The sequence below is a fragment of the Hevea brasiliensis genome, chromosome 11 (genome assembly GCF_030052815.1).
Source record: "Hevea brasiliensis isolate MT/VB/25A 57/8 chromosome 11, ASM3005281v1, whole genome shotgun sequence".
NCBI classification, from domain to species: Eukaryota; Viridiplantae; Streptophyta; class Magnoliopsida; order Malpighiales; family Euphorbiaceae; genus Hevea; species Hevea brasiliensis.
This window is the reverse complement of record NC_079503.1, coordinates 22,119,183-22,191,271: the sequence shown is the minus strand read 5'-3', so window position 1 is coordinate 22,191,271 and position 72,089 is coordinate 22,119,183. Positions and strand designations below refer to the sequence as shown.

Below are 72,089 nucleotides of genomic sequence, written 5' to 3'. Positions count from 1 at the left end.
GAGCAGTGTGCGTGTGTTGGCGTGCGTGTGATGTGGTGTGGACTATGGATAGGACGGGTAGACACGGCTTGAGATCTTCGCTGGGACCCGGTCCTTCGGGGTAGACACGGCTTGAGTTCTTCGCTGGGACCCCGATTTGGTTATTAAGTGGAAGTCCGAAATGAGTTCTTACCGGCACGAGTTGGATTTAAGAGAGCTGTATAGGGGATCAGCTCCCATATTTATGATTGATGTTACAGGGTGCGTGAGTGCTCCAAATTTACCTTTTTGATGTTATGATGTGAAGATGATGTTGATGTTGCATTTCACTCTACATGGTGCATTAGTTTTAGATAGTTATAGAGATTATGGTTAAAATTGATATTTTACTCTCTGAGTCGAACGCTCACTCCTGTTCACCATATTTTTCCAGGCTACAGGAGGAGACATTTTTCAGAATAACCTGTCCCTTTCCTCTCAGGTTATGAAAAGATTACTTAATTGTATTATTATTCTCTAAATTTGTAATTTAGGACTCCGCATGTGCTAGTAGTAGCATTAAGCCTATCTGAGACTGTATGAATTCAAGTTTTCATATTAATAAATGAAAAGAAAAGAAAAAAAAAATTTATGAGTTTTAAATGGTTATAAATGAGGTAATAGGGTTGAGCTGGGCTCCCCTGATTTTAGTTTTCTGAAAAGTTCTGGGCTAAGTTGGCCCAAAATGAAATTGTAACAGTTTAATTTAAATTATCTTATATGCATATTGGGCCTAAATTGTGGGCCTGGTTATGGATTTGAGGAATAGTTAGGCTTACTACGGGCCTCGGGGGCTTTAAGCTGGCCCAGGTCCTAGTGCCGGTCCGGCCCATAGGTTGGGTCGTGACATAAAATAAATAAAAGTTACATTGTAAGGTCCTATAAATATTTGTTTTCTTATCTTGCTCTTCCTTAACCTTAATTTGAAGTAATTTGATAATTTTGAGTCTAGAGCCTACAAACTCAACACAAACACTTTCAAATTATATTAATAGCACACTAATTGTTTATTATCATTAAAACATAGGTTAAGACACCTATGTCTAACAAGGAGTATATATTATCACATTAATATATGCAAAAATATAATTAGGTTTTCTTATAATTTTGTGGTCAAAATCAACAATCTAGCTAAGATTGATTAATAGATTAAAAAAACAAAAAACATGTTCATGCACACAAGGAAATTAATAAATTATAATTAATCTACTTTAACTAAGTAAACCCAAAAAAATTAAAATTTCATACTATCACATGTAAAATGCATTTTTTTAATGCAAAAATAATATTAATCATCCTAAATATTGTGAGATGCATTAATATTAAATATGAAAGAAATAGAAATATCAATCTTCCTTAATTTATATAAATATCATTGAATTTGCAAAGATATCATTTAATAGTGGCAATAATAACAAAATCTTAATTATCATATCCATGTGTAACTACCCTCATAAGAATGATATTTGTGATATATAAAAAATATAAAAAAATTAAAGACTTACGAATAGATTTTGCCCTATAGAGGAAAAAAAAAACACACACACTCACACAAATATAAGGTAAAAAGACAAGAAAAATCACATTAGATGTTAAAGTTAATTTGGCTTGGTCCTATTGCACATAATAGACTTTTTCAATATAAAATTTTATCCGTTACTAATTTTTTTTAAAAGGCTACAAATTTATAAAAAATAAAATATTTATCATTGAGTAAGATTAGAATTTCATATCTATTGATATAAATAAATATTTTTATTTAATTAAATGGTTTTATAATTATATTAATTAAATAGTTAATTTTTTTAATATAATTTTATAATTTCATATTATAAGTTTGTAAATATTTACAATAACAAAAAAAATAAATTAATGAAAGTGAGATTTGGTATTTGAGGTTATTTATTAATTTTATTAAAATAAACTAAATAATTTTTAATGAATTAATAATACTTATAAAATTAAGAATATATAATTATAATATAATATTTGGTATAAGTAGCATTACTATTAAAATAATTTTAAAATTTTAATTTATATTAATTATAGTAGTATTAGCTATTAAAATTATTTATAAATTTAACAATGAATAAATCCTCACTAAAAATTATTAGTGGTGAATTTATATAAAATAAGCTCTATTTTAGAAAACATTAGCAATAAATATGTTATAGTCAAAATTATTAGTAATGGATTTATGTAAAATAACTTATTGTTGTTTAAAATATTAATAACGGATATATTATTACTATAGATAAATAGTCACGAACTAATATAGATTAGAAAATGTATTTTTTGTCACAAATTATGTTATTAAATATAAATAAATATCTGTCATTATAAACACATTATTATTATTATTATTATTATTATAAATAATATAATTCATAGAGCATTTTCAATACTAATATTTCTCCTCTATGGAGATTATGGATTAAAGAAAATACTAAAAATATCCATTAGAGGTTTCGCGACGGCGGTGCGTGTTAAGCATCGCATCTTTGTGTTTTATATTTGGGAAAATTTTGCTTTTTGTCTATACAAAAACCTACAGCAAACAAGAAGATAAAAGCAAGCCAAATAACCGAAATTCTTGAAATATCGACTTTGTATTCGGGCAAAGCTCGCTTGCTGTGGAAGGGTTTGGCTCGTGAAATCGAAGGTTTGTTTCGATTCTTTTCAGTCCTAGGCCTTGGGTTTGTCTTTGCTTTTTAGGGTTTCAAATTCTCCATCCTTACATGCTCTATTGACTCCCGTTTTATGCCATTTACCTGTTTGTGAAAATGCTCCTGAGATCTTGTCCTGGTTTATCAGAAATTGTGTATTAAAAAGTTGAAGGAAAAAGGCCAATGAAACAATCCAAGGATCCATTCGAAGCAGCTTATGAGGAGCAAGAGGAAACGCCACCTGATTCGCCCGTTGGTCCTGATGAGTTGGATACTCAAGCTCCTGCTGCATCTCAGGACCCTTCTGTTGTACCTGAAGACGATGACATTGGAAGCTCTGGCGTCCATCCCGCTGACCCATCCACTTCTACTCCTGTGTTGGCTGCTGCTAGAAGCAAGCCCAAAAACAAAGACGACGAGGATGATGAAGAGGAGGATAATATGGAGGTTGAGCTTTCTAAGTTCCCGTCCAGTGCTGACCCTGATAAAATGGCCAAGATGCAGTGAGTACATATATATTATGTTCATACAGATACATTTATGTAGCTTCTCCTCATCGTTCGAGATGTTTTGCTCTTCTTGCTTTTCTGGGTTATCCTGTTCTCATTACCTAACTTTTAAGACTGCTTTTACTGATAGGTTAATGATTCAGCCTATTTTTTATGAAGGTTGTAATTAAATTAGGTCTCCTGGAAATATTTTTTTTCTCGTAAAGCTGTGTTTGGATCATTAGTGAGTATTTGAAGGCCTGCTTTTCTAAAGGTGTTGCTGATCATTTAAGATTTAGAAATAGTGAGGGTAAATGTTAGTGGGGGTGCTCGTCTTTGCTTTTCCTGCACTATTTTGTTTGAGTTTGTTTTTTACTTTTGGTGTTTTGAGCTACCACAGTGTTGGCAAATGGAAATTTAGGAATAATGAGGCTGCATTAGTGCAAAGCTTCACATTTATGCGTGATATGCATTATATTTGAGGGTTCTAGACTGACGAGCTGGGCCAATGAAGTTGATGAATTTCATTTTTTTCCTCTTTTTATTGCTTTTTTTTTTCTTCCCCCGAGAGGAAGGTCGTGTATGTTCTCCATGATTGGATTGATTTCTTTCTACACAATAATTAAATTATTAAAAAAAAAAACCATTCCTCTACGTTGTAGATGCTACCATCTCATCTATTTGATGCATTCTTAGTCTATGTTGAAGCATTTCCTTGTCCAAGTTGACCTAGTTTCTACCAAACCTTTTGACCTTTTTCTTTCACCCGGATGAATCATCATGCATTCAAGTCCTGATTTAAGCCACTTTATCGTACACAGGCATATTTCCTAACTCTAAGCATCCTAGAAGACACCTAACTTTTCTACCATGTAAGGTGGGAATCGGAATTTCTATAAGTCATTCACATGTGCTTTTAGAAGGCTAGACACTAACTACTTCAAAATGTTAGCTTAGCTTCCTAAAAATCTTAATTTCAATTTGATGATACTCTGGCTCTGTTAAATAGCATAATAAAGTCGAAAAATACTCACTCCATCCATTTTTTTATGATGTTTGTCTCTGGAAATTTTGATGTGATGACTGTCTTTACTGGCTACAGTCAATTCCCACCTGTCTTTTTGGTGATGGAATACAGGAGCTGCATGTGGTAAAGTTTTCTGGCAAAGTTGGTTTTGTGACAGAAGGTTTTAGGCTTGACTATATATTTTGTGAACTGAAATGATTGCTCAAGACCTAGGTTGAGATCATAGTATACTAAAATAATAGATCTATATTATATCAATTAAGAAGCATTTGGTTGCAATATATTTAATTTACTAACTCTTTTTCCCTTTCCTTCTGGCTTCATGTTATACTGGTACTATATTTGATTTGTTATATTTCTAATGGACATGTTTAAAGCAATGTTTTGTTTGTTCATTCTTATAGTATTTACGTTGATACCTAACCAACTAAATTATTTACCATTAATAGAAGTAGCTGGATCAATTTATGTTGGTCATCTATTGGAAAGGATGTTTAAGTTTTTTTTTTTTTTTTTTAATTTTTTTAAAAGGTTTTTTTTGGTATGGGAAAAAGGATATGTATGGATTTGAGCATCTGATGTCTTGCATTATTTCTCCAGTGGTGAATGTCAAGTTATTAGAGTATGAACAGACTTAATGAGTAAATTGAGGAAGTTTGATTATTGGGATATAGAGTTGTTAAATGTTAACAGTATCAAAATACCAGAAGAACTACTGAGTTGTTAAGGTTTCAGCTGATGGTCAGGAGTCCTGAAAATCAACAAATCATCAAAGTAGAAGCAACACTGGTGACAATGGTTCAAATAAGTATGGATTTGGCTCACTAAGAGCCAAGCTCTAACCCTAAGGACTAGTAATAAATTCTTCCATATGGAATATATAAAGAGGTGGTGCAACATCCTTTGCTAAACTGACAAAGTAAATTGTAATGTACTGTTATGCATCTGAGACATGCATGAAATCATTTGTAAATAAGATAATTAAAAGGCCATATGAGATACATTGGATGCTTCATGGAAGATGAAATGACACTCAGTTGTTTTCTCTTTCCATTATTTGATTAAGTATGAAAAGGCAAATTCCTCTGAATTGCTTTTCTTTGTTTCTTTTTCAGGGCTATTTTATCGCAATTCACTGATGAACAGATGAGCAGGTATGAATCATTTCGCAGATCTGCTCTTCAGAAGGCCAACATGAGAAGGGTACGCTTTATCCATTACTGCATTCTTCTCTCTTTCCCCATCTTCTCTTCTGTTTTATCCCTTTCCTTGGCGTGTGTCCTCTTAATTAGATATATTGACCAGGTAGTGTTTACTTTTCCCAAGAATTTTTGTCCTGATGTAATGGATTTGAGAACATGGGTTATTAGGGGGTTTGCTGTATATCTTTACCGTGATCATGAGGCTATTATCAAGCCAATGGAGTTATTTCATGCATATGTCACAAATAGAAAATAAAGAAGAGGAAACAGAAGAGGTAGGGAAAAAGATAAACAAGGGGGAGAAAACATAAAGGAAAGAAGATGAAACAAAAGAATAGGAAAAAGATAAATAAGGGGTAGAAAACATAACATGGACTGCCACATTAAAGGTGGATTTTGTCCCTGCATGTGGGGAATAAGTATTACTTTTTCCCCTGTTTTAGCATTCTTGATATGTACATCAGTTCTCGTACAAGTTGATTTCTTCATCCATCATGAGGCTATTATCAAGCCAATGGAGTTATTTCATGCACATGTCACAAATAGAAAATAAAGAAGAGGAAACAGAAGAGGTAGGGAAAAAGATAAACAAGGTGGAGAAAACATAAAGGAAAGAAGAGGAAACAAAAGGATAGGAAAAAGATAAATGAGGGGTAGAAAACATAACATGGACTGCCACATGAAAGGTGGATTTTGTCCCTGCATGTGGGGAATAAGTAGGCAAAATAAACCCTACAGCTTGTACATGCACAACCTGCTTGGTTTGCAAATTACTTTTCCCCCCGTTTCAGCATTCTTGATATGTACATCAGTTCTCGTACAAGTTGATTTCTTCATCCATTAAAGTTTAGTCTTAATTGATTGCATTTCTGTTATGTTGTGAATGCAGTTGTTGGTAAGCATCACTGGATCCCAGAAAATTTCTTTACCAATGACAATTGTAGTTTGTGGAATAGCAAAAATGTTCGTTGGTGAACTTGTTGAAACAGGTTTGTGTTTATTTCCCAGTTATCAATATTATTGTTTTCTTTAATTTCATTTCCAGAATAATAATGCTTGTCACTTGTAAATCCAAATACCATGTAAATGAGAAGGGTAGTAACTTTCGTCTCTATGACCATAGACCATAGTAAAGATGTAAGGTGCATTGAGGCACAGAGAGGTCCTAGAGCCTGCACACAAAGTGTGTGGTGTAGGCGCATGCCTATTAGAGGTGAGGTGCAAAAAAAATAAAATTTAAGATCAAGCTTTCATAATAGAAGACAACTATCTCTTATAATATTACTCAGGTTTACAACATAAAACAATCAGAATCATAGCTACATTGCTTTTGAAATCTAAAATAAAAATGAAAATAACGATTTTAGAAAACTTAAAACCATAATCCTACAAATAATCTGTAAAACAACCCTGAGCCGACTGCTCATTATCACGCACAACATATTCTCTTCATCAATTCTCTTCTTCTTCTTCATCTTCTTTCTACTCTTGAAAAGCATCCAGAAAAGAAAAAAAAAAAGCATCCAGAGAATGGGGTCTGAGAGGCATCTAGGAAGGAGAAAGAAACAAAAAAGTGACCAAGAGGCAGGCAGCGGAGACTCTAAAGAATGAAGACAAAAAAGGGGTTGGGGGTGGTGTCGTGGTTCATTATTTTTTAGATCAAGTAGGAGAAGAATAAATGAGGGAAAAAAATGATGAAGAAAATTTTCTATTTAGAAGAAGGGAAGACCTAAATTGACTTGGAGGAGAGTAGTACAACATGACTTAGAAGCATTACACATTTCTGAGGATTTAACCCAAAATCGTTTAGAGTGGAAAAAGCGAATCCATATAGCCGATCCCAAATTTTTGGGATAAAGGCTTAGTTGAGTTGAGTTGAGTTGAGTTGAGTAGAAGAAGGGAAGACCGGGAGGAGCTGGAACAAAAGGAAAGGAAAGTTGAGTGGAGAAGAATATAAAAGGATGATCAATAGATAGAGAGATGGATGCAGGAAAAAATGGAAGGTAGGCATGCCTAGGCATGTGCCTTTCACCTGGCTTAAGGTGGTTGCTTGATGAAACGTGCTCACCTTTTGTGGATTGAGGTGCTTGGGCTGGTTACTCCAGCACCTGGGGCCAGATACACCTTTAAACAACTATGGCATAGAATTAACTTCTAGCACCTTGCAGTTAACTCCTTGAGAAATGCATGAGAAAAAGTCATCTTTTGTGTGGTTTAGGGTGCATGAAAATTTTTATATAGAAATTTAAATAGCTCAATCTTCTGCCATTTTTCATTTGGTTACTATGGTTTCCAGCCAGAATGGTAATGACAGAGAGGAAGGAATCTGGGCCAATCAGACCTTGCCACATAAGAGAAGCATATAGAAGGCTAAAGCTTGAAGGCAAAGTGCCAAAGAGATCTGTACCAAGGTTGTTCCGATAGATTTACCTAAATGCAAATTTGTTGGTTGATTTCTCAGGTTTTTATTTTTACATGAATATATATGTACATGATTTGACATGTTAGTCTCTTATTTTGCTTTCTCCTGCCAATTCTATCTTCTATATATTTCAGTTACATGTGCACTTATTTGCCTATTCTTTCATTAGCTAGTTCTATTACTACTTTATCATGCAACAACAACAATCAAGCCTTAATCCTTTACTAGTTGGGGTTAGGTATATGGATCATTTTTTGCCATTCAGTTGTATTAGACATCAAATCCGCATTAATATTCCTACCCTATCAATTGGTCCTGTGTAGTGAGAATAGAATTTTTCTTTACCTATCAAAGTAGACTGAGGTCAAGCTGGAAACTACTGGATCACAATGCCAATGCTTTCACTTTTAAAAACAAAAAGTTAAAACTGCAAAAATCTATTAAGATTTTGTTTTTCAATTTTATATGCATCACTCTATTAGGATACATATGAAGAAGGATTGGTACATATATGTAATTCAATCATGTTTTAAAGAAATATGCATGGAACAAATGGAAGAAAAAAAAATTTTGAATTTTTATATTTGGGATTGAGAAAAAAATGAGAGAATCTAAATCCTAAAAAAAAAATATTTATAATTTGAATGGAATGGAATGATATCTATGGAATTGAGACGTTAAAAAGTTTATTTTATCCATTTTGATTCTTAAATTTTATCAAATTATTTAACTCTGCTTAAATCAAAATTTTTTATTCAATTACGTACATTATTTTTTTTTTAATTTTTGATTAATTGATCTATTAATTGAACATAAGAGGTTATGTATTAAAATATTAATTTTTATTTTGAAAATTTTTAAACATTTATTTTTTTTAAATATCAATCAAAATAATCATAAAAAAGAAAAAAGAACCTGTACTTATCAAATCCCAAAAGATGAAAGGTTCTTCCTTGGTGATTGTTCAACAACATTCTCCATGCTCAAGCATTGCTTATATTAGTCTTCAACGGGTCTAATAACGTACATTTATTGGAGTCACTTTGTCTGCCGTTTTAGTTTTTACCTGTATTGGTCTCTCTGCAAAAATCTGCAATAAATCTCAGCGACGTCATTTCATGTCAACTTTGTATCGGTGCTTTTTGGTGTAGGACGCTAAGCCGGCGGTTTAAATCCTGGCTTTTCTGGGCATTCATGATTTTAATTAAATCCAATTAAATTATTATTATTATTATTATTATTATTTTGATATTGAAGAAAATTAACTACATGGATTCTAATTCATGATCATAAGTAACTCTAAGATCTCTATACATGGATCTTAATTCATGATCATAAGCAACTCTAAGATTTCTACCATATTTATATCACTAATCAAAGCATGAGTCAAATTTGCTATTCACAATTTAAATGTGTATCTTATTTGTGGAAAAAATTGCTCCATAAATTGAGTTGAGAGTATCTTGAAGGAAAAGATCAAGCAAAAATACACAATGCACAAGCAATTTTGATATGATGCAGAATGGAAAGGCCAACTTAGCTAGCTATTGGTTATTGCTATAGTTATTAATGTCTCAAGCTGTTGTAATCATTGTGAAAAGCAGACAAATCTGTTAGGTTAAGTCACATGTCATTAACTAGAATAAACGCTGTAATTCGTATATTGTAACTCATTTTGAATTTTGATGTCAATTGAATGAGATTCTCTCTACTTTCTTCTGTTGCACTGTTCCCTTTCTCTCTAATTCTCTTTTCTTTCTTTGTATTTCTCCTTCTTTCTGAACTCTAACAATTGGTATCAGAGCTAATGGTCCTTGGCAATGGGTTTTGCTGCTAGTTCTTCCTCTCGTCTTCTTCCTTTCTTGATTTAGGGTTTTCCCTTCTTTGTTCTTTCCCATCATTTCTTGTTCCACAATTTCTTTCCATTTTTCTCTGTAATTTTCTAAGGCCATGGCAAAGGAAATTTGTTTTCAAGAATGGAAGAAAGAAATGGAACCAAAAATCTTGGAATGGGTTCATCATTGAGAAGCCCAACTACAAGGTATGATGGATGAATTAAAATCTTTAATTTTAAGGGTAAAGTCAACAGAACGTAGAGGTAAGCAATAGCAATCACACTGAGAACTTTAATGGGAATGATAATTTAGGGCATGGTGACGATGTTAGAAGAGAGTGACTTTGATCCATGTGATAGTGTAAATATGTGTGAAATGGGTGCTTCTAATTTTGACATTTTGGATGGTGAGTGTGTGGATAGCGATGATTCTAAGGATACTGATGATGATGATTATGTGGTGGATGCATTGGATGGTGCTTTTGGTTTTGAGGCAATTCGTAGGAAGAATGAAGGGGGTCTTGATAAAGTATTTGTTATCAACCAAGAGTATTGATATCAAGAGTTGTGAGGATAAGAAGGTTAAGGATTTTTCTCTTTTATACGAGGAGAGAGTTGGGTAGAAGCAACAATCGTTAATGGTAAAGAAGATCATTTAGTTAACTACAATACTTGAGGATAATATCTCCTACTTGGGCTTTCAAAGAATCATTGAAAATATACTTGTAGGAATTTTATTAATTGCTGATACATATTTCGAGAGACTTGAAATTGCTTCAAGTCGTTCTTTTACACAACAAAATGCAATTTGCAAAATCCTTTTATGAAGAGTTTAAGGAATAAGTGAAGGAGAATGATGACACAATAATAAGAGAAAGTCGTAGTGAGTCAAAATTTAATGGTGAGAAAGATGAGGTTGCAGCCATTTCAGATAATGATTTGGGGGATGTTATAATGCCTCGACCAAGGGGTCTTTACTAGCACTAGGGAATAAGTTAGCTTAAGCCTGTTGGTACTCATAGCAAGCTTAAGGCTATAGACTTTAACCATATAAGGGTACACAGTACTAATTTGGAACTTTTTCTAAAGTCAAAGGGAGGTTCTTTTCTCCGCTATGACTCAACTTATCAGAAAGAGTTTAAGATTTAAGTGCATTATTTTGAAATTTATTTTTCTATTATTATTTTACTTTGCCATTTTCTCAACACTCTTTAGAAAGAGTTTAACGTTTAAGTGCATTATTCTGAAATTTATTTTTCTATTCTTATTTTACTTTGCCATTTTCTCAACACTCTACTTCACTCAAACAGAGCTAAACTCTTTCTAAACCCTTGGTAAGACTACATGAGCTATTTGATTTTCTCCCATTAATCAAAGGGTACTTAGAATTGTTTCCCTAGGAAGAGCATACTCATTTTCCTTTACTTTCTTATTTCTTTTACTGCTATTCAAAACATTTGATACGTTAACTTTGAAAGTGTTCCTTTAAGGAATCTCTTTTACATAACCATATCATTTAACTTGAACTGCATCCTATTAATCACACTTAATTTTACTTTTCTTTCATCATTAAGTCTATCATTAGTATTTAAATATATAAGAGGGCATTTGCTTACCCCAATAGGCTTCCATTACATAAATTTCTTGTTTAGTGTGATTAGTAGGACATTACTTCCTTTATTTATTCATCCATTACCATACATAGCCATATCATTTATGCAACACAATTTTTTTTTTTTATCAAGATTAAGCTTTAGATACTTATTATGCTCTTCCATTTAATTTTAGGGAAAAAAACTCACTCATGCAACCATACAATCGTATTGGCAAGCACATTCACATTATAACATATATTAGATATACATGCCCACACTAACCTTACATACATTTACTAGGCTACCTTATACCTTGACATTACATAATCACAAAAAGTGACATAAATACATACAGGGGATATAAACATACTTGATCCTCCTCTTATAAACGTATGACATGAGCATAATTACATAAATATCAATGAGTGTACCACTATTACATGAGTTATCTTTTTAACAGGCCAAAGTTCTCTTACATTCTTGTGCATCTGCTACCTGCAAAACCTGTCTTATTTTAGGGGGTGAGCTGGGAGGCTTAGTAAGCATAAACTATTTAAAACAATTATATTTTCCTTTTATCACATACACAAGAGTGTAACATTTACATGAATGAAACAAAAATCAAACATTTGCAAACATGGTAGTCATGTCATTAGTGATTCCTCCATAATTCAATATGCTTGGCTCATATAGAAGCTCATTGGGACTTCCTTTTTCTATATCTAATGTGCCTGACTCATAAAGGATCTATTTAGGACTTACTTTTTAAACTTAACATGTGTCATGTACTAACTTTTTAAACTTGACATGTGTCATGTACTAGGGCCTTGTAGGGTCCTCATTTGGTCTTTTGGATCCAAAACATATATAGCATAACATCACATGATCTCATGTACCCTTTGGGAGTCAGTTAATCATCCATTAATCTACCTCACATCATAGACATTGTGTAATTGCGACAAAGTATGGTTCTAATGCACTACACCCTAATATTAATGCATTTCAAGATGGATGATTATGTTTAAAGAAGTAATTTCAATGAAAAAAAGCATTTGAAATTCAATTAAATAGTTTATACTTATCTCTTGTAGAACTTATCAAATATTCCTACCCTCTTGTTCTGGTAAGTAGATATTAACTTCAATGTGTGCTTCCTAAGGTGCTTTGACACCAGACTGACTTAAGCCCGTCTTCTCAGAACACAAATCACCAACTCTCTGCAAGTGGTGAATAACAAAACACATCAATTCTATAGTTAAGACTCTTTAGAAACATACTAAGAACCTTAACATTTGATTGCATAATTTCTAGGTCCATAAAAATGGGTTGTAGAACCATGAAACTCACAAGAAAAGAAAAGTAGGCTAAAGCAACTTCAGCTGCCAAAGTGGAGAACTTTGGCTGCCAAAATCCATAACATAAACTGCCTAGGAGAGGCAGTAGCTACTTTAGTTGCCAAAGTCCAGAACATAAAATGTCCCCGAGGGACAGTAGCAACTTAGACTATCGAAGTGAAGACTTATGGCAGCCAAACTTGGGAATTTCCAGAATTCCCAGGCTCAATTCTACAACTTCCCATCTCAAAACAAACAACCAAACTCACTTTCAATAGTCCTAACACATAATCCAACCTAACCAACACAACAAGACTTGATATAATGGCTTAAGAATACCCAAGGGTATCACATGCATTTACAATTTTCATTAAACCCAGTAAATTTCTCAATTTCTCATCAAAGTACAAAACAAGTAGAAATCTTTTCAAAAACAAGAAAACCCAGTCTTTATAATCAAATCACTCATCATGTACCTCCATGAAACTTTTTTTAGTTTCACATCATAAAATTCAACATGAATAGATAAAATCATTATTACTTCTTCATAACTCTTCTTAGAACTCACTTCCCCTACTCACTTGAAGATCCCCACATGCATGAAACCCATTAAAGCATCATTCTTTTGGCTTTGTTCTAGCAAATAAAACTTTCAAGTGAGAAAGGCAAAACCTACCTCTTGTAGCTTAGATTCTCTACTTTAACTTAGGGTTTGCCCATGCCAAGTAGCACCCCAAAGCTCCTAAGAGGTGAATCTTGCTCCAATAATTAATATGAACTTCATGCCAATAAGATAAAACATAATACAATTTTAATTCAATCTTATAAAAAAGGAAGAAAAAAATAGAGAAAAATAAAGGAATTGGGTCACCTTAAGAGCAGAAATGGGCAGGTTTAATCCCAATCTCCACTAAATTGTTCTTTTAACCTTTAGCCTTTGAAGAGACTTTTGGCTGCTGAAAGTTTATACTTCAATTGCTGAAAGTCCTTTTGTCTAAAAACCCATTAAGGTTCAATTCGTAACACTATAGTTTGAGGGGTGTTATAATCTATCCCCCCTTAAGAACATTCATCCTCGAATGCTCAATAACTAGGAAAAGAAACAAAGAAAACATTTTCTTTTGGAAATAAAACATAAAAAAAAAAAAAAAAGAAAAATCATATAGTGGCTCTAAGTCACATAACACTATCATGGAAGGAAACACCTCACATTGAGACACATCATAAATAGCTGAAGTTGTTAAATCTTCACTTTTATATAATAACCTTCCCTAAACTTTCCCTCTTAATAATATCTATTCTTAGAGATGCCACAACTGTTAGACGTCTTGCACATCTTCCTTACATCTAGACTCACTAATTATCTATTTCTTATACTTTTTAACTTATTTCTTATTTCATCCTTTCTCTTTCACTTTTTAAAGTTTTTCTTTTCCACTTACTCTTTTTTTACACATTACATCATTTTCTTCTATTATCTATTCTGTTTCTCACAAACCTATGTCTTTTGGTGGCACTAAAGCATCCCATTATGCTTTTGTTGTGTACTCTGATAACGTTTACTATACCTTGAGTTAAAGTGAAACCAGTAAAACCTTTCATTATAACTTACCACTACTCTTTCTCCATCTAACTGGTGTGCCTTTACCTTTTTGGTAAAGGCTACCACTACCTTTTTTAGCAGAAGCAATCCATCCCAGTACCCTTTACTCCTACTCTCTAATCATTATTTCTCATACATTATGAAGTAGTACCCCCAGTGTCAGAAGTATAACTCCTTTGATGATGTTTCTTGAGGTTTCTTGAGGTCCTAACACCCTTAGAATGAGTGGAGAAGGGTCCTAGTAACAGTAAATAATAACCTCCTTTGATTCTTTTTTAGGTCAACATTGTCTATTTTCCTACTCCAGCACTCAAATTATTAACACCTATCGGATGATAACACTAACATACTTACTACTTATCTCTTCCTTTGCTTTGAAACATTTCATGAATTTCCACTTCTATTTTCACTCATTTAGCACTTATTCTTCATTAAATATCACTTCTCATTTCTCTTATTATTTTCCATTTCTTTTCATTCTATCCAACACTTACCTCTTTCTCAACTTATTTCTTTTCCTATTCCTCATTCATAATCATCATCCTTATTCTTATTTCATTTTTCACTCATATCATTTGTTTCATTTACTCTTTGCATTTATTCCTTTCTATAAGAACATATAAGGAATCCTCGATGTCTCCTTCCTTTCCATTCCTAATAACAAGTAAGAAGAATCTATGACCTTCATACTCTCTATTCAGTTGCACTTCTCATATCCTTTTTCCTTTGCATACCATAACTAGAGGAAAGCCCACTCATTTTTCGATATTCATCTTTAATTATCTATTTTATTCCATACGTTTAATCACCATAATTCCTCCTCTAGGGTGGAAGATGGGAGATAACTCTCATTTCCCACACATACACATTTATAGGTCAATCCATTATTTTGTTAGGTACAATTTCCCTTTAAAGAGAAAGACAATCCTTAACTACCAATACAGTAAACATACATTGCACATTCATCACATCATATCATTATAAACATATCATAATTTAAGCATCGTATCCCTAATCCTTATAGAGATTTCCTAAGCCTTACACACATAAATGGGCATGTATCTCACTGCAGTTGCCATAACTAGACATTTTACCTGCTATACGTAACATCTTTTGCTTCTAGGTCTGACCCTTTAAACCTAGAGCTCTGATACCACTTTATAACACCCCGATCAGAAGGTTTTTATTGGTTCTAGGGAATGGGTCAGCATGAGGCTAATGGTACCTGTAGCAAGCCTAAGACTATAAACTTTGACAATCTAAGGGCCTACTGTACTGATTTGGAGCTTTTTCTAAAGTCAAAGGGAGGTTCTTTCCAATAAATTTATAAGAACCAAGAGTGAAAAGAGAATTTCACTCTAGGTATGGAAAAAGTTCTAATGATATTAAAGAGTTAATATCATATTCTTATTGCCAATTAGTCATGAACCTAGAAAGTCACATACAATAGAACAAATGCGTTCAAGACAATATTAATTTGATTAATTAATTAAATTAATGAATTTTGTTTGTAATAAAAGTGCAAAGTCTTTAGCATGACTTGAAACTAAATTTAAAGAATTAGGTAATAAGAAGAAAATTAGTTTATATTTAATTGTTAAATATAAGCTTATAATTAAAGGAGTTTAATTATGATATAATTTATATTAGATATAAATTATATTCCAAGAAGAATTAATTTAGTTAATATGGCTTATGAAACCATGGGAAAAATGTGGCTTGGTGGTGACATAGCATAAAATGCTAAGTGTCACCATGTGATAGTGATAACTCATCAATATGATTGGATGAGGAAAAAATATGTGGAAAGGTTTTCTTGAGTGGAAGACAACTAATCTCCACTAATGAAGTTTAGGGATAAGAAATCTCTAAACTTGATTGATTCCACCAAGTTTAGGGAGTCCCATATCCCTAAAGTATAAAACAAACCCACATAAAAAGAAGTTAAAGATTTCTTTTAAAGAGAGTTTTCATTCATTCATTCTTCTTCTTCTTCTTCCTCCTCCTTTTTCTCTCAAGTGAAAGAGCCAAGTTCTTCTTCTCTCATTTTCTTTTTTCAATCTCAAAGACATTAGAAGTTGTTACCTTCAGATTTAAAGGTAGACCAATTGTTTCTCTACTTTCCCATACAAATACCCAATGGTTGAACTTCTCTTCCTTCTTGTTTTGGTGGCCAACCAAGAGATACACAAAGGGATTGCTTGCTTTCAAGGGTATCAGAGCCACTCTACCATTTCTACTCCTTCAATTGGTATCAAAGCCACACAATTTTTCCATTAGGAGCTGTTTGCATGATATTTGTTGGTTGAGAATTGAGAAATTCTGGATTTCAAGAGTTGTAATCATGTTTTTTTACTTTTATTTTTCCAGTTACACAACCTAGTTATGCGTGTTGTGTAATTTATGCCTTTATCATTACATAAGCTTTGTAAATATTACATAAGTTGTGTAATAACATGTTAGACAGTTATACAAGTGGTGTAAAAGTTACACAAGCAATATAATGCCAAAACAGAGAAAAAAAAAGGAAAAGTAGAGAGTTACACGGCCCTATAACACTACACGAGCCGTGTAATTTAGAAAAATAGGGTAGTGCTGAGGAACATAGGCTGTGTAAAAATAACACAGGCTATGTACTTGATATATGGTTCCAAAAGTTTGAGATAGTAGGTTACACAGGCTGTGTAACACAAAAATGCCCTGTTTAGTCCTTTTATTCAATGTTTTGACACTATAATCATATCTATTTGTTTCTAAACTTTAAGTTAAAGTGTTTAACTACATTCCCGGCCCAATAAGTTGGTTTTGGGATAGGATTCCAAAATTTCTTTATAAATATGAGATATTTAAATGATAGGAATTGTTTCATATTTTTCATTCAATTGTTAAATCTATACATATATGATGGATGATCATGGACTGTAGGAGACTAATATGATTATCTTTTCTCCTTAAAATTCTCATTATCAATTAGACATGAACCTAGAAAATTACACATAATAAAACTAATGTGATCAAATTTGATTAATTAATTAAATGGTTTAATTAATTAATTAAATTAATGAATTTAGTTTGTAATAAGATTGCCAAGCCCCTAGCTTGACTTGAAACTAAATTAAAGGAATTGGTTAATAAGAAGAAAATTAATTTATCTTTAATTTTTAAATATTGGCTTATAATTAAAGGAGTTTAATTATGATATAATTTATATTAGATATAAATTATAATGTAAGAAGACTTAATATTGCTTAAGTGGCTTATGAAGCTATAAGAGAAATGTGGTTTAGTGGCTTGGTGGTGTTATGGCATAAGATGCCAAATGGCACCATTGGATGGTGGCAACTCATCAATTTGATTGGATGAGATGAAGACACATGAAGGTCTTCTCATTAGTGGAAGACAACTAATCTCCATTAATAACCTTTAGCGATTAGAAATCTCTAAACTTTAGAGATTTCCACCCACTTTAAGGATATGATAATCTCTAAAGAATAAAAGCCAAACCACTTGATAGATAGAGAGAGAGAATTCATTTCTTCTTCTTCTTCTTCTTCTTCCTCCTTTTTCTCTCAAGATAAGCCAAGTTCATTTTTCTTCCTTCCTTTCTTCCATTTGATTCAAGAGACATTAGAAGTGTTTACTCTTGAATCAAAGTTAGAGAAATTATTTCTTTATTTATCCAAAAGAAATAGCCCAAGAAAACCCATACTCTTCCTTCATGCTTTGTTGGCCGAACCAAAGAGAGTGCATCAATGGAGGAATTAGTTTAGAAAACTAGTGGGAAGTAGCATAGAGGATAGCATTGGCTAACTGATCCTTTCACTTAAGCCATAGATTGACAACAGTTAGGCAATCATCTTTGGAAGATGAGTGCTGTATACTATAGTTATTGGTTTTAGTATAAGTGGGAGTTGTCATTAGTATGCCTTAAAGCAATACTTTAATGTTGTGTGTTGTAAAGCTAACTTCCCAATAAAATGGCTTTTATGCATCTTTTAGCTTAAAATGTTTAAGGTTAATTGAACAACCTTTTGGCTGCTTGTTGGAAATTTCATTCTCAAAGAGTTGAGAATATGAGTGACAAAACTCTCCAGTACATATGCTATAAATATTGGTTCATACTCGAGATACTCTGTTGGACATGTTCTATCTGGTTAGACTGTTATCTCTATTTGTTTCCATAGATTAGTATGAGATGCTAATAAAAGTGGAATAGTGAGTGTCATGCCATCTGACATTTGGATGTCGAGACAAATACAGTGGGCACTAACCAATGGCGCATAGATGGCATATACATAGAGTTTACTCTTGTCAAAATATTGTCATCTAGATCGTAATAATGCATATAGTCCCTTGACCTGAGATAACACAGTTATCTCATATATAAGTGGTTTGAGTTTGATACCACATACATACTTGTACAATATATGGATATACTAGCATGTGTTGGCTCCGACTAGTTGTATATAGAATAGGTGTTCAGTCAAGATGAAATTCGTTACCTTGAGTGAACGGGGATGGCTTCGACTAGTTGTATATAGAAATAGGTGTTCAGTCAAGATGGAATTCATTACCTTGAGTGAACGGGGATAAAGTCCTATGCTATCTAAATTGTTCTTGATAAAGAAAGTTTCTAGCCAGGACAATTTGACTTAATTAGAAAAGAGTTTTTGATGGTAAGTCTTATTAATCAAGAACTAAAATTTAGATGAGGACATATACCGTGACCTTAGCTAGGATTTAGACTTTGTAATGAAGAGACTTTAGTACATGGTATATATGATCAATGTTCAAAAGAATGGGATGAATTTTATTTATCACTGATTGGGTAGTCATGGCATATTATGCTAGGTGTTAACCATGATTTATGAGTACTAAGAGTGGAAAGGAAATTTCACCCTAGGCATGGAAAGAGTTTCAATAATATTAAAGAGTTAATATTATATTCTCATTACCAATTAGTCATAAACCTAGAAAATCACACACAATAGAACAAATGTGATCAAGATAATATTAATTTGATAAATTAAATTAATGAATTTAGTTTGCAATAAGATTGCAAAGTTCCTAACTTGACTTGAAACTAAATTTAAAGAATTGACTAATAAGGAGAAAATTAGTTTATATTTAATTATTAAATATAAACTTATAATTAAAGGAGTTTAGTTTGATATAATGTATATTAGATATAAATTATATTGTAAGAAGAATTAATACGACTTGAATGGCTTATGAAGCCATGAGAGAAATGTGATTTAGTGGCTTAGTGGTGATATGGCATAAGATGCCAAATGGCACCGTGGGATGGTGGCAACTCATCAATTTGATTGGATCAAATGACGACACATGTAAAGGTCTTCTCACTAGTGAAATACAGCTAATCTCCACTAATCACTTGTAGGGATTAAAAATCTCTAAACTTCAGAGATTTTCACCCACTTGAGGGATATGACAATCCTTAAAGTCCCACTTTAGGAATATGAGAATCCCTAAAGTATAAAACTCAAAACACTTTATGGATGGAGAGAGAGAATTCATTTCTTCTTCTTGTTCTTCTTCTTCTTCTTCTTCTGTTTCTTCTTCCTTTTTCTCTTAAGATAAGCCAAGTTCATTCTTCTTCCTTCCTTTCTTCCATTTGATTCAAGAGATAATAGAAGTGTTTAATCTTGAAACAAAGTTAGAGAAACTATTTCTCTAATTACCTAAAAGGAAAAAATAAAAAAAAACCCATACCCTTCCTTCATGCTTGGTTGGCCGAACTAGTGCATTAAGAGAGGAATCAATTCAAGGGTTGAGTCAAGATCACAAGGTTTCTGTGGACAGACCAGAGGGCCAACATTTGGTGGTCTAGCTTGCCAAAGGCTGGAATTTGATTCTGTACCCCATTGGGTAAGAGATCCCTAAACCTAGTTTAGGTTTTCCTTTTCTTATTTCCTAACAAAATAATTGGGTTAAATGATCAATTGAGGTCATAAATGTTAGGACCATGTTGTATTTAATGCATGATGATGCTTAAAATGACTGGCATGTGATGGATGTAACTTAGTTTTAATTTTAAAATTGCCTAATTTTGCTTGCCCTACACTTTCGCGCCTATAGAGTTATCACTTACAAAGCCCATTTTTGTTTCAGTCACAACCTTCTTTCCCATAGTCATGCTTTAATAAATAGGAAAGAATAGCAATGAAAATAATAATAAAAAAGTATCATAAAAGGAAAAAAAAATACAAACATGGTTTAGGACAAAGGTTGGGTAGTGGTGCGACACATGAGGAATAGTTTAAAAAAAAAAAAGTCAGACAAATGGTCTATGTGCCATAAATAGCGTCATGCTAATGAACTGTACACTTGAACAATGTCAGTGAATGGTGCCCATGAATATGTGAACAGTACCAAACTCATCTTAATGATTTGAAAGCTCTGATACCATGGTGAAACCAAAGGTTTTGAAGAGAATTTTCTAGTATATTTCTCAATGAAAAAAGGTTTTGTACGTAGCTCTTATATAGACATTAATCTGTCCTAGATTATAAAGCTAAATGTAAAAGGAAATAAAAGTAATTACAAGGAATTAGCTGTATTTAGAAACTAAATTAATTTCCTATAATTATGGGATTCCAACATAATAGGTTTAGAACTGTCTTATCTTCATTAATCACTTAGATAATGAAGGCGAATACCTATGTTAAAAAGACTAACTTTTTATCTACTCGACATATTTCTTATATATATATATATATATATATATATATATATATATATATATATATATATATATATATATTGATAAAAAAATAATTTTGGCATCAATAACATTAACATTAGTAATGTAATTGTACATGAACATGTTTGGGAAAAATATTCAAGTGCATCAACATCTACGTAAACCCAATGACTTAATATGCCTATTGTCAACATCTTTTATAATAGGTTTGGTGAAGGGATATGCTAGCACATCATGTGCAGATAAGTATTCATGTTCACCTCTTTTCGTGCAACCATTTCTTTTGCAAAATTATATTCAATATCAATATGTTTTCTTTCCATGGTATTTGGGATCATTTGTGTAGGCTATTATTACTTAACTATCTCAGTTAACAATCATTGGTTTAATAGCACTATCAGATATATCTAAATGTACTAGGAAATGTTTTAGCCACACGACTTCTTGCACAGTTATTGGAAATGCCACAAATTTAGCTTTCGTTAGGGATAAAGCCATACATGATTGTTTCTTAATACTCTATGATATGATGACATTATTTACTAGAGAAACATATCCAGAGTTTGATTTTCTTTTATCCAAATCACCTCCCCAATAAGTATCTGCATAGCCTTTAATTTGCAGATCTATCCTTCAACAAAGCAATGAATAATCAATTTTGCCTTTCAAATACCCTAGTATCCTCTTAACTACTTTCCAAGGTTGATGTCCTAGGTTGAATTAATATCTACTAACTAGCACAATAGCGTAGCATACATTAGACTACCAACTATGTTAGCATAAGAGACTCTTCTTATTTGTTCCTTTTCTTCTAGAGTCTCGGGACACATTCTACAGCTTAAAGCTTTGCCCTTAGAAATAGGAGTGTCTATAGCCTTGCAATCTTGCATGTTAAATTGTTCAAGAATTTTCTTAATATATGGCTTTTGTGAAAGAGATGATAATTTCTTTGAACTATCTCTTGAAAACTTTGCTCCAAGAATATATGATACTTCACCCATGTCTTTTATCTTAAACATAGATGATAACCACTCCTTTATTTCTTTAACATACTCTTTGTTATTGCCAGTTATTAAGTATGTTATCCACATACAATGATAAGATCACATACATATCTTTGGACCTTTTTGTATAGACACAATAGTCTTCATCAATGATAGTGAAATTATATGGCACAAAATTGCATTATGAAATTGAGTATACCATTTCTTAGAAAATTGCTTAAGGCCATACATAAATCTCATAAGTGTGCTCTTAACCACAATAGATGAAAAAGTTTCCTCATAATCAATTCCTTCTTGTTATGTATGGCATTTGGCTATTATGTGAGCTTTATATTTTTTGATACTTCCATCAACCTTACATTTGCCTACATTTGATTTTGAGAACCCATTTTCCAATAGCTTTCCGTCTATCAGTAAATCAAACAATTTCCATACTTGGTTAGATTTCATAGACTTGATCTCCTCTACAATTGCCTTAATCCATTTATCCTTGTTAGGGCACATGAGCATCTCATTCACATTTTTTTGGCTCCTCTTAATCTTTTGTAGTAACTATAAATACTTCCCTTCAATCTCAAAATGATGATGGGGAATATGCGAGCAACTTGGTCATTGTGGTTAAGATTTATAAATTGATTCCTTAGTGTTTAAGTTACTGCTACTAGGACTAACAATATCAAATGGATTCACTACAGGTCGTATTTTAGTAGCAGTTGGAACTAATTCATTCTCATTTGAAATACTCCCATTCGAAAAAAGAATTCATTTCAGCCTATATAGTGAAAGCGAGCTTGTCCTCAATTTCGTATATGGACAAATCTTGACCTATCTTATCCTGTTGATTCTAGGAATATGACATCTTGTGATTCAAATTAAGTTGCTATGCATTATTAGGCTCATCTTCCCTCAACTTATGTGGTTGTATCAGCGAAGTTCCTGAACTTTAATTTGTATCATAAAAATTTATGAACTTCAATTTGAGTATTATTAAAGTTCCTATGACCTGTTATTATTGGTTTGCATATTAACTTATGACTAAATTTTGCTTATCGTTCCTCAATTTAGATAAGTGTTCTATAAATGTCTTTCAACTTTAAATTATATAACAAAAATTCCTATACTTTAATTTAATATATAAATAATTTTTAATATAAAATGTGCTTAATAATAATCTATATAATATATAAATGTGGGAATGGAGCATTTGGTTTGTCTAAAATACCCTTCATGATTTATGTTATTTACAATATTTTTTTTTGTTATTTAAATTAATAAAGGACTAAATTCAATTGACTATTAAAAATTAATATATTTTAAGAATAGAGTTAAAATTTCAATTATAATTCAATTATAACTCAAGGGCAATATTAAAATTTTCAATATAACAATATAAAATTATATTATATAAAAAATAACATAAAGCTCAAAAAAACCTTTAATTTTTATTAATACTATTAAGAAACAAATAAAACTCTAATACAAATGAAATTCTTGTAATGAATCCTAGATTGGGAAAAAAAAAACAGATGATCATGATTTTATATATTAAATTTGTAATAAATATTATTTTTATGTTAAATATATAATTAATTAATAATTTAATATATAAAATCTTATGCATATGTAAAAAATTAAAATAAAATCTATTAAATAACAAATTCAAATTAAAAAAATCAAGATATCATATACTTATCTATAATATATATCAAAAGTGAAAAGGGAGACAATGAGATTGCAAAAATCCCCTTAATTCTTCACATTACTTATAATTATATTATTTTATATTAATTTTAGAATTTGTATAAATTTAAAATTTTTAATATTATTATAAATTAAATTAGAATTATAGAATAATATTAATATTTTAAAATTATAGGATAAAATTATACAAGTCCTATTATTGGTTAAAAAGTTCTATTATTTTGTTGTTAGTTTAATGATTTTTTTAAAGAATGTATTCAATAAGTAATTTTACTTAGAATAACTTACAAGAAATAAAAATTCAAAGCATATTAAACTTCGATGTATAATATATAAGCTAATAGAGTACAATAGCAATTCAATTTGTATTAAACTTTCAACTTGATTCGAGTTTGATAAAGAACGTATTTTTGCAGCTACATTCAGAGCATTAGATTATGGTTTGTACTCAATATTTATTGCGATGATTGGAGGTTGCTAACTGGTGAAAGGATGTTAGGATTTTGATGATAACTCATTGTGCAGGTTCATAATGTAGGCTTATTTATTTATTTTTTTTCCGAATATATAGGCCTAATTTGCTCTTAGATTATATTTAAATATGTATGAGCTGCATTCTTGTGATTTACGTTAATGTTGTCTTGACTCAGTATTTTAATTATAGGTTATTTTGCCTAAGGGGTCAGAGATTTATTTGATTCAACTCTATTTCACATAAAGCAGAAGCAAGAGATTAATGTCTTCTTCCTCATGAATGAGTTAGACTAATTTTAGTCATAGGTTTTTTTTTTTTTCTTTTATAATTTGACAATAAGTGGGATATTTTCATGTAATCTTACCTATGGTTTACTACAGATCAAAATTTCTCACTTGGATGTTATTGGTTATCCAGTAATTGAGCTAAAAAGGGCTAATGTTGTGCCAGAGCATAATCAATATTTTCAGGTACTTCTCTTATCTTTTTTTTAACTTGGAAAAACTATATAAGTTAATAATTAATTGAATGAATAACTTTTTACCTGTCCCAAAAAAATTAGGGAGGAAAATAGTACTTATTGCCTTGTTTCATGAATTTTATGTAACTTGTACACTATCTTTTGTTTCGAGTTGTCATAGAAATTGAGAAATTAGCTTTCTCTTGTTGCAGGTCTATGTTTTTTCGATGCTTAGAATGTTATTTATACTGATTTCTGAATTTTTTTTCTCCTTTTGTTGCTTTTATTATGTGCATTGTTAATCTCCAAGTTATCTACTTCTTATTTGACAAAATTGCAGTGGAATGAGATAAGTAGGGTGTCAAAATATTTCAAAGTTGACAAGCACTTTTTCACTCTCATCTTGGAAATTATTATTATTATTATTATTATTATTATTATTATTATTATTATGTAATCAAAACCGAATATCAATGATAAAAATATCTACTCATTTAAGTGGGTAATCAAAATCAGATAAGAAAATTCTATTAACATTATTAAAATTATTGATAATATTAATTTAAATTTTCTTTTTATTAAATAAATTAAATAATTTTATTTTAAAACTTACATAAATTTATATAATTAGAATGTAAATATTATTTAAAAAAATAAAAATATCTATATTTGAAAAAATTATATAAAACTACGCATACCACAATGTTAATAATTTGAATACTATATTGAACTTGTATACTAAAGACAATAAATCTAATGCAATAATGTTGTAAAATAAATTGAAAAATCATATATAATTGAATGTGATATTATGTTATTTTATATTGTTACTTTTATCATATCGTTTTGTTCTAATGTTTTTTTAATATAAACAATTTACAATATTATATTATATATGAAAAAAAATTAAAATTATATATTAAAATTAAATTAAAAATATGTACAATGAGTATAAAACGTGCAACATATTTAAAAGAAACTAGTAGTTTTAAGTTTAAATACAATATCTTGCTAATTATATAAGAAAGGATGAAAAAAAAAAAGAAAAAAAAAAACTATATACGCATATATAAAAGCATCATCCACACTCGATTAGGGTTCAGATATCAATAAAATAAGATAAAAATCCTTTAACATAAAATCGAATTGAAAAGTAGTACAAGTGAAAAGGATATTATTATTATTATTATTATTATTATTTTAAGAATATATATATATTAAATGAATAAAAATTGATAAATTAAAATTTTTAAATTTTAAACTACCTATCCAAGTTTGAAAGAAAAATTACATAATCATAATTTCATGATTTATTATGAATATTTTTATAAAAAAATTTTACAGAAAAGTATATTTAATTGAAACTTAAAAATTTTTGTAATATAAATTAAAGTTGAGAGATAATTATAACATATTCATCCAAATTGAGAAACCCATGAGTGAAACTAATCCGCCCAATATATTATCTTTTCTTCCATGATTTCTTCCCATTGATTGATTTTGGCTTTCTGCTTTTTATTTATCAATTATTTGTTACACACTCCATTTAATTTTTACATTAAGAATTTTTATTATCTTTAAAAAAATAATTAATTTGACCAACTCGGAATCAAAAAAGGAGCAACCCAAACTGGCCTGCTCATAACTAAAACCATTAGGGACCGAAAACATGAGGAACCAGCTCCCTACAGTCCGGTTAAGGTCTCCTCCGCCCATGAACCGGATCTGGAAAACCGACCCTAACTGAACCAAACAAGGTCTTAGCGCACTGCATGAGTACTTTCACTTTCCATTTTGAATTTCATTTCGAGAGATTACAACTGGATTCTAAACAATTTTCAAACAAAGCACAATTTTCAAACAAAGCTTTACAACCAACACCCATTTGGTTAAATTTCATGGACATGCTAAAGAAAATAATAAAGACCAAGGACAAACTAAAGCAATGTTCTAGACAGGCACAGGACTGGTAAATTGAACAAAAATTGACCTAAAAAGTTTGGAAGTTTGCAGTTCAAAGGCAGCCAACTGCCACCAAAATTCTACATGTTAACAAGTGAACATCTTCCCTTTCTGTTTTTCCATTGGAAAAAACTTAGTACAAGCACTTGCAGCAGCCTTTCATGCACAGGTGGCAACAAGTTCTTCATAGCTACAAGAGGAGACAAATTCCACCTTCAAGATTTCGAATTAGCCTTGGCTTCTTTTAGACTCTACAAGTTACAATAGACATTAGAAAGCAAGTATCATGAAGATGTCATCTCTCAAGACGTGAATTGTAATGACATACCAGCCGTTTGAAAGATCTGCTATTTGGTGATTTCTTTTTTTCCTCCAAATCAGGCTTTGCACGATCCAATGCCTATAACACACAAATGTAAAGTCATATCAGCTTTTCCTATCATATATATATATATAAAAAAAAAAATCTATCTGAAGCATAGATTAGCTAAAGCCTTGCACTTTTCACTAAGAGCTAACAAGCACAAATAAGAAAAAAAAATTGAAAAAAAATTAGAAGATCATAGTCATCTGTAATCAGCAGCATCAAGCAAGTTTATTGTCCTAAAGTTGCTTCCCAATAAGCTGGCAAGCTATGCATAAAGTGCCAGGTCAGTATCATATTCTTTAACCAATAATTCTGCCACATACTACTTATTTGCGTGCCACATACTACTTATTTGCGTGCCTCATCCTACCCAACAATGAACCCAACTTGCAGACTTAATAATTTGATAGGTCAAACGAGGGTCTGATCCAATGAGTACAATTGTAAGCTACAGGATTGAGGTGTAGACCATAAAATCTCATGTCACCTTTATACTCAATGCATGCCAAGTTGAATTGTCTATTAAGCACATGCTCAAACTTGGATACCAAATGCGAAATAACATACATGGTCCAAAGTGGCAATATCTGTAGCTCCTAAAGTCTTTGGCAAACGAGTAAGCCTACTATTAAGTGTCACTGCTTGCATTAAATATTGCGTATGGGGTAATTCATCACCAACTAAATTTTATCTAGAGAACAACTTCACGATGTGGCACAGCAATGAGACTAAATTCTTGTCCTATAACTTTGACATCAATTGCCAATTGCCACAATTGATGTTTAAAGTGTGACAGAGCAAGTGCACTTTGTCATCACCTGTTCCCTTATCCAGGTCAAATACTTAAGCTGGGAAAGCTATCTTAGTGGGTATTTGTAGAAATTAGCCAATGTATTATGGCTCCCTGAACTCTGAAGTAACCAAATGAGATTACTTGGAAGTAATTTCAGGACCAACTCAACTATGCAAAGAAAGAGAATAATAGTAATATACCAAGTCTATAATAAGCATAAGCTTGAGAATACTCGGTGCTTGTGCGGTTCTTAAGGTAGTTTCTGAAATGGCCTACAATTAGAAAGTAAATTCACTGCGGCCATACACTTAAGTGGCACCATCTATATGGCTTTATCCTAGCTATGACCATATGATGATGGCCCACAACGGTTCCCGACTGAAGAAAACATTAAACAAATGGATTTGACCCTAGGACCCATATAGATGTTTCACTAGTCAACAATGTAATCACATATTAATAATGAATTATATCAAAGAGTCATAGTCTAAATGCACCTGGAATTGCAGAAAGTAATTACTCCACAAAAAGTGTATGAGAGTTATCAATGGAGGACCAAAAACCAAATATTACAAATTCCACATAATTCTAATAGTGTTAGCTTAATCTTGTTTGTTCAGAGGAATTTTCACAGAAGAATGCAAAACTTTTTGGCCATTTGGCCATTTTGGTTTCCTTTCATGAATGTAACTGCATGCACTTTTAACACCTTTTCCTTTTTTCTTTTTTAAATTATGAAGACATGAATGCGGGTTGACCCACTGGGCGAGCAGGACCCAATTCCTTCACCAACCAACAGGAAAATGGTCATGTAGGTTGCAAGTTCAAGTTTTAGGCTGTACAAGTTGGAATTACCTATAGGCATAAGACCCTTAGTGAACACCAATAAACAGACAAAAGGCCATTAAAAACACACTCTACAATGTCAGTGATCTACACGAGTGTTGCCTTTTTTTTCTTAATTTGGAAAACAGCATCAATATTGTTTTACTCCACCTTCCAAAACCCTACCATAGGCCCCCCTTAGTCTTGCTGTCAGTTTTAGTATAGCTGACAGAAACTAGCCTTATTATGAGGTTTGAATCTTACATAGCCTGCTAGCAACATGGTAACTAAAGATTCTTACATAGCCTACAAGCAACATGGCAATTAAAGATTGAATGCATAATAAAACTACCAAGAAAAATGCATTAAATTTCATTTTATATGAAAAATAGTTTGTCCTGTCAGATTCCTTTGGTTATCTTTCTTTGTTTTACCCCCCTCCTGTTGAGGCAGGCTACAATAAATACATCAAATTGAGAGAGCACAGAAATCATAGTACAGTACAAATGATAGGAGAAATGAACATTTTACCTGAATCAAAGACTCCACACGACGTCGCATGCGAGTGTGCATGAAACCTTCTGAGCACTATTGATAACAAAAGAATGAAATTGAGATCAAAAGAGTTCCAGTACATGAAAGTGACTCAAAGAATGAAAACATGAAGTATCCTAAAGAAGAAACTTGAATGCTTATATGGACCTCATATTACCCAGAAACCATTCCTACATGCACCCAATACTACAGAGTTTTGCAAAAGTAGTAATATAAATTTTCTTTTTAAAACTCCTACCTATTTAAGAATCTAAATCCTACATTAAATAAGAATACATAAAACCTACTAATTAAGAATCTACTAATTAGGAATATAAATAAACATAATTATAGTATTTCCATAACACTCCCCTTTAAAATGGAGCATGGAATTTCATCAATTCCAACACTAATCAACAAAAGGATATCAAACTCCATACCTTACTAGCTTATATACTTTTTGGAAGTCTAGTAACACTCTCCCTTCCCTTCCTAGTATATCCATCTAGTTGGAATCCTTACTAACGTCAGAGTAGCCCTTCCTCTGTCATACCTCTGATCAAGTCTTCAAAAAGCATTCCGTAAATAAAAGGGTGAGAACTGTAGCCTTAGTACCAATAAGCGGGTTGAGATCAAAAAAGAGAACAAAAAAAATTCTACAAACACCAAAGAAGCTGCAACTTGAAATGGGAATCCACTAGCTTCCTTGTCCGATGGATCGAGTCAAGCAAGTGAGACTATAGCAAAGAGGCAGGCTCGAAATCATCCAAGTTCGCCATGACTTAAAATCAGCACTATGAGTGCCTAAATCTTCCTAGCAATGACTTTTGACAGATTTTGGAGTTCAAAATGGGGATGGATTCATTGTATATACCATTCATCTTTATTCTAAAGAAAGCTTGTTGACAGCAGCACCTGTAATGCTTGGCTTCTTTAGCGTCTTATTTTGGCATATTCAAATAATGATTGCCTTCATTCATATAGGAAGTTGCCCTTGGAAATGAATATTTCTGTTAATCATTCTCTCCTCTTAATCTTCCTAGAGGCATACCATCAGAAAGCTTCCTTGACCAATTAGATATATCAAGAAAAGAATAGCAACTGCAATAGAAAGAGATTTTTTGCCTGAGACATAGACTAATCTTTAACTAAAGGAAAGGAGTCTCACTAACAAACGAGTTGCTTCCTAAGATGTTAAAGCGATAGAAATTCAATCAATGCCTTCAGGAAGCCTCTTCCTAGTTATCTTTCAAACATTGGATAAAGCGCATCATAAGCCTAAAAGAAAGAAAGCGAAGACTTCTTCATCCCTTGGTTATTAAAGATTGCTATTCTTTGCATCTCAAACAAAAATCTTTGGTCACATAGCCTAGAGGCTACCGCAAGAAGTCAACTTCGCCTATGACCTTAAGGAATAAAAAATGTTACCTGGAATTCATAGCAAGAACTTGACTTTGCTTGCTATTCTTTCCTAAATACGATTCATCATTAACTAGCTAACTCGATGGGATGTCAACAATGGGAATACCAAATGCAAGACCTGGACCTTGTTCATGCAGTGAAGTACCTCTTTCGCTTCAAGAGTTTTCATAATGACTATAAAGAATGAATCTCTCTCCTCGTGAAGGCTATTGGGATCGATCCCTTCAACTTGCATGGAAGGGAGCAAGAGAAAAGAGAAACTATAGTTGTTAGTAGGTTTTCAACCTCCTCGAGGTACGGAAGTCAAGCAACCAATAGCCTTTTTACCTACTATGCCTTTCATTAGGTGAGCAAAAAGCAAATAGCTTTGGCCTAGTCTTCCTTATTATTGACAACGTACAAAGGAAGCATCATCACTAAAAGACTGTCACTAAACCAAAGCAATTCTTTTTTACACTCAACCATGAAACAGAGTGCAACTTGAGTGAGCAATCAACACTAACCCCTTCTACTGTTGCCTATGAACAGTTGACATCGATCATTTTGCCCTACTTAACTTTCAGAAAAAAAAAAAAAAAAAAGAACAAAAAATTAGAACTAAAAATATAATTCGTTTTAACAACATTACAAATAACATTTGAAAGAAGTCGTGCCCTACCTATTCTACAAAGAAGAGATGCCAAATCGTCCTCCCCTTATCTTATTTATCAACCTTCCCTTGCTTCAGTACACAATGATTAATCTCTGGCTATTGCTTCAACTAGGTAGCCTTGCTAGGCCGATCCTAAGGTTTCTATTGCGAATTTGGACCTAGGAGTGTGACTGTGTGAATATCAAACTGGTAGGCTATATGTTGAACTTGGCTTAAAACTGGGATCCCTATCACCAAAATGGCTTTTGGTTTGGTTTGCCAATACTTATATGTCCTTTAATTTTCTTGTACACTACTGATGTGGAACTTATTCTCATAATGATATTCTACTCCCCCTCAAGTGGTAACTAGGACATTTAATTGACACTTGAAAACTAAAACTAAAATTTAATGGCAACACCGAGAAATTGAACTGAAATTGAAACCAGACCCTGACCTGCTCTGATACCATGTTGAGAATTATGGACCCAATAGTGTGAATATCAAACTAGTAGGCTACATGTTGAATTGGGCTCCCCATCACCAAAATGACTTAAGCCATTTTGGTTTGCTTTGTCAACACTTATATGCCCTTAATTTTCTTGTACACTGCTGATGTGGGACTTATTCCCATAAGTGATATTCCAAAAGTTTCAAATCCTAAAGCCTATGGTTCACAACTCGATTGCTAGTTCTACTAGTGAAAGTCTTCCTAGACTATAGCTGCTTAATTAAGAGAAAACATTGCCATAGGATCAGAAGGCCTACAGGTGATTCAAGTTCATATTTGTCTCCTCGCTACCTAATAGCAATATTCTCCTAACAAACAAAAGGAGCTCGACATGCAAATGTGAAAGCATAAACTAGCACTTATCTAATAAGAAAATGACTAACCACTGCTATGCGTTATCCTTCTTAGATAAAAGAAGGTAAAGAAAAGAACATTCGCCATATGAAAGCTTTAGTTTTGTCACAGGCAAAAGTCTAGTAGTGTATGTCCTAATTTTTCTTTATTAATTATGACCAACGAATCACTCGCTGCCCTAACCCTGTCAATACCATTAGCTCCTTTAAAGATAACTCCACTCGAATGGAAAAGTCAAAAGGAGAGAAGCCGAGAAAAGAGTAGTGGAGATTCCTCAAAGACTAGCAAGGGTTGCTCTAATAGTAGAAAGAGCATATAAGAGTACTCATGTGACTAGATAATTTCTGTAGCTACATATTTTGTAACAACATATGCAACCAACCTTTGTTCTGTCTTAATCTCCTATTAGGTCTATGCCCATTTTGTTTTAACATAAGATCACGTAATTCAAACAAACTATAATTTGTCATACCTAAACTATATTTTTGAATATTATCTAAGAAGAAATTCAAAATACCTCCCTCCTAATCCCTACCCTCTACTTAGTTTAAGTGCGCCCTCATAGACTGTTGTTAACACATATACTTCCATTGCTATGATAGACCATACTATCATTAACCAACAACCAAAGGTTTCATCAACGAATAACAATTGAATGATATTAAGATCCCTGATATACCAAGTAGAAGTTGAATCTAGATAAAATTATGTTGATTCTCTCTATTAGGCTTGACTTTACCTACAAAGTTCTAACAAACAAATCCTGACTTAGGGGATTTGAGTTTGTTTAACACATCACTTAACCACACTCTTTACCTATGGTAGACTTACTTTTTTATTTATTTTAATGAGTGTTTAGTTTACTGAAAACATTTAACTAACTCATTACTATGCTGATTCCTCTTTAGATAGGACGAAATGTAATTGAGTCTTGAAGTCTCTACTAATGGTATTAGTGGACTGACAAAGCAAGCTAGACAAGGGCTTTATCGAGGAAAAAGCAAGCATCTAACCATATCAATCAAGAAAACTAGCTTCGACCTCACGTAGACAAGGATGGAGCTGTCGAGTGAGGATTGGCCAAGGTAAGTTCATGATGTAGTTGGGTATAGATAAGCCAATTAAAAAAAGACACATAGAAGCTAGTTATAGAGTAGGCAAAGGACGACGAAGCTAGTGGGGTAAGGAAAAGAGGACAAATTGCATAATTTTATACTTGGAGTTAGGGGTTGGAGATTGACGATTTATTAAACATGCTTTGACAACTCGTAATGGAGTATGTAAACGAGTATAGATCACATGATTTTGTATTAACCCACTTTCAAGCTGTCCAATAAGGATTAGCGAAACATACTTTGATAGCTCCTGATGGAATACTAGTTTGACAAATTCTCATCGGTGTTAAACCATGTTTTAATAATCACAAAAAACAAGGGACTATTTGCTCTTTGGGGCGAGCCTTTCGTACTCAAATCAAAGTATAATTATTTAGCAATATCTAGTGGAGAAGGTTCCATATTCATGAAAAACCAAGTTTGAATCATCCTTCTCCACTAAGACTACCTTTATCACTAATAATAAGAAAGATTTAATGGTAATAAGATAGAGTTAAAGGCCTATAAATAGAAGCTTGTTTCAACTATATTTAGCAAACCACTTAAAAATCATAAGTATGGATAGCGCGAATAGGCTTCAAGAAATTAAGCAAGCAATTCAACATATAATGAAGGCCAAGCTTCGACATGAGCAAACACTGGCTACCTTCATGGAGCATACGCCTGCTTTTGATCCTAAGATGAGGAAGCCACATACTACAAATTTGAGACGGTATTTGCACTTTGAAATAACTAAGGAAGATCCTAGTCCAAGAACAACGAGCACTAATTGTGCAAGTCGTCATCCACAGGCATCGAGAGGACTAAAATAGTCCATTGACTCTTTTTAATTTTAAAAGGTTTAAATAAGTGGCTATAAACGCAAAGTAGTGTGTTTTAATTTATGGTGTTCTTTATCTTTTTTTAGTGGGAATCTACTCCGATGCTTACTAGATATAGACACTTATCCTAAATAAATTGCTATATTTTTTGTGTACTTTCATGTAGCACTAGTGAGTGATCTTCAATGCTTAGGTATTATAAGTAATTGTTCATAAGTGCTTCAAATTCGTGTGAAAGTTGAAAGGCATAAGGGTCCAGCTGGCTCTCCTCTCAAATTCATGTAAGTAGCAGCCCCTCCCCTCCTGTGACTGTCCTCTCTGGTTCTCCCTCCCTCGCCTCTATAATCTTGCATGCAGCCTCCTCTCTTCTTCTGCTGCTGCTGCTCTTCTTCAATTCCTTCTTCGACTTCTTATATTTTTCTTCTATGATTCTTCTTTTTTTGTGCTAGAGCAAATGAATGAAGCTTGCTTGAGAAAGGCAAGAACTAAATTTTCAATCAATTGTTGTTGGAGGAGACCCTTTTTTTTTTTTTTCCTCCTCGTGTAGGTGAGATATCTACTTTTGTTTCTTCTTTCAGTGTAATTTGCAGTTTCTTTTAATAAAATGATTAACTAAATTGAAAATTCTTCCATATTAGGAATTTATTTTCATTCAATTGTTGCTTGATTGTCCATTGTTGCTCGAATTTGCTTGGATGAATGGTTAATGGGCTTATGATTGGGGATAAGACCAGGCCTTAGCAATTTTTGGTTTGAACCAAAAAATCAAATCAAATTGAACCAATTGGTTCAATCAGTTTGGTTTTCTAGTTCAATTGGTTCGGTTTGATTTTAAATTTTAATAAATTTAGGTTTTTAGTTTAGTTTAGTTTTTAACCAAAAAATCATAAAACAAATATGTGTGTGTGTGTGTGTGTGTGTGTGTGTGGGGTTGGTGTTAAATCAGACCAATAGTTAACCATTTCCCCTATACACCATCTATTAGAAATTCCTAAATCTAAATTCCCATTTCCCATATGCTCACCTACCCCACCAATCTCAATCTCGCCCAAGTTCTGCTCACCCCAATCTTCTTCTTCTTCTTCTTCTTCTTCTTCTTCTTCCTCTCAACCTCACTCTCGATCTTGTGCTCTAAATCTCGTTCTCTGTCCCTCTGGCATCGCACCTTTGCACAACATCCTCGGCTATTGGCTCCTCAATTGTCAATTCTTCGTAGACAAGGACCCATTGCTCCTTTTCTTTACAATTTCGCATATTTGTGGCCAACGCCATGTATGCCTTCTTCCTGTCTGTTGTTGGGTTGTCGATGTATGGAGGCATGGATTCAAATACCCAGACACAAGAAAAGTGAAGTTTAGATCATAGATGCCCAGATCCATGGAGACCTAGACGTTGCAGATCCATCGAGTCCTGTACCTTTTTTCTTCATCTTTTCTTTCTTGATTATTATTTGCTTTGGTCTTTGGATGGATTTATTATTGTTGCTATGACTTTTTCTTGATGTATTGTTATTATGATTGTTGTTGCTATGGGTTTTTTGCTTTTTTTAAGAATTTTGTTTTGTAATTTTCCTTGAAATTTGTTATGGATTATTGCTTTAGATGTGCCCCAAAATTTTTTTCTTAATTTTTTATTTTCTAGCTTTTCTTCGAAAGAAATTCTTATTTTGATTTTGCATAGCTCAGACCAATAAACCGAATAGACCCAACTTTTTTTTTGTTTAGTTTGATTCGGTTCTGCCTCTATATTCGGTTTGGTTCGATTTCAATTCTTAGTGAAATTCGATTTTCATTTTTACCGATTGCACTCCCCTAAATGAAACATTGAGAACAGGGGAGGGGAAAAGAGAAATGGCATCATTTTTTTTTTCCTGAAAGCACAGATCACAATCTTTGGCTTCAGTACAAAATCGATGAACCGAATGTTCAGCTCAGTTTGAATCTGTTCCTCGATTATTTCGATTCAATTTTCACTTTTAAAAATTTTAGTAATCTGGTTTTATAATTTAGTTTAGTTTGAAACTGAACAGATTAAATGCACCTGGGCATTTATGGCTAAGCTCTCTAGGGCAAGCCTATGCTCGCCTGACACCCTGGTGCATCTGGATTAGCTTGGGTGAGCTTGAGTGAGATCGCTCACCTTAGTGGATCAGAGGCATTGTCCCCTTCCTCTATATCACCTTGTGCCTCAAAGGCACCTAAGGCACGCCTTAGATAACTTCCAGTACACTTAACTTACACCTTTGAACTTACACATTAATTTGAAGCACTTACAAACAAGTACTTACTATTATACATAAGCATTTACTACTACTAGTGATGCAATAAAACAATCTAATTAGGATACAAGTATATCTTCAATAAGCATCATAGTAGATCCCACTAAAAAAAAAAAAAAAAGACAAATAACAACATAAGTTAAAACACATTACTTTGCATCTATAGATACTTATTTAAACTTTTTAAAACTAGAAATAGTCTTTTAGTCTCCTTGGTGCTCGTGCATAACCACTTGCACAATTAGTGCTTAGCATTTTTGGATGAGGGCCCTACTTCATTCTTTCAAAGCATGAATACAATCCTGGATTTGTTGCATGTAATTTTCACCTACTTCAGAACAAGAGCATGTGGATGTTTACAAAAGCCGACCAGGGTTGCTCTTGCTAAAGCTTGGCATTCTCTACACGTTGAATTACTTGCTCAATTTCTTAAAAGTTTGTTTGCGTTATCCATATCTACTCAAAATGTCTAAGTGGCCTTTACCAAATACAAATTAAACAAACTTCTATTTATACACCTTAGAAGTCTTTAACTTACCGGTAATAAAGTTATTCTTATTTGAGTAAGATGGTTCAAACTTTGCTTTTCCTTGAATATGACACCCCATCTATTAGATTTTGTTGAATAATTATCTTTAATTTGAGTATAAAAGGCCCAACCTAAAGAGCGAATGGTCCTTTATATTTTACGGGTTTTGAAACATGACTTGACACTAATGAGAATTAATTAGACTAGTACCCTACCAAGAGCTATCAAAATACATTCAGCTTATTTTCACTCAACAGCTTGAAAGCAAGTCAGCACAAAATCACGGGATTTGACTCGTTTATGTACTCCACCACTAGCCATCAAAGCACACTCCGTCAATAGTCAATCTTCAGCTCCTAACCCCAAGTACAAAACCACGTGATTCGTCGTCTTGTGCCCCTTCAGCTTTGTCATCCTCTAGCTACTCTATAATTGGCTTCTACATATCTTTTTTTACTAGCTTATTTGCACCCAACTACATTATAAGTTCCCCTCAATTAATTCTCACTTGACAACTCCATCATTACCTACGTGAGACTGAAGCTAGCTCTCTTTAATGATCTAATTAGATGCTTGCTTTTTCCCCAGAAAAGACAAATAAAACCCCTTTCCAACTCGCTTTATCAGTCCACTAACACCAATTGCACCAAGTTATTATAGCATTAGCTATAGCAGTAACCAATACAATGACTTAGGTGTTAATCTTTATCTCAAGATACTTAAAGAATTACTTATATTTTGGCCTATTTACAAAAGAGTTAGAACATATTAATAAGTTAGGTAAATCCACCCAGTAAACTAAAAAAATCTTTAGAATAAATAAAAAGGTAAATCTACCATAGGTAGAGAATGTGGTTAAGTAATGTATTAAACAAACTCAAGTCTCTTAAGACAAGATTTATTTGTTAGAACATCCTAGGTAAAGCCAAGCCCAGTGAAAGGAATCGACATAAGTTTTGTTGGATTCAGCAATGACTCAGTGTATCCAGTGTTCCAATCCCATCCAAAAGATAGTCATTAACGAAACCTTTGGCTGTTGATTACTAATAGTAGAGAGGGTTTCATACCAATGGAAGCGTATATATTAATAGCGATTTATGATGAACTCAAGATTGATTAAAACCACAGTTAAACTAAGTACAGCGATAGGAGGCATTTTAAATTTCTTATTTGATAATATGCAAAAATATAGTTTATGTACGATAGATTACAGTGTGGCAAAATTATGATCATATTCTTTCATATCTATAGGAATATTCAATGAAGAGATTGATCATGATGAAGATAAGGAAAAAGCTTATTACAAAAAGTCTTCTCAAAGTATTCTTTATAAGCAAGTTATAACATTATTAAATTCTTCTAAAGAACAGATATTTAGTTTAGAAAATTATGAAAGATGTACTAAATTATTGTATGATTTAGCAACTCAAATAAAGGATATGGCTATAAATTTTGATAAAAAGAGTATTTACAAAGCGCATCCTACTTTGCTTAAGATATTGATTGAAAAAGGTCTAAAAACTACGAAGTCTTCCTTGAGGGAAAAGCATTTTGGCCTATTTGAGGATGATTTAGAACTAATTAATGATGTAGGTAACTTTCCATTGGAGGGAATCATTATTCATGTACTAGGATTAGTTGACTCTGTTCTTTTGTAGGACTAGGGTACGAGGAACATAATTGGAAAAAGACGAGTCACAGGTTTTGTATCAACCATCCAATCCAAATCCAAAACCATTGCCTATTGCTTTCACTTCTACTACTTCTTCTGATCTCCTTCAGAGTCGTCTAGCACACTTGAGTTTCCCCAAATCACAAAATATGATTCCAAGTCTTTCCAAACTATGTTGTTAAATTGGGAAACAAACTCATGCTTCTTTCCCAAAGCAAGTCAATAATAAGGCCAGATCTATGTTTGAAATTGTTCATTCAGATATATGGAGTCAACTAATGTTAGCTCTAATATAAGTTTTCATTATTTTGTTACTTTTATTGATGACTACTCTCATTGCACTTGGTTATAATGAAAAATAGATCTAATTTATTTTCTATCTTTCAAACCTTTTTTTGCTAAAATTTGTAACCAATTTGATACCTCAATTAAGAAATTGATCAATAATAATGCCAAAAAATATTTTTCAACTTCTTTCTCCTCATTCATGTCTTCCCAGAAAATTCTTCATCAGTCTTCTTACGCTCATACTTCTCAACAAAATGAAGTAGCTAAGCATAAATAGACGTCTAATTGAAACAACCCACACATTACTCCATAATAATATTCCCCTTTGTTTTTGGGGCAATGCTATTTTTATTGCCTATTATTTAATTAATTGAATGCCTTCTTTTGTCTTATAGCATAAGAGTCCTTATTCAATTCTTTTATCTATATCAAAATCCTTTTCCTCTTCCTCCACGAGTGTTTGGATGTACAAGCTTTGTTCATAATCTCACATCTGAGAAATACAAACTTAAACCAAAATCTACCAAAAAGGTTAATAAGTGTTATGGTCCAACTACAAATAGATACTTTATTTCAATAGATGTAACGTTTTTCGAAACATCTCCATATCTCATCAAATACACTTAAACACAATGCCATCTCCACAGCTTTTCCACTCCCATTCTTCCTCCTCCAAAGACCGTTCCTGCTCTACAAGTTTACTCCAAACGCCCTCACTCAAATCCTATGCCTGCTAACCAATTGATGTTTCTTCTCATGATACAGGTCCACAAACTACTCCCAATGACTCGTTGCCTGCTTCAATGTCATCTTCTGCACCGATTAAGCCTTTAACGTAGGATGCTACTCTTCCTACTGCTCTCTGGAAAGGTATTCGTTCCACTCATAATCCTTATCCTATTTATAATTTCTTCAATTATCATCGCTTGTCACCTTTATACCATGCTTTCATTTCCAATTTATCTACTGTTCCAATACCTAAGATAGTAGTTGAAGTAATGTCTCATTCCAATTGGCGCCAAGCTATGATTGAGGAAATCATTGCACTGCATAACTATGGTACCTGGGAGATAGTTCCATTACCACAAGGCAAAACTACAATTGAATGTCACTAGGACTAAATGAGAAGATTGATTGCCTCAAAGCCCGATTGGTTGCCAATGGTTATATCCAGGTATTCGCTTGCTTATCTATATGGCAATTGTTGGCCTTTTTATCAGTTGGACATAAAAAAATGCCTTCTTGCATGTCACCAGGCATATGTGGAGCAACCACCAGGGTTTGTTACTCAAGGGGAGACTAGATTAGTGTATTGCTTACGTCGATCTCTTTATGGTCTCAAGCATGGTTTTGTCAGTTCAATACTATTGTCCAACAATTTGGGATGCTTTGAAGTGAGGCAGATAATCTAGTATTCTATCAACATTCCTTTTAGGGCAAATGCATTTATTTGATAGTGTATGTTGATGACATTGTCATAACGGGGATATTGTGAACGTATTACTCAACTCAAACAGCATCTCACTAGTAACTTCCAGATTAAAGACTTGGGAAAACTGAAATATTTCCTAGGCACTACTTCACAGTTTAGTAATAGTATTGTCGTTTTGCAAAGGAAGTACGCATTGGATATACTGGAAGGAACTAGTATGCTAGGCTGCAAACAAGTTAACACTCCCATGAACCCAAATGTTAAACTTGTTCCTCGATAGGAGGAGCCTTTGAAAGATCTTGGTCAATATCGAAGGCTTGTTGGCAAGTTAAATTACCTCATGTTTACATAACTAGACATCAATTTTGTTGTAAGTGTGGTTAGCCGGTTCCTCCAAGATCCTTGTTATAGTCATTGAAATGCAGTAATTTCGTATTCTCAGGTCTCTGGGATAAGGTCAGTTGTATGAGGAGTCAAGGATGGGGAATATACACAGATTGTTGGATATTCTGATGCAGACTAGAAAAGATCCCTTTCAAACAAACAGTCTACTTTGGGGTATGCATTCTAATCTGAGGAATAATATCCTAAAAAGTAAGAAACAAGATGTAGTGGCTAGTAAAGTACAAAAACAGAGTATCAAGCCATGGCCTTGGCCACCTGTGAGCTTATATGGTTAAAGCAACTTCTTCAGGAGTTAAAATGTGAAGGTGATAAAGAAATGAAATTTATTTGCGACAACCAAACGGCATTACATATTGCTTCAATTTCTGTGTTTCATGAAAGGACGAAACACATAGAAATTAATTATAACTTAATTAGGCAAAAGATTGAGTCAGAATATATTGTTACTAGTTTTGTCAATTCAAATGATAAGTTAGCAGACATTCTCAATAAATCACTCTAGGGGTCTAGGATTAAATATATTTGTAACAAGCTACGTGAATACAACATGCATGCTCCAACTTAAGGGGAAGTGTTAGAATAGGAAAGTAAGGCCTTATTTGGTTCAAATGAACCACTTCCTGGGAACTTGCTTCCTAAGAAGTTATCTAGTTTAGGGTAAGCAACTTACTTCCTAGAAAATTGAGAAAAAATGGCATTTCACTTCCCAGAAAATGAACACTTACTCCCAACCAAATAAGTCAATATTTTGTATTTCCTGGGAACTTTAAGTTCCCTAGCTCACCTGCCCCCAACCAAACAAGGCCTACATATTGTGATTGTAATTAGGAGATTAAATCCCTAAAATAAAGCGATTCCTTGATTAGGACAATTGTATAGTTTCCAACACAGATTTTATTGAAGCTATATACCCCCACAAGATTAAGGGAATAATCAAGCTATTTTTTCCAATTTCTCCCTTTCTCCATAGAATAAGTAAGTCTTAAGACTAATCAAGGAATTAAAAGGAATTAGTTTAACCTCAATCTTTACTTTCACAAAATACCCAAAGTAACCATTCTTTAATTGACCAACACAAAATTTTTCACTAAGCAAACAGATGCAATGCTATTGCAAACATGCCCCGCCACTTGTTAGTAAACTAAGCACACTCCACTTATCTTCAATTATAATGATAGAAAGATTCACCATTAGGCAGGATTGTTTGAATTCTTTTTTATCTGTTTAAATACTCCTATTTGTTCAAATACTTTAAATGAAGCCTTAGCGAGAAAGATCATTATTTATAATGCTAATGAAAAAATAGAAAGATTTCATAGGATTCGATAAAGAGAATGTAAGTGGTGAGTGGGCAGAAGATAAATAGAGAGAGAAAGAAAAGACCAAAAAGAGCAAAAGGCACTAAATTGTTTATGTGCTAGAGTGAGAGTCGAGATCTTCCGTCCTTTTGAACACTTTGCTTTGTAAAGCATGAAAGACTTAGGATTTGACTACCCCAATGGAGATCGTCAAATAAGGTATAGAGCCTTTTCAATGATTCCTCTCCCATTGCAATACAAGGACTATCGAGAGACTGAGCGCCTCATCATAGTCAATCTCCTTCTGGATAATGATATCCACCTAGACCTTGAAAAGATCTTCTGCGTCTATTCGGGCTTGTTCAATGACTTCAACGAAGGGAAAATGTTGGAAATAAAGATAATAGAAATAGAAATTTGGTTGGCTTAAAAAATAAGAATAATTGAGAAAGATAAATATTCTTATGTTTAAAATAAGAAGAAGATACCATTTTTCATGTAATCATGGATCTAAGTTCATTCGCTCTATTTACTATACCAAGTGGTATACCGAAAGGAAAAAAAATGAAGCTGACTGTTAATGACTAGTTTGAACAACAGGAGCAATATGCATCATTCCTCCCATTCTATGGAGACTAGTCTCGACATCAAAGTGAATTAAATACCATTATCAACACTTGTTTGATTAGCCAACGGTTGAATATGCATCATCATGCCTAGCTAAGTAATTTCAATTTACATTAAGCCTGTATAAGCTGTGATCAGAGAACAATAGAGAAATATTACAAAGATTAGCCAAAAGGTCATCACTAAAAGCCTTTACTGCATGGGTACCTATGCAAACTACTTGGATGTCACACATTTTATAATGATTTAACAGTCCACTCAGAGCAGACATTCTGATGAAGAATACTGCACGAGAGAAAACCAACATGCAGAAAAGATTAACCAACTTTCAGATATTGCCAAGCACAAATTTAAGATTATTCAATTTCCTGATCAACGAAGCAATTCTACTTGTTCAAAACCATCAAATAATCCTAGCTCCTGATCATTAAAACTAGCCACAAGGTTAACAGCTTAACACTCAAATCTTTTTGACCAATGATCGTCACACTGCAACATAAAATGATTTAAAAATCAAAGAAACGAATTAAAAGTTGAGGGCTAGTGTTGCAAGACTAGCAACGAATTAACTCATTCATTTTATGACCAGCAATTTTAAGTCCTAGTGTAACAAGATAATCAAAACCCTTCTTTGTTACTTTCAAGCAGAAAAGGGGGCATAACAGTTTCTTAGTCATGATATTTTAACAAGGACTTTGTGAATGTTCATATTTTGAAGCTAGCATATGAAAATTTTTAAAAATTGAGGGATTGAAGTTATTTGAAAGAATATTACCTTAACATGATAATTAACATATGCATGAAATGTCGATAAATTCCATACTGTACGGTCCAACTTTTTGCCTTCTACATGGCGAGGAAAAATGACTGCACCATTTTTTGGATTAAAATTTGTCATGGTGAGGATGAAAATAAAGGAAAGAACTCTACTGGTTCTTCTGACATTACCAAAAGATACAAATCCTGCATTTGCAGAGAGTGCATAAGCAGGAGCTTCCTTCAATTCTTGAGGGGGAGTAGGAGACCACAAACAAGGAGGAGCATTATTAAGTGCAGCTGTACGCCTTGCTTCCACAAATTCCTGAATAAGAGCATAATTTCAAAATGTTAAAGGCAAGTAATTAACCAAGAATGGATTGACAAAAATATACCAGAAATCTATTTTAAGCAATTTTGATAAGAGTCTAATAAGAGAGTCTTAAACCAGAATCACAATACATATTGGCCCTCTGCAAATGCTTGGTATAAAATATTATTAGTTTTATCACTGGAGGAGACCATTTTTTTTAATCCCCACAAACAATATCAAAAGATTTACATGTACCTGAAGGAAGGAAGTTGCAAGCGAAGTATCTATAGAGTCCTTGAATCTCATCGGGTATACGACAGTAACCTTTTCTGCCTGCCATAAATGACTACAATTTCTTAGCTTAATTGCCATGCCTAGCTATTTAGAAAGAGGAGAAAAGACAATTGCCATATATGACATTTGCAGAGAGTAATTATTGCCTGCTGCAATAATTGCATGAAGGTCAAATTAAGTAGTGCAAGTTACAACATAAATCCATGGAATATAAATTATTGTTCAACTATCTTATACCTGTGGAACAAGGAAAAAAGACTCATTTGGCCGATGCACAAGGGCAAGAAGCTGATCCATATCAGGAGCAACAGTCCTTGTAGCAAGATGCTTTAGAACTAATCTTAAAGGGGCACCTAGAACTACTTCCCTAACAGATGCAATCTTTACCAAAAGAGAATGCCTGAACTCTGCACAGCATCCACAAAGACATCATGAAGCACATCAATTGACAAAACATACAAAAGACAAAAACTTAAATGCAATCCAAAATTATACATGAATCATCAAAAATTATATGCCACTACTATAGAACATATTAAATCCTGCACAATCAAAGGGATAATTCAATGGCTTCATAGTCAGTGCCTCAAGTATATCTATGTTCAACAAAAATGAGCACTCAAATTCTGAGAGTATTAACTTGCATTAAAATTGACAAGTAAGTTTAATGACATGGTTGAACATATGAAGCTTGTAAAGAAGCCTAAGAGCAATAGTCCTTAAAGGTCCCACCACCAAAAGCTAATCCCTTGAGTTAGATTTATGTTTGTTCTCGAACCAAAAACCAAATGTCCAACAAACAGACCCAACGTGTTTCTGGCATATACATGGCAAGCTCATAATGACCTTAGAAAAAGAACTCGTAGAACCTTCATCTGGAGGAAGTTTTGACAAATTGAGTTTCAAAGTGAGATTAAAGCCATCCCTTGGGGGATCAAGAATCTGCACAATCACACCATAAGAAGCCTTTATAGCTTCTATGGCTCCAAAAGGAAGTCCACCCAAGAAAACAGTCTCCGGAGGAGGGATGGGTAATGAGACAGATAATAGCAGGACATTTGGGTTCTTCATCGACACCTACAGATAAGGTTATACAAGTTTAGACGTAATCTACATATAATTCACATATGAAAGAAATATATGGAAAAGAAAGGTAAATAAACTTCGATTCAGTATCAAAGAAAAACCTGAACATGGTAGCGAACATCATCGAACTCAACCCAGTGGTAATCAAGCTCAACTGCCTTCTCGAGACTGAAAATCCAACAAAACAATGAATTGAATACGATTTCACATTCTCATTTGTTCCAGTTTCAAGATTTAAGATAGAAAGAGAAACAAAAATTACAAAGAAATATGAACCCGATTCAACAAAGTTTGAAGGACGCACTTCTGAACCCGATTCAACAAGGTTTGAAGGAGAAATCTGGAATGAGGCTGCAACAAAATCATCGAATTCAATTTGGTGGGTTCGTTTTCTGGGCTTCTCTTCTCTATGCTTCAAAATGCAAATGCAGCATATATATGGATCAAATTTGTCTCTGGTCTCTCTCACCTAAGTTTCAAATTCAAATTTTCTACAACAATTTGGAGAGAGAGCTAAAGATATGACGGTTTGTGGGAATTTTTTTTTTTTTGGGTAAAATTCCTCAGAGTCAAGAGTGTCGTGTTCAGGAGGAGATTTGAGATTCTTCTTTCTTTCACTTTCGATCCCCACCACCTATGCCCCTTATTTTTTTTCTTTTTGGACTTGTATAATCATGCATTCTCAAATCAGCCGATCAATCTGATTGGCTATGTTTGGGTGGAAGTGAGAAGGTAAGGTTAGACTTTTTAAAAATAAGGTAACGTAGAAAAATGTAAGGTGAGGCAAGTAAAATATAAGATTACAAAAATATTTTTATTATTTAAAGGGCATATATTTAAATATTAAAATTAATTATATTATTATAAAAATAACAGTAGTCAAAAATTTAAAAAAAAAAACATAAAGAGAGAATAGATAGAATTTATCATATGAATGGCAGATGAATTTAGGAAATGATTATCACTATAGTATAGCATTAAAGAAACTCTATTTATAGCATATAAATTATACCAAAGATATATAATATTAAATAGTCTATTAAATAAATTTACACAGAAGATAAATAGATTCATGAGAAATACAAATCATAAATAAATATAGATTTATAATACTCACTCTTGGATGTCCATTTTACAAAAAATATGTCTCATTAAAATCTTATTAGGAAAAAACATAGTGAAAAACATCCAGTGAAGTAAAAAGAATACAATATTCTTTGCGCCTAAAAATTTAAGTCTCCCTTATGAAGATTTACTTTTAAAATTTTAAGCCGACGCATTCCAATCTTATACACCATTTTCTCAAATATTATAATCGGTAAAGATTTGGTGAACAGATTTATTAGATTTTCACTTGAATGAATTTGTTGCACATTAATATCATTGTTCTTCTAAAGATCATGTGTGAAAAAAAACTTTGGTAAAATATATTTCGTTCTATCTCCCTTGATGAATCCTCATTTTAACTGGGCTATGCATGCTGCATTATCTTCATATAATATTGTGGGTATGTTTTTGTAAGACAATCCATACTTCTCTTAAATAAAATGAGTCATAGATCTCAGCCAAACGCATTCTCGACTCATTTCATGAATTGCTATTATTTTCTTGAGACCGAAATGAATCTTTATTCACATCAAGTGATCAAACAACCATTAGGGTACTTAAAGGGTCTACTTTATCCATGTAAAACATTTTCAAAATCTTTTCTGTATGGGTAGATTGATGAACAAAAATTCTTTTTGGTAAATATTCAATTTACAGACCAGGTAAAATTTTGTCTTTCCAAGATCTTTCATCTCAAATTCTTTTTTCAAATATTCCACTGCATTTTGGAGCTCTGCTAGAGTTCCAATGAGATTTATATCATCAACAAATGCAGTAACAATAATAAATTCAGATATTGATTTCTTTAAAAAAATACATGGACAAATTGGATCATTTATATAGCATTCTTTTACTAGATATGTACTGAAGCGATTTTCTTATATGTGCTTAGATTGTTTCAAACTATACAAAGATCTTTGTAATTTAATTATATATATTTCTCGAAAATTTGACTTATATGCTTTAGGCAATTTAAATCCTTTGGGGATTTTCATATATATGTTACTATCAAGTGAGCCATATAGATAGACTATAATCACATCCATCAAATACATTTCAAGGCTTTTCTGTACTGCTAAACTGATGACATATCAAAATGTAATTGCATACATAACAGGAGAATATGTTTCTTCATAATCAATACTAATTCTTTGCAAAAAAAACTTTGTGCCACAAGGAGTTCTTTATATCTTATAATTTCATTATGCTCATTTTGTTTTTGCACAAAAACCCATTTATATCTGATCAGTTTCACACCCTTTGGTGTTTAGACTACATCCAAAACCTTCACCTTTTGTAAGTAAATTCAATTATGATTGAATTGCATTTTTCCATTTTGGCCAATCATGTCTTTGTTGACATTCTTCAATAAATCAAGGTTCAAGATCCTCACTATATTTTATAATATCAAGTGCAACGATATAGGTAAAAATATCATCAATTACTATTTCCATTCAATTTAAATTTTTCCTGCATTGATAAAACTTATTAATTTCTCCTTATTTTCTTAAGGTTTTAGGAATCATTTTTGTAGGAGTTTGATCCTTTTCATTTGATAATTAAATAGTATCATTTGTTATTTTCTTCCTTCTAGAATTTTTATCTTTAGAACTCAATGGTCTATCACGCTTCAGGTGTACTTTAGACTCATTAGCAAATGGTCCCACAGGGACATTAATTTGAACTGGAATATTTGCAGCTAGTATATGTGATTTGGTTATTCTTTTTGAATCAGTAAATGCATTAGGCATTTGATTTGCTATTCTTTGCAAATGAATAATCTTTGGAACTTCTTATTTACATATGGTCGCATAAGGGTCAAGATGATGTAATGATGGAGCCTTCCATTCAATTTCTCTTTTGATTTCCTTTTTCTCTCCCCCTAATTTTGGAAAAATCGTTTCATCAAATTGATAGTCAGTAAAATAAGTTATAAATAAATCTTCTGTCAATAGTTCAAGATAGCAAAAAATGGAGGGTGATTCATACCGAACATATATGCCTAACCTTCTCTGAGGACCCATCTTGGTGCATTATGGTGGTGCTTCTGGCACATATACAGTACATCCAAAAATTTGGATAAATTTTAATAATTGTCCCTAAACTTATATGGTTGTAACACTACAGTCCTTCAACTTTAAAATGTAACATAAAACCCCCTAAACTTTCAAATTTTGCACAATAAAATTCCTCTGACTTTCAATTATTGATTTTTCAGTTAGAAATTGATGTGAATAGCTTTCACATGGTATTTTGTCAATATTTCTCTTTCCTCTCTTATGCAAAGTGTAAAATTATTCTCTTTATATGTGAAAATTTATTTTTTCTTTAGAGAGGAGAATAATTCAATTTACACATGACTTGAGAGAGAAAAGAGAAATACTAACTAAGCTCATGCTAGAGCTGTCCAGGTCAGCGTCTAACTGAAAAATCAGTAATAGAGATTAAAGGGATTTTACTGTGCAAAATGTGAAAGCTAATGATATTTTATGTTACATTTTTAAGTTGAGGAACTATAATGTTATAACTAAATAAGTTCAGGGATGATTATTAAAATTTGTCCCCAAAAATTCATAGATGAGAAATATTTGGTTCATGACCAAATGACAATTGTAATGGAGAGAATTTGTAATAATTTGTTGGCATGAGACGAATCAGTGCTGCTACATGAAGAATAGCATGACCCAAATAGAAATGGGTAATTTCGTTCTTATAAATAGTGGTCTTGCTATCAACTGGAGACATTTAATAAATGACTTTGCTAGGTTATTTTGTGTATGAACATAGGCTACATGATGTTCAACAGTTATTCCAATTGATAAATAATATTCATTAAAAGCACGAGATAAAAACTACATAGCATTATCAAGGAAAATAGATTTAATTGGATAATCTGAAAATTGTGCCCTTAATCGAATTATCTGTGTAAGCAATCTCGCAAATGCCAGGTTGCCAATTAATAATAGACAAGCATGTGATCATCTTGAAGATACATCTATTAGGACTATAAAATATCTAAATTGTCCACTAAGTGAGTGTATAGGTCCACATATATCCCCATGGATACGTTTTAAAAATGCAAGGGATTCAATTCCAACCTTTGTTGTTAATGGTTTAATAATCAATTTGCCTTGATAACAAGCAACACAAGAAAAGTCGTTAGTTGTAAGAATCTTCTGGTTCTTTAAAGGATGGCTAGCACAAGAAAAGTCATTAGTTATAAGAATCTTCTGGTTCTTTAAAGGATGGCTAAGTGAATTTTCAATTATTCTTCTCAACATTATAGATCCAGGATGGCCCAATCAATTATGCCAAAGTATAAAAATGTTTGGATTAGTAAACTTCTAATTTACAATAGAATGTGTTTCAATTGTACTAATTTTTGTATAGTACAAACCAGAAGACAAAGTGGATAATTTTTCTAATACACATTTCTTACCTGAGATATTACCAATAATACAAAAATATTCGACGTTCCTTTCATTTAATGTCTCAATATGGTGTCTATTTTGGAGGATATCTTTGAAAATTAATAAATTTCTTTGACTTGGAAGAAAATAATGTATTGTTTATAATGAGTTTTGTTCCTTTAGGTAGCAATATGGTGGCTCTTCTAGAGCCTTCAATTAAATTTGCACTTCCAAATATCGTGTTAACATTTGCCTCTTCTATAAGTAAATGAGAAAATTATTTTTAATTTTTAAATATGGTATGTGTAGTTACGCTGTCAATTAGACACATATCTTCACCATTGATTTTTAACCCAAACAAAAACTTTGGACTATCCATATCCATATTATCTTCAAAAGAAAAAAAAAATATATATACAATATGAGAAATAGATAGAAAAAACTTTCTAAATAACATGACAATTATATTAATATGATGTGATAAAAAGTGCCTTAAACAAAGTATGAAAACTAATAAATCATGACAATATTAACTAAGACGATCAAACAAAAATAAAAGTATTTAAATGACTTAAATAAATGACTTAACAGCAGTCCTATCACCAATCAAATAATCAATTTTTCCTTCATAATGCTTAAAGAAATCTGCTACTTCCAAGTGTGTTATATCAATATCAACATCAACATCACATTTTGAAATAAAATTTGCTTCTGTAATTTGATCTTTTCTTTTTAGTGATGCTAGATAAAAATCAACGAGATGTTTTGGCGTACGATAAGTACACGACCAGTGTCCTTTCACGCCACACTAGCACACTTTTTCTGAATTTTTATATTGTCATATTTCTTATTTCTCGTCATTCTTTTTCCACTTATAGTGGTGAGATGTATTTTTCCACTTCTCGTAGCAAGATATTTTGTTTTTTTATTTTATTTTATTTTATTATTTTTTTTATAATATGATGAATTAGATATGATCACCACAATTGAAATGCATATTTCTTCCTCGACCACGGCCATGACTGGCACCACTAGAAAAATACGAATTTGCAATAGAATTTTGCAATAGAGATAAATTCATTGCTATTTACAACGGATTTTGCAACAGTTACATCACATGGTTGCAAATTCAAAATAAATTATATTGTACAACACTTTAGCAACTGATTCACAGATCCGTTGCTAAATCCGTTGCTATTAATAACAAATAGTAAGTTTGTTACTAAAATTGGTTGCTAATTGAGATTGTAAAATATATTATTAGATAAATAGAAACGAATTTTAAAATCCATTGCAATTTGGAACGGAAAAGTAAATATATTGCTAATTTTGCAACAAACTGATATGATCCATTGCTAATAGAAATAGAATTAAAAATATGTTGCCTTTAAAATTATTCAATACTACATTTACTCATTTAATTTGAAATTTTAATTTATTTTATTTTAATAATTTATTATCAATAAAATTTGAACCTTTTCATTAATAAAAAAAATAGATATTAATTATTATTTTGTCAAAAATTAATTATAATGTATGTAAGTATTCACTGTTATGAAAAAATTTATTATATTGAAAATGCATTTATATATATTTAACATTGGTATGATCTAATGAAACACAACAAATTTAACTTTTAAAAATAATAAAAATTATGATTAAATATTATATTTGGGGCGAGTCTTTGAATGTTAAATATTATAATATATAATAAAATATTTTAATATAAATATATATTTGGTCTGACTTTTAAAAAAAATTAAAAGATTAAAAAATAATAAAATATTAAATTTAAATATATTTTCATTTTTGGCATATTGTGACTTGTAATAAAAATAGCTTGTATATATTTCTTTTTTTTTTTTTTAACAAGCTCGTATATATTTCCAAGCTTGTATATATTCATGTGTGATTATAATAATTTTAAAACTTTTTGATGAAAATATTATTTTAAATATTATTAAAAAAATAATTTGATTTGTATATAATATTATTTTGTAAATAAACTTTACTCCCAATTGAAACTGTTGAATAAAATTTTAATTGTTAAAGTTTATTATTTAGTTAAATTGATAAGTAAAAACTTGGATTATTAAAACATAAACTTTCTTACAAAAGCCCTAAGAAAGCAATTGGAACTCTCGCTCCCCCCCCCCCCCCCCCTTTTTTTTAATACTTTGAACCTCTTTATTCGGCTACTATGACAAACCCTACATATCTATCTTCTCAAAATTTGCAGCTCATTCTAGCCAAAACCTCCAAAGAATTCAATTCCCTGTCCATGCTTTAGAGTTCATCTGTCTCTCACCATGGTGTTGCTCAAGATTCACGGCTTATGACCTGTAATCCATATAAGCCTTTAGTCCATAATCGTGATTGTCAACGCAATCTCCTCTCACAGTCTAGGTCGTTAGTTGGTAGGTATGTTTTTTCTTTTTGCTTCATCCATTGTTATCACGCTTCCTTTGGGTAGAGTTTACTTCATGGACATTTATGAGCAACAATTTGTGTTGTTTTTGAAACTTCGATTTAATAGGTTATAAATTTTTATTTAATTGAAATCTATAGAACCTTAATTTGTGGCTATATTGTATTAATATATAATTTAACATTTTTAGAGATATTGATGTTTGTAGTTTTATCTTACATTTTATAAAACTCTAGCTTCTGTATCCTGCAATAAAGGTCTAAACTGTAACTCTATAGTAGCTAATATAAATTTTAAATATCTAATTAAGCAATCTTTGTTTCATTTACTGCATATATAATTATCTTTTTGGTGAAAGTATAGCTATGAATTTCTTTATATTTTAAAGTGTTTTCATTACATGTGGCTTGACAGTTTATTTTAGAAATTTGCAATAATTATGAGTAGTTGAGGGCCTATGGTTCGATTGGTCGCAAGGAAAGAAATTTGCCTTGCTCCAACTATTTTGATTTTGTGCCTTTTGTTATTTTTTTTTTTTCATTTTGCAATGTAAATTAACTCTAATGTAAAGTTCCTTTTGAAATTTAGAACTTCTTTAATGTTTATGCTATGGGTTTCATTTGGAACTTAGTAACTTTAGACTAAACTATGTCTAAATCTAAATTTAAGGGAGAAGCATCCAACCCATTCAACCTAATAATTTTATTTTCTAAATTAGGTGGAATATTTTTTTGTCTTAGCAGTAGAACCATTAACTTGTTACCCATCTCACTTGAAGGATAAGATATATGTTATTCATCATATTTGTTTTTAGTTTTTGTTTGTTTCCTTTACTTATAGATTGATCACTTGCATGTTACTTTTAATCCTTTATAATAACAAGATTCATAAAAATTAAGATTATGTTTTGCTAAATTTTCATACCAAATGCAGAAAGCTGATAAGTGGAGCACACATTTTTTATTTTATATAAGGATAATCAAATGAGCTTGATGGCTATTTTTTCTCCTCGTAATTAAAGCCGTACTGGATTTATTTTATGAGACATTACATGTTATTGCATTCAATGATTCACTTTGAAAGTGAACTTTGCTAATGTATATATACTGTGGAATTCAAAATTAAAATTGGTCCACAATTTTATCATACTTGCATTGAAACTAATTATATGGATTTGTTTTTTTTTTTTTAAGGTAAAACTTATATATATTTGTAACACCTTCTTACTCGATCTACAATGTAGCCGAGCAAAGGAATGCCATATCCTATGCTAAAGCACCTAATCTTATCCTATTCAATTGATGATTAGTTTAATTTCATCATAATTTAATTAAGAAAATTTTTAATGGAAAACTGCAAGAGTTTCCCAGTATTTTTAACATTTTACCTGTTAAAGTATTGACCTGTTCAACATTATTCATATTGGATAATTTCAAATATTTAATAAATTCAACATCACAATTCATATTTCTTTTTCCAATCACATCCATTTCTATACATAAATTTTTCCTTCATTACATTCATTTATAAAATATAAACACATTTATCATACAATCCAAAAATTTAATTACATCTTTGTTTAATTTTAATGTACATAGTCATGCACTACTGTGGGCCAAAAATCTATACTAAAATGAAGTGCGGAGATGACAATGACTCCTATTGTAGATCAATCCCAAAATCTCTGTCTCGAGTCTACTGGGTCTTATCACGTGGACTTGGGCGAGAAGAAACCATCGCGCTTAGTATTTCTGGTTAGTGGTGCACTAGCATAATCAAAATATAATATATAAACAAAAATAATTTCATGCTTATACAAAATAAGGAAAATGCATATTTAAATGTTCATAAGTCTTTTAAAAAAATATAGAATTTATGCTATCAAAATTCTATAGTCATTTTCTTTGGTATATTTTATAACTGTTTTGGATACCTTTCACCACTTTTTTTTTCTCTCGTTTTCTCATATTTCCATATTTCTATGATCTTTGGAATGATTTATTTTCATAGGATCTTTTCTTTTCTTTTCTTTATTTCGATATTCAACTTTCTTACTTAATTCAGTGCCCAAAGTAACCTTTAACAGAACTGGCTAGACTGGATATGCAGGTTTTACTGGAGCTGGACACTCGGTGCCTCGGGCCGTCATACCATCGGACACATCGGTGCTTACCGAGTATGCAATATAATTGAGCGTAAAAGCCATAGGAATAATCATATCGGACACTCGGTGTCTGCCAATGATTATTCAAAGCAATCATGAATAAGGGATAACCATATTGGACACTCAGTGCCTGCCAATGGTATTCGGACATAAAAGCCATGTACAATATTGCTAATCTCATCCCTTCTTGGCATGCCAATCTATCCAACCTATTCACTACTGTCTAGGCATACTCGGGCTAATTTATTATTATTAGTAATTCAAGGTTCTCATTATTTCATCATTTCATCATTATCTCATTCATCACTGAAACATAGGTCCCAAACATAATTTCATATGCCATTCATGCTTATCATGCCATTGGCATTAGGCACAATTCACATTTCAAGCAATTATGCTTGCATTTCATAATTTCCAGATTTGGTACCTCAATTTCCTTAGTAGATTTGGCTAAGGTACAATAGGAATTAGGCCATACATTCTTCATGAGAATTGTATATCTATGTTTTATATTTATTTTAGCTTTGGAATTATTCAATTTGCATTTGTGTAGCTTAAGTTATGGCTATTTTGCCAAAACTGTTCAAGTGACAAAATCTCAGATTTCAGGGCACTTCCAGAATCCAAGTAGATTTCTAAACTTACTTTTTCAAGCAAATTTGGATAGGTTATAGTCATAATTTAGTGTCATGATCTTCATATGAATTATTCCCCTATGTCTTAGGATTACACAGGTTCAAGAATTACTCAATTTGGAGTTTTGTAGAATGAGTTATGCTTAATTTAGTGTGCACAATTCATTTGGTCATTTTTCAGGATTCAAGATTTGCACTTCTGGATTCCAGTCCTAATTCAGATATCTTTTAGTCAGTTTCAAGTCAAGTATTCTCCATAAAACTTGTTCCTCTACGTCATAGCTTCCAAACAAGGTAAATTTTTACCTCATTTAGAATTATATAAAATGAGTTATGTCCAAGTAAACAGGATATGTTCAGGTGTATTTTTTACTAATTGCAGGATAGGGTTTGGGTAGTTTTTGGAACCCTAATTTAAACAAGTTACACTTTGAATTTGTCATTTTGTTCTTCAGAAAAGTTGTTTCTTTATGTCTTAGCTTTTCAACAAATAAAAAATTACCTATTTTGGAGTTTCCTAGAGTGAGTTAAACTCATTCTAATCCAGACTATCCAGGGTTCTCTGCACCTAGTTTTCAGGTGTTATAACTCAACTTCTAGCATTTATCTAAAGTATCTACACACATAATTTGGGCAACTAATCTTATGAAAGTTTTAGTATAGTGTCTTAGCTTTAAATTTCCGTTAGTTTCACATCAATTAGAGTTATGTAGCTCAAGATATGAGCATTTAACTCCATTGGACTCAAGCTGTCCAGATTCACCCATAATGTCCAACACCCGTTTCATTTAGTTTCTTCAACAAATAATTGATGTTTCTCAATCAATACATATCAAATAGTCATAATACAACCATAATAGTATTAAAAAGGCTCCATACCAAGAAAACTCTAATTGTATAAAAACCCTAACTTAATAGCAAAAGCTTTGAAAATTCAAGGCATTTATTAGCACTAACCTTGGTTTATAAGTCCTAAGCAACCTTGGTTTATACATCCTAAGCACCTTTAAACCACCTTCAATTCACCAACAACTTTATTCTCCTTCTTGGTCTCCCCAAATCAAAATTCCTTCCTTCCCTAATCTTCCAAATTTCCTTGAATTCTTGCTTGCTCTCTTCAAATTAGGGCTTGATGTTTGATTTTCTCTTAATTTTCCTTGAAATTTATGGTAGAATTTATGGGATTCAAGCTTGGATTGAAGCTTTCATGGAGGGATAGTGAGAAAGAGTGGGACGGCAAGGTTGATGGGAAGAAGAAGATGAATAATATTTGTCATTTTCCTTTGATATTTATATTAATTAATCCTAATGGCAAAGTTGTAAATATTTGAAAATGACAAACTTGTAAATATTTTGAAATCTATAGTCATTATGTTTGACTAATTAAATAATTATGTTTAATTTTCATAATCTTAATTAATTAAATTAATCATACTTTATTAACTTAATAAATCTCATTTTTTTTATTAATGTTGGACATTTAAATTTAATTGACCAAATTTTACTCTTACCGGATTTCTGTTCATTTTTTTCATAATACCCGATAAGTCCCTAGCTTTGGTTTTTTTTAATCTACTTATTTGAACTTATTTCTTTTCATTTCCTTGACTTATTAATTCACAAGATCCTATAGGGACTGGAGTAACAACTAGACCCGTAGTCACTTCCTCGTGGTGTCAGGACTTGGGCACATTTAACTGATTTATATTCCACTTCCTTTATTTATTTATTTATTCTTTAATCTTACTTGATCTTTATTAATTTAATTTATAACTCATTACTTAAATTTAAGGGTGGTTCCAGACATCCCAGTCTGTCCGGATAGATGTTAGTCGTCAAAATAGTAGAATGTATGGACTATCTATAGTGGAGGTGTTACAATATTAGTTTGAAAAAATGAAAAAAAAATTATTTTTATAATTCTGTTGTGACAAGGATCGTATTCTGCTATAAAGTATCATATTCTATTCTAAAAAGAAAAAGGAAAAGAATAAAGGTGAGTACCATATTCTATTGTAAAGTATAATCAATAAATAGATAAATATAAAACTAATAAATGAATTATTTTTCATTATAAATAGTATAAATGATGCACTTGCATTTAGGAATTTTTTCTAAATGGTTGGACGGTCTGTTATTTCACTATACATCACTCCAATTGCATTCAAAGATTTTGTAAATAGTATATAAATGTTGATAAAGCTTTTGTAATTTGGATGCACCATCTTCTTATCCGTGGACTATCATTTCTTTCTAAGTTTGGTGAGAAACAATTGTAAGTGTGATAAATCACATCAATAATACCTACTTTTGTGTGTCTTGAATGCATGGATATCATCTCACTCTTTTCTTCAACCATTTAATTACTTTACTTCAATTCATAATCATTCTTTTTATTTTAAACAGTTTATGATTTTGATTGATCCCATTTCAAGATATATCATCTTGTATAAAGAAACCTGATTTAGATCCTCACAGTATTAGGATTTTCTACTCTAGTTTTAATTTCATACATTGTGGTGCTTAACTTCTATACGGAACATATAGGTATTTGAATTTCCTATTCTTCAACTCATTTGTTTGCTTATTCATTCTCTTTATGTAATGATTATGGATGTAACAAACCTCATACATCCCTCTTGGGGTTTTACCAAGCTATGTCCATTATATGTCTTTATCCTTTTCAATTAAATTGATAAAAAAACATATTTTGTATATGTAAGATAATACATATTCTTCATTTAAGCTATGCCTAAAATGAACAAATCCTAAAATGACCAAATTTTAGGCATTATTAGCTTTTTGATAATGATTATGGGGATTCTCTTGCTATTAGTCCTAGCTAATAAGAGTTTAAGAAAGAATCATCCAATAACCACCTTGATGCATAAAAAAATGTACATCGATAATAGGTGTCAAGTCACACCTTTATGCATTCATGCTCCTTGATATAGCCACATTGATGTGGCTATAATCTATGAGCGTGAACGTTTGAGGATTATTATTTCTACATATTATCGATCAACACTTAAACAATTTCAATAATCAAACCTTAAGTACCTTTTCAATGTCTTAGTCACACTCTATATGAGTAGATATTGAATTGTCTTGGTGGACAATTTAGGAACGCACACTCTACATGAAATCTTTGGTGATTGGAAATTTGTAGTTATAGATATGTAAATACTCAACTGGAAAATTTCTCTTCATTTTTTAGGTGCATATTTCTTTGTGGTTACACTTAGAAAACCTAGGGGAGCTATTGGTGGATGTTTTACATATCATATAAAAATTATAATTCCATCGAATAAAGTTAGTGCATTTCATGCTTTTCTGTATGAGTTAGGGTCTCACTTATAAATTGCAAGTGAATTTGTCTGGAGTTTAACCTATACATATCCCCTTTTCTTATCTAGTTTTAAAAACAAAGATGGGATTTGCATAAATTAGAAAATGAAAGATTAGGGTTCATGGGAAATTAGGGCTTTTATTGTATAAAGTATAATTAGTGTTTATAATGACAAATTATGGTCTTTTGAAGTTCCTTGAGTGTGAATTGACAATTAGTTGATGAAAGGAATTAATGGAATGGTACGGATTGGAAAAATTTCAAAATAGAGTTTTGGAAAATTAGGGATTTATGTCCAAATATTGGCCAATTGATGCACATTGAATGTGAATTGAAGTTGGTTATTGAGATGAATTGATGGATGGGTAGTGTGTTGAGTTGCTGAAATTCTGGACACAGAGTCCAGTGTGCTTGGCAGCTTATAAGTTGAGCTACACAACTCCAATTGGTGTGAAACTAATTGAAAATGAAACTTAAGACATAATGCTAGAATTTTCATGAAGATACCTAGCCCATAAAATGACCAAAAGCTATCCTAAATGAGCCTTGAATCTGGATGTGGGAATTCTGGAACTAGCAGAATGATCACGTGAATAGTAATTTTAAAATTGTCATAACTCACTCTAGGAAACTCTAATTGACCTAATTCTTAAACTGATGGAGGCCTGAAACATAGTAGAACATTTCATATGAGGAACTTAAGGTCAAATTATAAACTTAACCCAATCAAATTGCTGAGCAAAATTAGGTCAATAAATCTGCTTAAACCTGGACCAGTCTTGAAATTCTGGAAAATGGTCATCCGACCAGTTTATGTAAAATTGCCATAACTTGGGCTACAAAATTGAAAATGCAGTGATTCTGAAGTCAAAATTCTTATAACATATAGAATTACAACTTTTGTGTTTGGACCGGAACTTAGATCTTGGGGCAACTTAGGGAAATTGCTGAGGCAACTTAGGGAAATTTAGGCATGCATAAGCTGGATTCCTGCAATTCAGCTAATTGGCCTTATGACCCCAGTAGGGTTAACAGATCATAACTTTCTCTACAAAACTCTAATTAGAGTGATTCAAAATGATTTAAAAACTTAAGATAGAGACCTGCAATATTCTTTTAGGGACCTGATCCTAATTTTGGGCATAAAAGGCTTGGATGTTAGATGCAAATTGGGTAAATTTTGGAAAACCTGAAATCTGTAAAATTTGTTCGCGTGAATAGTAATTAGTAATTTGATCATAACTAGAGTTAAAAAAACTCCAAATTAGGTGATTCAAAAAGGAAAATAAAGCTGAGACCTAAAGGAATAATTTTCATGAAGGACACCTCATCAAATTATGATTGAAACTAGGTAAAAATTGAGTTCAAAGATCAGGACACCAAGCTATCCAGAATCCAAAACTTTTTGAAATTTTCAAAGCTAACTTAAGGATGCATTAGACATTCATGTAATGAGTACTTGGGAATAGTTGAGATGAGTATTGAAACATTCTACTTATGTATTTTCAGTAGAAAAAGAGGTTAGGACGGATAAGGAGAAGTGAGTAAAGAGAAAGGAGATCATTGAAGGTTTATGCATAACTAACTTTCTTCTTTGTTTTTAACTTGAAATTTGTTTTGAATGAGCTTTATATGAATGAGATAAGATTTATGACACCCCTCACCTGACTACAGTGTAGCCTAGTAAGGCGTGCTACATTCGGTGCCAGAGCACCCTATCTTATCTTACTTTATTCCTTTAATCATTTTTAAGTTATTATCTTTTAATATCAATTGTTTTTCGACGGAGAAACTAATGGAGTTTTCCTTATTTTATTAACGTTTGACGTGTTTTACTATTCACTTCTTTGAATATTTCAATAATATTATAAAATAAAAATCTCATCATGTCACACCCTACCCCTCTGTAAGGCATAACATGATCCCGTAGTATACCTAATGAATTACCAACTCCGTCTACTGATAACCCATTAAATACACTACAAGGGATTTTCAAAACTTTTATTACTTCTTTACTGATGGTGAGCACTATTTACAGTGTTAAAAACCTTTTGAATCAAGTGATAAACGACACATTTGACTTAATTGGAGTTTCTGTAAAAATTTTGGCAGAGTGCCATCTGTATTTTGGATAAAACAGTTCTTCAGAAAACCTGTAAAAAGCACTTCAATATGTATTTGCAAATCTCAACTCCAATATATTTCTCAACACAACATATTTCTCAATTCAAATCCATAGTGATTTTTCAAAGTGAGATACAAGAAATATAATACAAACTATTCAAGTAAATGAAATCTCAAATTTACATTTACAATAATTTACATTTAATTACATACCAAAATGTTTTACAAGAGTTTTTATACAACTGCTCAAATAATTTACATACATATTATTACATGCTTACATCAAAACCTATGTACATGGGTATATCTATGATATACCTGGAGCTGATCTGAATGTATCCTCAAAGTAACTTAATCACTGTTCTATGCTCTTCTTACCTGCGACAGCATGCAAAGCTATCGCTGAGTGGTGAACTCAGTGGTGCACAACTATAATTTAAAACATAATACAATATACATTGACAATTTTTACAGTAAATAATTTGGGAATCTGAATACTCATCAAATTTCACAACTCAAAATATTCATTGCCAATAATGTAAATCATTTGTATAAATAACTTGGAGCACAAAATTCAATTTATCAAATCTTGACTATCCATTTAAGTAATTCCAACAAAATCAATTACACACAAACCATAATTGAAATCACCATTCCTTACCATTCAAAAGCCATTCTGTATCTCAAAATCATTTTGTATCTCAAAATCATCTCAGATCTCAAAAGTCATTAAGAATCACAAAAACCATTTTCTATATCAAAAATCAATCTTTATCTCACTAACTATGCAAGACTAATCCGAAAGGGCCATATTCGATGTGATTCTAACTCCCTATGGTCGGGGAGGTCGAATCTGATTCTAACTCCCTATGGTCGGGGAGGTCGAATTATCGTGCACATACCATCACAATAATGAATCTTCCGTAAGGGCCATAACGATAAAATAAACTTAGATCTAACCTCAAATCAAAGGAGAATCTAAGCCTGTGCACGTACCATGGTAATCAAAACACAACTCACTCCATTGTCTTCTCAACAAATGAGAGAGACGGGTAATAACCTAGTCAAGCATCTATAGTGAGATATAAAACAATATCACAATCATTTTAGTGAGCATAAATCACAATATAATTCGATTCAAAGTCAATTCTAATATCCAATAATTTTTATGCTCATCACAATTCAAATCATAAATTTGCATTTTTCCATGAAAATTACCATCACAATTCAAAACATGTTCTATCACAATTTTCCAAAACATAATTTGTTCAATCCATAACAATGCTTAATACTTGTGGAAATACCATTTCACAAAGCTGAATTCATACATACTGTAACAATTTTCAATAATCATTGAATTAAATCCAATGCTTGTTAAACATAACACATAAGAAAAATATGTCATTTAATCATATGAAATATTCAAAACAAAATCAGTTAAAAACTAGTTGTGCACAAACCTCTGATGACTGTCTCCCTGATCTGGACTCAGTGTTTCCTTCCCTTTTCCTGAGTCTTTGGTAACTGAGAAACACAATTTGAAGTGTTTCAGTACTAATTTAAACTGTCTCTATCGATGGTGTTTGGTAAATAATGCACTGAACTCAATTATTCACTTAATCACCTAATATACCGACCCTCGTTGCGTTTTAGGTAAATTAGGTTTTAGTGTCGTTAATATGTCACATTTGATAGGGTTTTAGGTTTGGTATGTTTTACCAAAGTCATTTCCTTGCTTAGTGCATTTTAATGCAAATTCTTTGGATTCCGGGATCTGGTTTGACCTAACCGGACGATCTAGTTCCTCGGTTGGTCTCGGTCGAAACTACAAACTTGTAGATTTAGGTCTTATGGACCGCGGTGCAAAATTTTAGGTCAATCCGAGTTAAGTAGACCAAGTTATAGTCATTACACTCTTGCTGGTCAAATGGTACCATTTTAGGTCAATTTTAGGTCAAATTGGTCAATTTTGGTTCGGCCAGTTTTTGGACCCGAACTTGTGCAAGTTGTTTGACTTGCTTATGGTCATTTCTGGGCTTTGGTGTCTTCATAAGACTTGTAGGTATGGGTCTTAACTATTCTTGGTCACAATTTCAGGTCAATTGGACCTGGTTTGAGTGAGTTATGGCCTAAACACTCACTGCTGCCCAATTGGTCATTTTTCAGGTCCTAATTGCACCTAATCCGAATTGGTCATTTTTAGGTCACCTTGCAAGCAGAATTTTGGCATGGTTTCTCAATGAAAGTTGGCACATTTTGTGCCTAGTTTCACCTCAAATTGGTCTCATACCAATTGAGGTTACACATTCAAGGTTATAGGCTAAAATATACACTGCCCTCAATATGCATTTCACACCCCAACTTCAAACACACACTTACCTTTGCCATTTGTTTACTTACCTACCAAACTGTTTTGGCACATTACCAAAAGCATTTTCTACATTACATTAGCATTATTTTGGGCAGATTCCAATCACCTTCAACACACCAATAATCATTCACAATTACAATCTTTAAGTACTATTACAAACACACCTAAACATTACAAACTTTACATACACTTTACAATGTTAATTTACATACATATCATCAATCTTTCTAGGTCAATATTCTGCCCACACTTCCTTCAATATATACCATTACTCAAGTGTCCACAAGCTGCCACAAACCATTCTTCAACATCACATTGCCGTCCCATATACCAATTCCCATCAAAGTGCATAATTCACCATATAAACATGAAATAATTCACTAAGTTACTAAATCACCATGATTAACATTATTTCTCATCAATTATATGCAAAAATACCTCATCAAAAACGTGACTCATGGCTGTCCAAAATGAAGACAATAATAACCCTTCAAACTCAAAATTTTCCTTCACCAAACTAACACCCATAACATGAACATAAACTTTAACAAAGAATTTCTCAAAAATGCAAACTTACCTTTAATTGTAACTTGCTAAACCTTCACCAAACTTCTCAAAATTGGTATCAATATCTTCCTTGTGGTGTGTAGACCATTTTTCATGAAGCTATCAAAGTGACTGGAGTTGAAAATGGGGAGTGCATGGAGCTTTGAAGAAAAACGTTAATGGTGGCTTTCTCCTTTCTTTAAATTCGGCAACTTTGTAAGTTGGAGAAGATGAACTATCTGATGGGTTTAGTGGACTTACACCTGCCATACTTTATGTTTAATTAATCCTATAGTGGTCCACTAACTAAAATTAAAACATATTATAAGTTAACTTTCACTTAATCCACATTTAACCCATTATTTTAGCTATTTACTTTGGGTACCACCAATTTAATTTTTCATTTTATTTTCTAAGTGTAATACTATTTATTTTTAATGGACATTTAGGTCAAAAGACACTTCGGGATGTCAAATGACTATAATGCCCCTGTTCGGGTTGCATTCCCGATTTTTCGGTAACACCGTATTTTGTCTGTTTTTCGATTTCTCACTTTTCTTTGTACTAATTATTTAATTTTTTTTAATCTTTCTAATGAGATTTATACTTCAATAAGGGTCTATTTATGTCCTAAAAATGTTTTTCGTGGTTCGCTAGTCAACGGTCCACGTAGTGACTTGATCACCATCGCTAGGTTTCCCACTTACTCGGTTACATTTCTTTGCTATGATTTTTCCTTTGTTTTCTTTTCTTGTATTTCATTATTTTATGTCTCCTCACTCATATTGAGGTGCGGTTCTAGGCATCCTAGCTGTCCAGGATAACACGTCACTCACCGAACTTTGGGGTGTTACAATTCTCTCCCCCTTAAAATAAATTTCGTCTCGAAATTTTACCTGGCATTAGTCTCTGAACAGCTGTGAGTGTTGTCTCCTCATATCCTCTTCACGTTCCCAAGTAGCTTCCTGGCCTGAATGATGGTTCCACAGCACTTTAACTAGGTGTATCTGTTTGTTCCTCAGCTGTTTCACCTCATAAGCCAGAATTTTTATGGGTTCTTCCTCATATGAGAGGTCTGGATTCACTTCAATCTCTTCAACACATGAGATGGGTCGATCTGTACCTCCTTAACATGGACACATAGAAGACATGTGTATCCTTACTAATTCTAGAGGTAATGCTAACCGATATGCGGAGGACCCACTCTTTCCGTAACTTCATATGGTCCGATGAAACGAGGACTCGCTTTTCTCGCCAAATCTCATAATCCTCTTCCAAGGAGAAACTTTGAGGAATACCTTATCACCTTTGCATATTCAATATTTCTTCTCTTGAGATCAACATAGGACTGATGCGACCTTGAGCCTATCTCTCGATCAATCGATCTTTTCCTCTGTCACTGGACAATTTACGGTCCAATCATCTTCCTTTCACCTACCTCATCCCAACATAAGGGAGTTCTACACTTTACGCCATACAAAGCTTCATATGGAGGCATCCCTATGCTTGATTGGTAGTTGTTATAAGCAAACTCAATCAAAGGCAAGTGTGTATCCCAACTACCTTCAAATTCAATCACACAAGCCCGTAGCATATCCTCCAATATCTGAATAACCCTCTCGGTGGCCATGCATGCGTGGGTGGAATGAAGTTCAATCTAGTTCCTAGGGCTCTCAAGACTACCCTGAATCTAGAAGTGAACCTAGGATCTACACAATTGATATGGCACTCCATGCAATTTTACAATCTCATATATGTACAATGCCAATCTTTCCAGGCTATAGTCCATCCAAAAAGTGAGCGGACTTGGTCAATCATCAACTATAACCCATCTTGCATCATGACTATTCTGTGTCCTCAAGTTTCATCACAAAATCCATAGTTATCTATTCCCTTATAATGTCTTCATAGGGTGCCACTTGTATGCTAGCTTGACACTTATTAATGTATACAAATTCTATTAGTGGGATTTATACGCCCCATCTCCTTCGGATTCAATGACACAAGTTCTGATATTCTCGAGGGCTTATCATGTATTACAGGTTATTATTATCATTTCATTTCATTATTTATAGAAACTCAATGAGTTTTAAAATTTACCTGAATCACTTGTTTTAATTGTCCATCCATCTGAGGATGATAAGTTGTACTGATATCTCTAAGCTTATAGCAATTTCTTGGGTAATTCACATTAATATAGACTCTAGCTACCTTACAAATGTAATCTTTCGATAGGCTAGTTAAGTTTTAAATTTCGACTAAAATTTTCACATTTATTTCGATAATAGTACCTATTTGCAATTGTATCAATTTATAGATTACTTACAAATATTCTTACTTATTGTACCACGAGGAAACACGTAGCTCTACACAATAATCACAATACAAACATTGAGAACACTATATAGTCACTACGTTATAACCTCATGGACTAGGTTTTCTAACATCTTATCTTTCTCGAATCCACTAATATCCCAAACCGATTCTGATTACAATTTCCTTTAACAATTACTAACAGTAACATCTTTGCCCTCATCTAGAGTAATTCTATTACTGTAACTTACTTTTAGGTCCTCTTGCCTTACATTAAGTAGGCTCGCCATTTAGCTTTATAATTTATGGTATGTTAGAAAATACTTTTAGCTAACAATTCTTCCAAAAGTAATGTCAATCATACTTGTTATTATAGTTATTATCCTAAAGGACTAGTCACTAATACATCAAAATTCGTTCCCATGTAAAGGAATGATAACAGAACATATAGTTCTGACACTAACACACAACTAAGTAGTGCTGGAATCAAATAATAACTAATTGTTTCTTTCAAAAATTAAAAACTTACTACATCCAAGTTTGCTCCTTTTACTTGGCGCATAGTGGACACTCGTGCGCTACTATATTCGGGTTGATTCAACGTGTTATAGTGGTGAGGAGTACCAACTCTATTTCTATCTTGACTCGATTGGTGAACTCGGAGCAAATCGAGGTGGTTTAGCACAATCTTTAGCAAAGTGTCCAAGTTTTCCACAATTGTAACAGGCTCCAGAGGCCTTACGACAAATACCTCCATGATATCTTCTACAAGTTTCACATTGGCGGGAAGGGTAGGAAGTTCTAGTTGTTCGACGACTGGACCTTGGTGGTTTCTGTCTTAATGATCCACCTCTATCGTATTCCTGAGTTCAGGGTTCCTCAAATTCTTTTCTCTTTCTCAAATTACTGTTCGAGCTCTGACCCATAGGTTTCTCCCTCTTTTCTATTTCACACTGCCCTTGTGGGGGTTGGGCTTTGATTATCAGCCATTTGTTGAAAGAAAGTGGCCATTTGTTGGGCCATTTGTGCGATAATTTGTACTGTTCGAACAGACAAAGCCTTCGACATTTTGTGGAGCTGGGGCTTCAACTTGTTCTTCTGCCATTACAGACTGTTCTATTATCTCATTCTTCTCTTCCATTTTTCTCACAGAATTTTCTATTCCTGTACAACCAACATAAGGAGATTCCTCTCCATTAGTTCATATTTATGATGTAAATGTACTATATGTATCAAACATTTGAGCAATTGTAGTTCTGACAAAAAGATTTCAAATTCACAGTTCAAAATTCACTTTAAAACCATTGCTCTGATACCACTAAAACATGTCACACCCTACCCCTCTGTAAGGCATAACATGATCCCGTAGTATACCTAATGAATTACCAACTCCGTCTACTGATAACCCATTAAATACACTACAAGGGATTTTCAAAACTTTTATTACTTCTTTTACAGTGGTGAGCACTATTTACAGGTGTTAAAAACCTTTTGAATCAAGTGATAAAGCGACACATTTGACTTAATTGGAGTTTCAGAAAATTTTGGCAGAGTGCCATCGTATTTTGGATAAAGCAGTTCTTGTAAAAAGCACTTCAATATGTATTTGCAAATCTCAACTCCAATATATTTCTCAACACAACATATTTCTCAATTCAAATCCATAGTGATTTTTCAAAGTGAGATACAAGAAATATAATACAAACTATTCAAGTAAATGAAATCTCAAATTTACATTTACAATAATTTACATTTAATTACATACCAAAATGTTTTACAAGAGTTTTTATACAACTGCTCAAATAATTTACATACATATTATTACATGCTTACATCAAAACCTATGTACATGGGTATATCTATGATATACCTGGAGCTGATCTGAATGTATCCTCAAAGTAACTTAATCACTGTTCTATGCTCTTCTTACCTGCGACAGCATGCAAAGCTATCGCTGAGTGGTGAACTCAGTGGTGCACAACTATAATTTAAAACATAATACAATATACATTGACAATTTTTACAGTAAATAATTTGGGAATCTGAATACTCATCAAATTTCACAACTCAAAATATTCATTGCCAATAATGTAAATCATTTGTATAAATAACTTGGAGCACAAAATTCAATTTATCAAATCTTGACTATCCATTTAAGTAATTCCAACAAAATCAATTACACACAAACCATAATTGAAATCACCATTCCTTACCATTCAAAAGCCATTCTGTATCTCAAAATCATTTTGTATCTCAAAAATCATACTGTATCTCAAAAGTCATTATGCATCTCAAAAACCATGTTGTATCTCAAAAATCAATCTTTATCTCACTAACTATGCAAGACTAATCCGAAAGGGCCATATTCGATGTGATTCTAACTCCCTATGGTCGGGGAGGTCGAATCTGATTCTAACTCCCTATGGTCGGGGAGGTCGAATTATCGTGCACATACCATCACAATAATGAATCTTCCGTAAGGGCCATAACGATAAAATAAACTTAGATCTAACCTCAAATCAAAGGAGAATCTAAGCCTGTGCACGTACCATGGTAATCAAAACACAACTCACTCCATTGTCTTCTCAACAAATGAGAGAGACGGGTAATAACCTAGTCAAGCATCTATAGTGAGATATAAAACAATATCACAATCATTTTAGTGAGCATAAATCACAATATAATTCGATTCAAAGTCAATTCTAATATCCAATAATTTTTATGCTCATCACAATTCAAATCATAAATTTGCATTTTTCCATGAAAATTACCATCACAATTCAAAACATGTTCTATCACAATTTTCCAAAACATAATTTGTTCAATCCATAACAATGCTTAATACTTGTGGAAATACCATTTCACAAAGCTGAATTCATACATACTGTAACAATTTTCAATAATCATTGAATTAAATCCAAGGCTTGTTAAACATAACACATAAGAAAAATATGTCATTTAATCATATGAAATATTCAAAACAAAATCAGTTAAAAACTAGTTGTGCACAAACCTCTGATGATCTCTCGATCCGACTCTGTTTCCTTCCCTTTTCTGAGTCTTTGGTAATCGAGAAACACAATTTGAAGTGTTTACTAATTTAAACTGTCTCTATCGATGGTGTTTGGTAAATAATGCACTGAACTCAATTATTCACTTAATCACCTAATATACCGACCCTCGTTGCGTTTTAGGTAAATTAGGTTTTAGTGTCGTTAATATGTCACATTTGATAGGGTTTTAGGTTTGGTATGTTTTACCAAAGTCATTTCCTTGCTTAGTGCATTTTAATGCAAATTCTTTGGATTAGGGATACTGGTTTGACCTAACCGGACGATCTAGTTCCTCGGTTTTGGGTCTCGGTCGAAACTACAAACTTGTAGATTTAGGTCTTATGGATGCAAAATTTTAGGTCAATCCGAGTTAAGTAGACCAAGTTATAGTCATTACACTCTTGCTGGTCAAATGGTACCATTTTAGGTCAATTTTAGGTCAAATTGGTCAATTTTGGTTCGGCCAGTTTTGGACCCGAACTTGTGCAAGTTGTTTGACTTGCTTATGGTCATTTCTGGGCTTTGGTGTCTTCATAAGACTTGTAGGTATGGGTCTTAACTATTCTTGGTCACAATTTCAGGTCAATTGGACCTGGTTTGAGTGAGTTATGGCCTAAACACTCACTGCTGCCCAATTGGTCATTTTTCAGGTCCTAATTGCACCTAATCCGAATTGGTCATTTTTTTAGGTCACCTTGCAAGCAGAATTTTGGCATGGTTTCTCAATGAAAGTTGGCACATTTTGTGCCTAGTTTCACCTCAAATTGGTCTCATACCAATTGAGGTTACACATTCAAGGTTATAGGCTAAAATATACACTGCCCTCAATATGCATTTCACACCCCAACTTCAAACACACACTTACCTTTGCCATTTGTTTACTTACCTACCAAACTGTTTTGGCACATTATCAAAAGCATTTTCTACATTACATTAGCATTATTTTGGGCAGATTCCAATCACCTTCAACACACCAATAATCATTCACAATTACAATCTTTAAGTACTATTACAAACACACCTAAACATTACAAACTGTACATACACTTTACAATGTTAATTTACATACATATCATCAATCTTTCTAGGTCAATATTCTGCCCACACTTCCTTCAATATATACCATTACTCAAGTGTCCACAAGCTGCCACAAACCATTCTTCAACATCACATTGCCGTCCCATATACCAATTCCCATCAAAATGCATAATTCACCATATAAACATGAAATAATTCACTAAGTTACTAAATCACCATGATTAACATTATTTCTCATCAATTATATGCACAAATACCTCATCAAAAACATGACTCATGGCTGTCCAAAATGAAGACAACAATAACCCTTCAAACTCAAAATTTTCCTTCACCAAACTAACACCCATAACATAAACATAAACTTTAACAAAGAATTTCTCAAAAATGCAAACTTACCTTTAATTGTAACTTGCTAAACCTTCACCAAACTTCTCAAAATTGGTATCAATATCTTCCTTGTGGTGTGTAGACCATTTTTCATGAAGCTATCAAAGTGATTGGAGTTGAAAATGGGGAGTGCATGGAGCTTTGAAGAAAAACGTTAATGGTGGCTTTCTCCTTTCTTTAAATTCGGCAACTTTGTAAGTTGGAGAAGATGAACTATCTGATGGGTTTAGTGGACTTACACCTGCCATACTTTATGTTTAATTAATCCTATAGTGGTCCACTAACTAAAATTAAAACATATTATAAGTTAACTTTCACTTAATCCACATTTAACCCATTATTTTAGCTATTTACTTTGGGTACCACCAATTTAATTTTTCATTTTATTTTCTAAGTGTAATACTATTTATTTTTAATGGACATTTAGGTCAAAAGACACTTTGGGTTGTCAAATGACTATAATGCCTTGCATTCGATTTTGTATTTTGTCTGTTTTTCGATTTCTCACTATTCTTTGTACTAATAATTTAAATTTTTTTTTAATCTTTCTAATGAGATATATACTTCAATAAGGGTCTATTTATGACCTAAAAATATTTTTGGTTCTAGTCAACGGTCCACGTGACTTCTCACCCATCGCTAGGTTTCCCGGCTCACTTACTCGGTTACATTTCTTTGCTATGATTTTTCCTTTGTTTTTCTTTTCTTGTATTTCATTATTTTATGTCTCCTCACTCATATTGAGGTACGGTTCTAGGCATCCTAGCTGTCTGGACAACACTGGTCACCGGAGCAGCAGAACGCACTACCGAACTTTGGGGTGTTACACATCATTTCATGCATCATCTATATATTTCAATTCCGTATTCAAATCTATACAATTTCATTCATATCCATTTCCATACATTCCCATTCATGCTTAACTCATATATGAAAATTTTCAATCTTCATTAATTTACATGATATACAATTTAATCACATATGAATTAACCGATTTATTAATTTACATCACATACCTATTAATTACATTTTCATAATTTACATTACAATACTATAACTAAGCATTTTATACAACATACAAATTATGACCTATATGGGCCCTATCTACATGCATTGCTGAGGAGGTGATAACCTTGAATACTTTAGACACTTCTACAGATCAGAACTCCAAAATCTCTGTTTAATATTCGCTGGGCTTTACCTTCAGTACCTGTGCGAGGAAACAAATCCATCGCACTAAGCATTGCTTCTTAGTGGTGCAATAATATAACAAGAAAATAATATACAATAAAAAAAAGAAATGAATCAAAATTTGGATACTCTGGAATTTAATCTAATTTTATATAATACTTCTAATATTAACTATCCTTTATTCTAATTTATTCCTCTTCAAAAGCGCTCAATTCTTTTATAATAATTAAATATTCTTACTCATTTATTTAATTGCTAATATTTTCAGTTGCTAATATTCTTAACTTATTTTAATAAATTTCACTGCCCAAATAACCTATGACGGGCTGACTAAACTGGATAACGGGTCGTTGGCACTGGACATCGCGGTGCCTGGGGCTGTCATACCATGGGACATAGAACGTCAACCAAGTATGCAGTCAGTATGGCTAAAAAGCCATGATAACACATAATCGAGCATAAAAAGCCATGAGTACGGGCGTAAAGCCATTAGTACAGGCATAAAGCCATGAATACAAGCATAAAGCCTTTCACAGTACTTTTAAAACAATATTGTATTGGCATGCCAATCTATCCAATCTAACACACGTGTCTAGGCAATACATGGGCACATAGTACCATTAAATGTTCATAAGTTTCATTATTTCATTATAGGTTCTAATTATAATTTCTAGCATTTTAATCTTTTTCATAATAGAAATATAAATCTCTAAGTTTAATATTTACATAATTTATGCATTCATTGTAATTTATATATTCATTATGTTGTCCATAATGATCACAATTCAAAACAATGGTTCTTATGCACCATTGTACTCAAAATACTTTTTCTTGTCCTTTCTCCCATAATGGGAGCTAAAGTCTTATTTATACATTCATTTATTCATTGCCCTATTTATATAAATTATTATTCATATTCCAAGTAGTCCATGAATATTTCATGGATTTCAAATTTAACTAAATTTTCCTTAAATCCTAGTGTCACTCAAATTCAAAAATTTAAATCAACTATTTACATTATCTATATCATAACTATTATAATAGCTTTCTAATTTATTATACCCTTTCCTGTATCATTGTGGTCACTCAACTTCACCATTCACCATT

General features: G+C 32.4%; 2 protein-coding genes across 8 annotated transcripts; one reads left to right on the top strand and one right to left on the bottom strand.

Annotated features, from left to right (window-relative positions):
• The first annotated feature begins 2,442 nt into the window (after positions 1-2,442).
• Positions 2,443-7,972, top strand: LOC110669118 (transcription initiation factor TFIID subunit 11). Of its 3 annotated transcripts, none has more exons than XM_021830618.2 (5): positions 2,443-2,680; positions 2,851-3,187; positions 5,315-5,402; positions 6,291-6,390; positions 7,698-7,972. In XM_021830618.2, exons 2-5 carry the CDS (start codon positions 2,868-2,870, stop codon positions 7,823-7,825), a joined length of 636 nt encoding a protein of 211 aa, XP_021686310.2. In that variant the 5' UTR covers positions 2,443-2,680; positions 2,851-2,867; the 3' UTR covers positions 7,826-7,972. The 3 variants fall into 3 exon arrangements, with proteins under 3 accessions (XP_021686310.2, XP_057985989.1, XP_021686309.2); XM_058130006.1 differs by having other exon boundaries at positions 2,833-3,187; XM_021830617.2 differs by having other exon boundaries at positions 2,443-3,187.
• Positions 7,973-26,420: 18,448 nt separating this feature from the next.
• On the bottom strand, positions 26,421-45,606 carry LOC110669113 (actin-related protein 2/3 complex subunit 2A). 5 transcript variants are annotated; one of them, XM_021830609.2, is made up of 10 exons: positions 45,129-45,601; positions 44,968-45,034; positions 44,650-44,857; positions 44,018-44,187; positions 43,742-43,819; positions 43,366-43,498; positions 43,193-43,284; positions 29,032-29,088; positions 26,844-26,915; positions 26,421-26,766 (listed from the first exon to the last, which is right to left on the bottom strand). In XM_021830609.2, exons 1-10 carry the CDS (start codon positions 45,230-45,232, stop codon positions 26,731-26,733), a joined length of 1,017 nt encoding a protein of 338 aa, XP_021686301.2. In that variant the 5' UTR covers positions 45,233-45,601; the 3' UTR covers positions 26,421-26,730. The 5 variants fall into 5 exon arrangements, with proteins under 5 accessions (XP_021686301.2, XP_021686304.2, XP_021686302.2 ...); XM_021830612.2 differs by having other exon boundaries at positions 45,143-45,598; XM_021830610.2 differs by having other exon boundaries at positions 45,171-45,598.
• Positions 45,607-72,089: the final 26,483 nt, after the last annotated feature.

Excerpts from the sequence above, each read along its gene's own strand:
- LOC110669118 (XM_021830618.2), top strand. The coding sequence starts at position 2,868 with ATGAAACAATCCAAGGATCCATTCGAAGCAGCTTATGAGGAGCAAGAG. Across the intron at positions 3,188-5,314 it reads GATAAAATGGCCAAGATGCA|GGCTATTTTATCGCAATTCA; the intron begins GTGAGTACATAT and ends TTTCTTTTTCAG. Across the intron at positions 6,391-7,697 it reads TGGTGAACTTGTTGAAACAG|CCAGAATGGTAATGACAGAG; the intron begins GTTTGTGTTTAT and ends TATGGTTTCCAG.
- LOC110669113 (XM_058130004.1), bottom strand. The coding sequence starts at position 45,232 with ATGATTTTGTTGCAGCCTCATTCCAGATTTCTCCTTCAAACCTTGTTG. Across the intron at positions 44,858-44,967 it reads ATGTTCGCTACCATGTTCAG|GTGTCGATGAAGAACCCAAA; the intron begins GTTTTTCTTTGA and ends CCTTATCTGTAG. Across the intron at positions 26,916-29,031 it reads GTGTGGAGTCTTTGATTCAG|GCATTGGATCGTGCAAAGCC; the intron begins GTAAAATGTTCA and ends TGTGTGTTATAG.